Raw genomic sequence first — 61,248 nt, forward strand, 5'->3', positions numbered from 1 at the left:
CAAGCTTGCCATCCGCATTCTTGTGTCAACACATGTGACTTGGTACACAACTCACTATGCGCCAAGTGGGACCTCCTTTCCATGACCTTGCACGCACAATCCATGGACATCTTGGCACTTCACATTTAACCGTGTAACGCACATTGACGTCCGAGTTGGCCACTCTATGTGGACAATAATGCGTAACCGAGTAGTTGTCGAGCCACATCTTCAATTCCAAGAAGGATTCAAACTCACAACCGGGATATATCCCGTTCTTGCCATCTTCCAAATCACGATGAGAACTTGGCCTAGCTCCAAGAGATATACATCTGCCACCATCTACAACAGCTTCATCTGCGAGACTAAGATCCTTGAACAATGGTGTCTTGTGATCCCGCCCGAATATCTTCTGAAATGCTTGGGCCTCCTTGGGCGTGAACCCCTCCTCATCAACCTCTTCATCGGGACCATAGTCATCGGAGTCTGATGCATATGCACAGGAAAAAGGAATGGATTGGTCCATTGTCTCTTGCACATGATATTGCTCGAGATCACCCACATTGTTGTCATGGAGATCAACTTCGTTGTCATGCTCCTCGTACTCATAATTGTCCTCTTCAAAAGCTTCGTTTTGGTTGTTTGAAACCGGGATCAATGTTGGCCAAACTTGTTGTGTCAAATGAGGTTCACTAACTTAGATCTTGGTTCACGGGTTGGGGAGTACTAGCAACCAACGGGGAGGGGTTCCGGTTCAAGTCCAAATGCAAACTAGACTCAACCTTCTTGGAGGCAAATAACTCAAGAGCCTTGTCTACAGATTCCGCAACCGTCTCCTTGTATGCAACCCAACGTTGCTCGGAGTTCACACGCATTGTCTTCCAACGAATGTGCATTCCAAAACCAACATTATGCCTTCCCTCGAACTCAACAACGTCACTTGGGTCCATCCAATTCAAATCCTTCATCACTTGTTCCAAGATATTCGCATAGCAGGACTACTCTCAAACACCATGTCAAGCTCATCCGGGTCCGGCTCAACATTGCCTTTCAAAAAGGCCTCTTTATCCACATGATGAACATAAACACATGTTCTTCCCATCCCTACAATAATCAAAAACACACATATATATGAAACAATAAGCCCTAACATATATATGAAACAATAACCCTAGCATATATATGAAACAATAACCCTAACCCCCACTTAACAATAATCACAACCCTAACCATAGCATACCCTAACAACAACATAAAACACACATAGCCCTAACCCTAGCATAGTATGAAGCCTAACCATACCAAATTAGCAAAGAAACATAACATGATTCAACACAAATTTCCAAATCCAAGCCAAAACTAGGGTTTCCCCAAACTAGCAAGATTTAAGCAAATGTGACAATTCGTATGGATGAAAAAGAGGGGATCAGAGGAGATTACATTAGGGGAAGGGGGGTTGGCTTCGAAATCCACGGTCAAATACTCTGGATGTGCAAGATTTGAGAAGGGGAGAGGGGGAGAGAGGAGGGGCGCAAGGCTCAGGGTTTGGGTGGGGTGGGGTGCGGGGTGGGGGTGGGTGGGGTGAGAGGGTGGGGCCAGCCTAAGTGACAAACAGACTGTGCAGCGCCCTATGCTTCAGGCGCTGCACAGCTGGATGTGGGGGCGCCCCTGACCCCGGACTGCCACGCTGGCCGGGCATGCGGCGCCTAAGTCAAAGGCGCTGCATAGTGCAGTGCAGCGCCCGGCTATCGGGCGCCACACAAAATGGTCAGCATGTGAAATTTTTTAAGAGCAGTTCAGATCGTGAAATTGATTTCGTCTACGGGTCAAATATGTTTTTTTTTCGCTCCCTCGCTCACACACAAACATGGGGCCCCGCCACCTGTAACGCCACTGCCACATCCTTTCGGGCTCCGGGTCATTCCTAACTTCCGTTTAGAGGCTTTGTACAAAATCGACCGATCCAAACTACAATTTCAGTCACCTGATCGATAACAAAAACACAAGGAAGATGGGGAAAATGAGAGACGAGAAAGCGGTCAAGAAGGTACACGGGCGTCAGTGAGTGTGCGAATAGTAAGCGAGGCTCTGGCACAGATCCTGATCGCCTCACATGAGGGGAGAGGCGAGGAAATGCGTTCAGTTCCCACATGCCAAACCCTGCCACTGCCACCACCCTCCTCTCCCATCTCCACCCAGCACCCAGCCGCACGCACAAAACGCCCTCCGTTCGCGTACCACGCCCAACGCCGCGCGAAACCACGGCGGAAACGTTCGCTGGGAAACGGCGGGGAGGCGTGGGGGAGACGAGACGAGAGCGAGACCCCGTACCGTACCGCGCACCAAACGCCGTGCCCATGTAAATACCACACCGCAACGCACCCACCCACCGCACCGCGTCCCGATGCCCCAGCCCGCCAGCCCAGCCTGCTGCTAGTGCGGCCGCTAGCTCTGTAGTTAGCTCGCCATGTCGGCGTCGTCGGACCCCTCGCCGTCCTCCTCCTCGGCCGCGGCGGCGGCGTCGGCGTCCCCGCTCGCCGCCTACCACGCGCACCCGCACCACCCCCACCCCCACCACCTGCACCTCTCCACGCCGCCGCACGCGTACCCGCCCGCGGCGCCGCCCCCTTCCCCGGCGTCCGCGCCCAGGGACTACCGCAAGGGCAACTGGACGCTGCACGAGACGCTCATCCTCATCACCGCCAAGCGCCTCGACGACGACCGCCGGGCGGGCGGGGGCGCGGGCGGCGTGGCCATGGCGGGCCCGTCCTCGCCGCCCACGCCGCGCTCGGCCGAGCAGCGGTGGAAGTGGGTCGAGAACTACTGCTGGATCAACGGCTGCCTCCGCAGCCAGAACCAGTGCAACGACAAGTGGGACAACCTCCTCCGCGACTACAAGAAGGTCCGCGACTACGAGACCCGCCGTGCCTCCATCGCCGCCGCCCCTCCCGTCGACGCCGCCCCGTCAGCGCAGCCGCAGCCGCAGACGCCGCTCCCGTCCTACTGGACCATGGAGCGGCACGACCGCAAGGAGCGCAACCTGCCAACCAACCTCGCCCCGGAGGTCTACGACGCGCTGCTCGACGTTCTCTCCCGTCGCGCGGCACGCCGGGGCGGCGCCGCGATCGCGCCCGCGGCTCCAGCCCCGCTCGCCCTGCCGCCTCCACCCCCTCCCCCACCACCGCCACCCTCGCCGCCGAAGCCTCTCCTCAATCAGCAGCAGCAGCAGCAACAGCAGAAGCAGCACCGTCTTCACCCTCAGCCTCCGCCACTTCTCCAGCTCCCGGCGCCCGTGGCACAGCCGTCGGTGCCGTCGGCGACGTCCGTTTCCGGTAATGCTCGGCGCGCGCCCGTTCCTACTTAACCCAAGCATCCGTTACTAGCTTAATCTATCCATGCATTGTTTAGTAATGTTCTTCAACTGACACGCGGGCCCACGCGTTATGATTGGGCTGGCAGATACTTAATCTAGGAGTACTTGCATTGAGGGCTGGCGTAATTATTTACCTCATGCGTTCCGCCGAGGCGTCACGTGATCGCTTTTTAACCTTTTTACTGTGGGTTATTCCCCCTCCCTCCCGGCTGGCCGGTGGCACCGTGGTAGCGGTAATAATGTTGGGTCGCCGTGCCTGCTGGAGTAAAGCTGCATGCAGTCCACGCACGGGAGTAAAGTTGGCCCAGAATCCAGCTATTTTCAGGGGTTTAGCTTCAAGAAATATTATACTTTGACACGTAACAGTACAGGAGTAGTATTGTATTGTAATGCTCGGTGCCTCTGGCATCTACCAGACTACCACTATAGCTATAGTTAGATAGGCCTGAGATGCTGCTGCTAGTGTATCATCTTTGCATGCAAACACTTTAAAAAGCCTGGGAGAAATCCATTCGGCGAAAGCCTGAATCCTTGGAGCAACTGACGAGCTCGCAAGCATGCATGCGAGAAAGAAAGCACCTTTCCCGCCTTCCGTTTCCAATCTTCTTCTCTTCACTTCTCGTGTGCACTTTTGTTCTTGGTTTGCTTTGCTTTGCTTCTGTCCAGTACAAGTGCTAGTGTGCGTGCAGTGTACATTGATTCAAGAAGCTAAACTAATTGTTGTGTGATGATCTTCTTGACAACCTTTGGTGTGTAGCCGAGGAGGAGATGACGGGGTCGTCGGAGTCCGGGTCGGACGGCCTGGACCTGGGCGGGATGTCGGGAGGCGTCGGCGGGAACGGCGACGAGCCGGAGGCGAAGCGGCGGCGGCGGGCGGAGCGGCTGGGGTCGAGCGTGGTGCGGAGCGCGACGGTGCTGGCGCGCACGCTGGTGGCGTGCGAGGACCGGCGGGAGCGGCGGCACCGGGAGGTGCTGGAGCTGGAGGAGCGCCGGCTGCGGCTGGAGGCGGAGCGCAACGAGGTCAGACGGCAGGGCTTCGCGGGCCTCGTGGCCGCCGTCAACGGCCTCTCCGGCGCCATCCACGCCCTCGTCTCCGACCACCACGGCCGCAGCGGCGACTCCTCCAGGTGATCATCAGCCAGCAGTTACTTTTTGCACCATGAAGCCTGCAGAGCAAGCGAGCAAACGCATGGAAAGATATGACACCGTTGGCACCAAGATTTGGAACGGGGTTGATGGATTCTCCGGGTCAAGGGACCGGGATGTAATTAAGGGCAATTGTTGGGAGGCTGTGATTGAGCTGTAGTGATGACTTAGCTAGAATTTCATTTGGTCCGTAACGGTATATTATGATCGAGCCAAGCCGTTGCATGTCCATGTCGCTGTGCACAGTGGCTGTGATGTTGGCGTTGCTGGGGTTTTCTTCGGGTCTGTCGGTCGTGGACCGTGATGATTAGCAGCCTAGCAAGGTCGCTGCATGCTGTCACGTGATCACCGGCAGTAGGGCCCACATGTATCTCTCCCTCCCTCTCTATAGATCAAGTGCGTTAAGCTTTTGGACGGAATGCCGCTTTTGCCCTCGTTGCATGCATGCACGCATGATCCTATCATGCCTGCATGTCACCTACGCAACCTACTTGTGGCGTTGTATCGGATCGGGTCGTACTACGTACATCGGTACATGTATGATTGTTCAACGACGAGTGTACTCAATGCAATCACCTGCCTACCTACGCCCGTCCCGTGGACTTGACTCGTGTGCCTAACGTGCCGTACGTACACGTATCTTGTGCCCACGCTCCGCTGTCGTCGATCTCTCCCCGTAAAGGCAGCTACCATACTGATCATGGATCGTGCAACATATCTTGCGAATTAAGTAATCTGCGACACGCTGATGAACTTTACAGATGATATGAAGAAGACAAGCACAATGTACAATACGTTTACATATGAGCTACTCTAACTGATAACTATCTACAGGCGGCCGGAAGATCAGCTCAACTGGTTATTGTGGGTGGGTGTCTGGGTGAGGCTAAATTTTGTGTTTTGACCCTTTTCTGAAACCTATTCAAGATCTGACCCTAGTCTGAAGAAATTTCGAGATCTGACCCATTTGCTACCGTCAGAGTTCATGGCGGTAGGGTCTAACAGCCTACCGCCAGGGATTTTGGCGGTAGGAAACATCGCTACCGCCAAACGGGCTGGCGATAGCCTGCACAACCCTACCGCCAAGGTGCTTGGCGGTAGGCACGAGCACACACTGTGTTCAATACTTAGGAGGTTTTTGGCGGTAGGGCATGCAACCATACCGCCAAAGTCCTTGGTGGTAGGCTGTTATACCCTACCGTCATGGTCCCTGGCGGTAGCAAAAGGGTCAGATCTCAAAAATATTTCAGACTAGGGTCAGATCTCGAATAGGTTTGGGAAAAGGGTCAAAACACGAGATTTAGTCTCTGGGTGAGGTTAAACTTCAAGCTAGCTGACCTACGTAGCTTTTTTTTAGGTGAGCTGACCTACATAGCTTGGGCCCTGAATTAGCAGAGCCCGACATGACAATGCCAAGCCTGAGCCCTGCCTTCGGCCCAAGATAAAACGTTGAATTGGAATTCAAAAACAAGGTGAACACTTTTTAATTGATAATCAAATATTGACTCTTTCCTTATTTCTGAGGTGGCAGATCTGAGTAATATTGGATGTTGGACCGCTGAGAAGATTCTGACACATGTACCACTGAGAAGATTCCCACTGGTCATAAGCACCATACATAATATGCACAAATCTCAAAACTAAGAGACTTCTTATTTGTTCTAGACTCTTTCATATTTCAATCATCTAATTTTTCTCTACTAAAAGATCCCTCTTTTAAAAATGTATTGCTCCCTCCGATCCATATTACTTGTCGCTCAAACTGATGTATCTAACACTGAAATACATGTAGATACATCTGTTTGAGCGGCAAGCAATATGGGTCGGAGTAGTATGACGATGCACAGTATGCACAGAAATACAAACACTTCTCATTTGTTCTACGAATCTTTCATACCTTAACTTAAAAGTAGGTTTAACAATAAGGACTGTGAGAGCAAGGAAAATGGAAGGAGGAGTAGTAGGGCTGAGAGGGAGGGGGGGCATGGTAGGTGCGATCTTGATGCTAGTAAGGTCGATGGCGATCGATGACCATTGGAGCCAACAAGTAGTTATCACCTTTAGGCTTAAAAGTAGGATTGGTCAGGGTGTAGTTGGATCTTGACTCGGCGTTAACAGCGATGGAACCAAGAAGTGGGTTGTAGAAAAGAAGTGTCAAAACCAATGAAGAGGAGGAATTGGGTGTTTACAGAGAAAGAGGTAGGCGGTAATTCATGGTGCGCAAAGGGTAGCCGGAGCACGCATTACCTTGTTGAACGAAGAACTACTTTCCTTGTGAAAATAAAATCAGAACATATATAATTAAGTCCCATGTCCTTATGAACTTGCATTTGAAAATGCCCAGTTTTGCATACACTATGGAACAAAATACAAGTTTGTTGTGTTTTGTAGAATTGATATTGTTTCTGTTAGTTTTTTTTTGGCCGAGACGCGGAGAAGTTTGTTTTTCAATGAAACTTTGGAAACATGTTAGAGACCTGAATATGTAGTTGCTTACCTGTTTGCGGGCTATTTTCACAATGCCGTCAACCATTTTCACCCCTATTGATATGATGAGCTATATTTTTTTTAACATGATAAATCACAGATCGCATATACGCTGACCCCCATAGTCGCACGCACTGACACCCACTCCCTGTGAGCTATCTGACATTGCAAGAAAGGTGAAGGACCTGAGGGCCAAGCTCCGGCGCTGATAAAGTCAGCGACGGAGGGACTCCGAAAGCGGCTTCGAGGCGTGTACGTGCATGCATGGATGGATCAAAAACAGCGAGGCGACGTGCGAAAGAAGGTACGTGCGTACTACTAAAAAGTGCTGGTACGATTAATAATGTTGCGGATTGCTAGTCTTGTCGTGTCGGTACGCTCTCTATATATGTGTGTGTGATGCGTTGGTCAAGGACGACATACGTACGCCAGCCGGGTCTGCATGTTTGGACCCCTCGGCGTGCATCGGCGGCATGCAGCGACCGACCGCCGACCCGACCCGACCCCATGCATGCGTCGCGGCGCCGGGAGTTTTAAGTGGTCTGGTTGGATGCATGAATGCATGCAGCCGGGGAGATCCAATTAAACGTGCTGCCGTAGTTGCCTGGGCCGGCCCGGCGGGAGCCCCACACGCGGGCACGCCGACGCCGGCAGGCCGGCGGTAGACACATGCGCGTGCATGGCGCATGCATTTCTAGCTAGTCTAGTTGCTGGATTGATTTGACAATAAAATGAGTAGGACGCTATTATATCTCTAATGTAGTAGAAGGACGAAGCAATCGAAGACATGTTTTAATCATTTTTCCAAATAACGGGCCTCCTCCTCTACATGTCTACGGGACACAAACGAGCGTACCTTGTACTCTGTACATCGTTTTTCCAGCGTCTCGTCGACGTACTTGACGGCCTTTCCGTGCCGTTCTCCCTCCCGGCGAAAAAGCGACGGGACGTCTCTAGCTAGTACGTCCGGCCAGCACAGGACGGTGGCGCGCACGCACGTACGGTGCTACGGCCGGGCGCCTGTGACGGCTGACGAGATTGCCCCTCGCTCGGCCGGTTGTGGGTGCGGCGCGGGAGATCCTGTGTGATGCTTCAATGGGGGCATGTACTGGATGTAGCGTGGCTCGGTGGCTGCCTGGATCGGACCCCTGTTTTGTCCGCTTCCGCGCGCACCCAGGAGCGAAACCCAGGACGGGCCGTGACTCCTTCTCCGGACCGTATAGGGGCAATTTCGTCTGAATTCTTTGGCGCTGCTCTGGTTGGCCGAGGGGTGAGTGCGACTGTTCAGCCAGGTTCAGGCTGCATGCGATGTCAAATGTTTAGCTTACTGTAGAAGATTACATGGAAACGTAACTAGCAGTAATCTCGGCTTTGTGGCTTGTTTTTACTGTTCAAGACAAAGCATGCAGCGCTGAAGGGGCCGGCATGTGGACCGCGGTTCGTTAAGATAGATGGTGCGGGAAGCATGCTTTGCTAGATTCAGCAAACCGCTTTGATTACCTGGTACGCATCAACCCAGACCACACTCAATCATTACCACTGTTCACGTACCCTTCTTGGTAGTACGTACTCCTTTGGAGGGAGGAGAGGATCCATCCCACGCTAGCAACCTTGGCCCATTATCAGATCGACAAAGCTAAAATCCTGCCGACTGTTGGTTTGCAACAGATCCGCACTATTCGGATGACGATCATTCTGAATCGTACGGTCGCGAGAGTACCTGGCGTCGTGCCCGCGCGCCGTGAAGATTCGCTTGCCTTTTATTCCATTTCTCACCGCCCGCAATTATTGGATCACATTAATCATCTTCGCGCTAATTAGTGGATCGGCTTAATTATCCTGATCTCCTTTAAATACGTCTCCTAATTTTATGCATGCAGATTTTAACAAGGATTATCCCAGTCTTCTCTTTAACTGCGCCTCCTAATTTTTTGCAGGCGTATTTAAATCATAATTTCGGTCAGGATTTTTAGGAAAGTAACTGTCATATTAATTTGGGCCTCCTAGTTATATGCATGCACATTTAAATTGTGATTTAACGCAAAAATACATGTGTACCGAGGGATTCGAACTCTGGTTGTTTGGTTTAAGCTGTAGCTAGCCAACCAATAAATCCACGATCTTTCTAGTGTTTGTGTTCAAGACAACTTGTATTTGATCTGTTGGTTTGAACTACTATTGAATTGCCAAACTGACAAACAACAAAATCGACCAGAATTTTTAGAGAAAAAAATTGACCGCTCAACGCTACAACACATATGAGATCTAAGCGAAGTTGAGTGAATCAGGATTTCGAATCTTTTACCCTCTTTCGCGCCAGAATCGTGAAAGAGAGGATGAGATGTGTTGTCTCACTCGAAGGCCTTATCATGCTAACTTCTATGTGATCATCGCATTGCAGACCATATAACTTACTTACAAACATCATGATAACTTTTGACCAATGGGAAAAAGTTATTGAAAACAAACTCTGGTAACTTCTTTGTCAATAGCATGATAATTTATGCACCGCAAATATGATAACTTATGTACAAACACCGCGATAATTTTTTTGAACATGAGAAAAAAGTTGTTCGCAAACACACTCCTGGATTCTATGTAAATAGCATGGTAATTTACGCATCATACACGTGATAACTTTCGTACAAATATTGCGGTAACTATTTCCCGAGGAAAAAGGTTGTTTGTAAAACATACCTCTAATAACTTACGTGTAAAAATCATGATAACATACACAACCAGAGCTGATAACTAACATTTAGACAATGTGGTAACTTTTCGACTTCGAATAAAACTTCTTAAAAAGCATACCCCGTAACTTCTGCACAAGTAGAATGATAATATGTACATCTCAGAGATGATGACTTACGTACAACACCCCAGTAACTTTGACCAGGGGATTTTTTTAATATGGCGTGGGACAAAAAAAAAGACTCCCGGTAACTTCTCATGGTAATATACGCATCACAGAGTAGATAACTAACGTAGAAACACCGCGGTAATTTTTTTGACCCTGAAAAAAAAGTTGTTGAAAAACATACCCCGATAACTTCTGTAAATAACATGGTAATATACGCACAATAGAGGTGATAACTCGCTTACAAGCACCACAATAACTTTTGACTAAAGTTTTTTTAATGTAAAGCAAATAATTTTGTGTAAATAACATGATAATATTCGACCGCATATCTGATAACTTCCGTACAAACATCATAATAACCTTGGACAGGGCAAAAAAGTTGAAAAGCATACACTCGATATTTTTTGCGTAATTAACATGATATTTTACGCACAATAAACCTTATCATAGGTGGCCAACGAGCCGTCTCTGGCACTGCAAGGCCCGACACACGCCTAAACGGGCATGGCCCGGCACCACCCATAAAAATTTGTTTTATAAGAGATGGCACCGATGCTAGACTATAGTGTTACAAACACGATAATTTAATTACAAATACCATGACAAATTTTGACCCGGACAAAAAAAAGTTGAAATATACCCTGATAACTTCAATGCAAACATCATGATAATTTACATATTGTAGACGTGATAGTTACGTTGCCCAAACGTGATAACTTTTGACCTGAAAAAAAATGTCGTCGAAACATACCAACATGGGATCTAGTTTCGAAGATCTCGTCGAGACAATTTTTTTATGTGAAGATGGAATTTGAATTGGAGCGATGCTTTGAGCTACAAAACATTTTAAAGTTTGAAACAGAAAGAATCTTTTGCTGACATCATCTTTTTTGTCTCCTAATTTGTATGCATGCATGAAATCCAAGTGAGCACGCTTGCATGCTATTCCTCCGTCGTAAACACGTTAGCTAGTTTTTTTGAGTAACCATGATTAGCTAGTATAAAAAGTAGAATTAGGTGAGTGATTAGTTGGAAAAGGAAAAAACAATCGTTCGGATCTATTACTATCTTCCGGACGTCTGGAAGTTAGTCATGTCCTTATCAGATTGGGTATTCTGCTCCTGCAAATAAAAAAAATTGCTACTATCTGTTAACTAAACGATTTCGCAACCCCAACGGTTTCAAATAGCCCATGCAACGCTTACAACAGGCCAACGCAATCAATCATTGCTTTGCTACCCCTCCTCCTCCCGCGTGGACTGCTAGCAAATGATGGATGAATTTCGCATCCTAATATTTTTTTTACTGGTAACAGTAGTGCTGCATGACGTTTGTACGGGGCACATCACGGCGTCGGGCATCTTTGCGGATGGAGGGACGCTGGCCGGCGGTAGTGGCCAACGTGCGTCCTTTTACGGTGTCAGAGCAGAACAGAAAAGGTCGCTGACAGGCTCAGCTGGGCTGGGCTGGCTGTCACGGCGCCCAGGGCCGTATAGTCAAAGCCCCCTTGACCGGAGATCCGCAGACGGTTGCCAGAGATGCCATTCGATTCGATTCCGTCGCCCTCCTCCCCAAAATGCCCCTCCAACTCCGGTGATCACTCCTTCTCAAGTTCTCATTACAGAAAAAAAATCTCTTGATGTAGTACATGGGGTATGAATGACTGGACTGCCACTCTACCAGCAGGCCGCCCGTATGATACTGTAGGTGCACGGTACACGTACGCTGCTCGTGTCATCGACTCACTTGGCCATGAATGCATGTCACCTCCTGCCCGGCCGGTTGCCCCATGGTATGCATGCATGGCAGGGTTTGTAAACCGTATGGGAGAGAGCTTTGCGTTCACAAATTCATCTTTGGTAAAATGTGAGCGTCCAAGAGTGCATGCCATGCTGTAGAAGTTGATGGCATTGCCATCGTATCGTATGCCACACAACGTAGGCAAAGTACATCTGGCGCGGTGCCTAGAGGCTAGAGGGATGCTATGTGTGTGTGGTAGGCCCTACACGTGCGAGTACAAGTGAGCTTGGCATTGGATGCTAGCGAGGGTGGGAGGGAGAGCTCCACTCACAGGAGAAAAGGCACGCAGTGGATCCGGCCGGCGCATGCAAGGCTGTAAAAACGGGCGGGCACGACTCTCCACGCACGCACGCACTATACAACCTTTGCAGGTGCAGACAGTGGCAGGGAGGGAGGAGTCCGTTTCCGTTTATTCATGCTCAGGCTCAGCGGACGGCACTGGGTAGATCGGACAAGGGCCGAAACAGCGCGTCATGCTTCCAAAGCGCAGGCGTAACAGTGGCGGCAGTACGTTGAATGAGGTCCGTAACAGTAGTGGCTCGAGGACCCAGACAAGTGCGTGATCGATGGATGGATGGATTGACGCAAGCCCATGGCCCGGGCCCCTACATGCATGGCTAGCCCCGCCGGCTGCATGCACGCTGGATGCATCAGCGTCGCCCTGTTTACTTCATGAGGACTGCTACACACACGATGGATTGTGGCCGATCTGTGGACGACAAGCTATAGCAGCCATCGATCAGTTGAGTTCACGTGGGCCGCAGCCATCGATCATCAGGTCGTCTGAGAATTGTCCAGCGCATTGTCGTCTGCATAGTGATTTCGTTACTTCATCTCAGATGAGAGTGCCTCGTTTTTCTCCAAAAAAAAAAAGAGAAAATCTCAGGATGAGAATGAGGAAGAGATCGTTAGGCAAGTTACGGACGGATGAGCATGGCGTCGCAGGCAGCTAGCGAACTAGCTAGTGGCGCGTCGGTCGGATCGGAGATGGACCGGTCGATCGATGCCGCCCCCGAGCATGTATAAATGCGGCCGGCCCAAACCAACCCGATCTCTCTCTCTCTCTCGGCTGAGCTCGAGAGAGAGGGACAGAGGCCACAGCTGCAATAATTCGCGTGGCAGAGCGGGAGAGGGTGGGGGTTGCAAGCGAGTGAGTGGCGGGGCGACACCGGCCAATGCAACAGCAGGCCCGTCAGGCAGAGCCAGCGCATCAGGAGCGCAGCGCAGGGCATGCAAATCATAAGCCCCACCCCCGCTCTGCTGCCGGTCAAAGCGCTGCCGCTACCCGGTCAAAACACCGCCGTTCTCCAATCAGCTCAGCCAGGCCACCACATGCGAGTGAGCGACACGGTCCGCGCACAGGCACGCGTCCGGTCCGACAGCGGTACCGCCTCCGCCATTAACCGCCGTGGTGGGATCGATAATTGACGGAGGCAAAGCACGTCTGATCGATCCCATCACCAGTTCACCACCGTCATCTGCACGAAGTTCCTTTTTCCAGTCACGTCCGGGTTAGTTTTAGCTCTGAGAAAAGCAGCAGATTGTTTGACAGTATAACAAGGAGAGAGGATCAGCCAGTAAAAACCACTAGCACTCGGTACTAGCACGAGTCGCTATGAATAATATGTGCATCAAGTCGAACAAGTTAAAGTCCTACTACAGGGAGGAGGGGGGTCTATAAACAAAACATGACCGACACGACACGACGACGAAGAAACATTTTTCACACTTGAGCTGCAAGCCTACCAAGTCTACGACCACAGGGAGTGAAAAAAAAGAGGCGATAAGTTAAATTAAAATCCTCGCGAAAAGGAACTAAACATACGAAGCCCACCAAGGAATGGCACGATTTGCAAGATGATGGGGCCTTGTTAACATGGGCCTAGTCCCACAAGAGGTTGATCATGGAGTTGGCCAGCCCGGCCTCCTTGAAGGTCTGCTCGCTCCCGTACTGCAGCTTGTTGATGGCCGCGCCCGGGATGGGCTGCCCGAAGTGGAAGGCCCGCTTCTCGCCTTCCTCCACCTGAGAGGAGCAGAACGACCACAGCAGCTGCGCACACAGAGAGAAGAAAGCATCAGGTTACCATCAGAGAGACAAACTTCGATACTGAAGGTGAGGAAACTGATTTCAGCTGTGTGACCTTGATTGGGTCTGTGTGGAGGAAATTCCTCTGGATCCTCCGGCCGTCGGGCAGCCGGACGGCGACCCTGCAGAGAAGGTCCCTGCTCACTTTCGGCTCTTCGGGTAGAGGGGGATACTCGATCTTCACGCTCAAACTCGGCTCCGTCTCTTCCACGGGGTTAGGCTTCTCATCAGCGGCATCCGATCCCCCGGCTCCTTTGTTCTCCTCCAAGGAAGCCGCCACCGCCCGTGCTAGTTCTTCATCTTCACTCTCTACAGCTGTTTTACCTGAAGGAGGAAGGTCGTGAGGTAACCGCAAAATGGCAAGGTGACATGCGTATTGCAGGCATCCAGATGCTTACAGAAAGGATAAAAAGGGAAAGAGGCACACTAGCTGTGCCTGACATAAATAACAACTCGTTTGTTTCAAAAAAGAATGAAGAACGACTCAATATGATTACAGGAATTTGTTTCCTGTGATATAAGTATGTACATCAACAATCATAACAACTGCAGAGATTCATCCATTTGTTTCTGTTATGGCCCTATGTGTTGGTGCTACCTAATATTTGTTACACATGTCGCTCTTACAAACTAATCTGGGTCAGTGCTGACCAGAAGCAAAAATCGATATAGCCTAAAATCGACAATGACATCCATCCAGGCATGTCTTTACTTCCAATTACAAACAACAGGGGTATCATTGTTGACATATAAAAAAAACTTTTCTTAGAATAATACCTGAGAATCCAAGACTCAAAAACATATTACTGCACCATCAAACTAGCAGTGGCTTTTAATTCAGGAAATTAAATTAAAAGAATTCCAATGGGAGGCTCTCAGAGGCTGGATGATACAAAGGTGAGGAACCAAAGACCAGCTCATTTGGTGAAAGCATCAACGGTACAATGAAAACACACCACACCAAGAGCTAGAGGGCACCTCACATGTCCCGTGTGCTAATTTTTAAGAATTGGACATCTATCCAAAAGATTTGAAATTATGGTATTTTGGAAGCCATGTATCTAACAGATGAGATATGTCATGCAAATACTACCCACCTTTTTTTTCCCTTCTATTTCATCCGAAAGTTAACACTTAAAATATACTCCTTCCGTCCCATAATATAAGATGTTTTTTGACACTACACTAGTATCAAAAAACATCTTACATTATGGGACGGAGGGAGTAGAAACCAATAACATGGATCCAGAAAATGTAAAGAGTGAACAGAGCGGAAGCAGGATGTTACAAAAAATGTGACTTTTCTGGATAATATAGTCAACACTGCCAGTATGGAACTAGCTAAATCCACATAAATAATACCTTGCCTAACCATAGAGGTTTCCTGGTCAACTTTTCTTGGGCGTTTTTGAGGTTGAGCAGCATGGTGCTCCTTTGGACCTTTCTCCAGGTAAGGCATCAGATCCTGTGTACAGTGAACATGCAGAAAATAGTAAGGGGTGCTCGTGTCATAACAGTATATCCACCTAGTATTTGAGCATCCGCATATTGTAGAGGCTACTGCCAGTCTACCACTGCAGAGCAACGCGAGATGGAAGATAGGGCTGCGAAAATACCTCCAGCAAACTGTCCGGGTAAACCATTCCACTCCAACCACGCATTTTTTGTCCAGTGATGGGGTCAATTAGGAGAATGGCAGGAACAGAGACCAAATGGTAGTAGGTGCATACCTTCCTCCCCTCACCGGTATCTTGATAAACCTATGTTTAACACGATACAACATATCAACAAAAAACTGAGAAGTGCACAGCCACAGATATAGTTCCATCTAGGGGGAAAATTGAACCATATAATTAAAACTTTTTTTGTTGTCAGTATATTTTCTCCATAGTCCATATGTGTACATAGAGGTCAATTTAGAATACATGCAGTCAAACATTCTAGTGCTTTGATCACCGACACACAGAGAACACAACGAGTACTTCACATTTTCTACAAGAGTTGCATGAATCTTGAAGCACTTGACTGGTTAAGTTGGTGGACTTCAACTTTGCTTTGTTAGCAGTTGTGCAACCATAGAAGAGCGAAGCGCAGAACGGCAGAAGCACCCCAGTACAAATAATATTTATATGTACCAAACGGGAATGGTGTTAGATTTATCATCAAAGCACTGTCATCATGCCATGTCTTAACAATTTTCTTGCATATATAGTTACAAGAAACAACAGATGAAAATGTCTAATGTACTGTGTTGACGTCCCCAATAACATTTATCAAGGTACCGATGCAAGTGTGATTATAACACATGGTAGATGAAATACAAATTTAGAGGTTCAGATCCAAGCAGACATGGAAGGAGAATGCAAGGAGGACCCAACCTGCCAGAAAATCAAGTTTGACCTGATTGTTTGAGCCACCGCTTCATTTGCCCAAGTGTCTCGATTAAGCTTCAACAGAGAAAAGATCGACAGTCAAAACATTAACAAGGCATAAAATGAAGGATCAGCAGCATAAATTGGCATGAAATACAAAAATAAGACAGATTACCATGTGAGAGCTGAACTCTTCTGTTGACTGCAAATTGATCAAGAGCCACTTGTCTAGAGAAGAGGCCTCTAACTTTGCCTACATCGACGGGATTCATTTAGGGTAAAATAAAGAAATGAGCAATAGATAACTTTGAAGAACTAGCAAATTAATACAATTAAATCTACAAGTGCCAACTGAAAATTAGTTCAGGTGTCCATAAACAATGAATATGAGACAAAACTATCTCAAACATTTCAGCGGGTTTTATTTTTTCTTTGGTAATTAACCAAATTACTAGGTCAAACTAATTGTATAACAGTAAGGGTTCAATCAGGCAACGGAGGTAGCATTTGTATATTACATGTACTCTTCCATGATAACAGTTCATATGTCATTAATAGATCAAAACACATGATATGAAGCCCAAACAGTGTGTGGATGCGATGCAGTATTGCCGGCATAGTCAAAACATAACTGTGGCTGACACAGATAACATTGTCAAAGAGAGAATATAACAACACAATTATAGGACATGCAGCAGACCTTGTCAAATGGTCCATTGAACATCAAATCGAAAGGTGGGCGATATAAAGAAGCCAGATTATCACGAGAACTGGATGTGGCATTCTGTTCAGAATCCCAAGCAGATTGTCTTGCCTCCTCTTCAAAGTTACGAAATGCAACTGTCGCATTCGGCCGGGTCCTGAAAAGAAGTGACCAGAAGGTTACAAAATAATATTGCAGCGCAGTATTGAAGGCATCAGAAGTCAAAGACCCTAATATCTCACAAGTGTCTGGAAAAGCCACATACATTCGATACTTAAACCAACAGGTACTTTCTTAAAGCATGCCAGTCAGTACGACAAAACTCGCATCACATCATGAAGCACTCGCAAGCAGTGTTTTTCAATTAATTGCAGGACTAATTAAAGCAAACTATACGGAGAAATAAAACCCCATACCAATACTGTCATAAGCAGGTAACAAGCATAACTTCAGCTACAACATAAATTGAAATTTTGACATCAGTAAAGGTCCCCGCATTTAGAAAAAATACTTGTCACCAAGCTTCAAGAATCTTTGCATGTGTCTCTATTTGATTAGCAATAGAATTAAAACGAGGGCACAGTTGGTCAGTATCTGAGGCTCCATTCGGGTAATGCAGAATGCGGCAGATAACATAAGTATGAAAAGATTAGAGGGCGGTTGGTCAGTATTGGTTGCCAGCTGCTACGACACTCCTTTTGCTGCCGATTGTTTGAACTTTCCATTTGTTTTCCATTATGAACTGATGTTCTTGTTATGCAAATTAATGGAACCCAGCTCCCATTTGGGAGGCATATGGGAAAAAAAACTGACAATTAAATGGTCGGTCACAAACTACTGGAAAGAGATTTTTGTGTACAATACGGGAAAGTGGGAGATCTAGCTGCAAACTGTTGCTTCCAAATATTAGGATAGCTCCAAGAGCAATATTTGTATAACCAGAAAAAAAAGAGCAATATTTGTATGGATTCTACTAGTGCAACAAACATAAGGATAGCTCCAAGAGCAAAATTAGTATAGGCGTGTGGCATTCATTGACACCAATTGAAGACGTTCTTAGGACATTTGCAGGCAATTCTAATTTCAACCTTACCTTAAAAATCAACTTTTGGGGAAAAGAAAGATTAAAGTAAAGACAAATGGAAGCTTCAACTCCCTCAACCATGTTAAAAATCGTATCTTGGAATTGGAATCCAAGCACAAGCCCCACTATGAAGCATGTCCTGTCTGATCTAAGCACTTCAGCAAGTAATCCACCTTTAACTTCTAGTAAGGATTAAGGAGAGTGCTCTACCGAGTCATGGTCGGGACAATTTTGTACCACGAATACGGTCATGGTCGAGACAATTTTGTATCACGAATAAGGTCATGGTCGAGACAATTTTGTACCACGAATACAGCACATTTTCATGAACAATAGAGGAGCACATAGCAATTCCGATAATAAATCTGAAACTTGGCGGTGGCTACACATAAATAACAGGACAAGATGCTACCACACGAAGTCGCAAGCTAACGAAACGCCATTACTTACACAATCATCGGGGTGTCGCCGTAGAGAGTCTCGCGCCTCACAGGCAACGGCGCACGGACGTCGCCGTCGTCCCCCAGCCCCTGCAGCATCCCATCTTCAAGCGCGGCTGCCGGCGGCGGATGGAACCTACAACATCGCAGCACACGTAAGCACACTCGTACCAACTAAAAAGGAGCCTGGTCACGGCACGGCCAGAGCCAGAGCCGCGAAACCCTAGGAATGCCGCACCGGCTGACCAACCTGAACCCCTCCTCCACCTCGGCGGCGGCGGCGGCCGCCGCCAGCGCGGCCTCGGCGGCCGACTGGGCCGGCGGATGCGCCCCGGCGAGCGCGGCCTCCCCGTCGATGTAGAAGAGCTGCAGCGCCTCCTCGAGATGCCAGCTCGTCATCTGCGAAAGACATTTGCAGCGCCGCCGCCGGCGGATCGCGTGAGTCGGACGGGCTGGGCCGGGGGATCGAACCGATCGGGAGGAGGGGAGGGGAGGGGAGGGGGGGGACGGACCTGGAGGAACTGGGTGGCGGTGTGGGGCGTCTGGCCGGCGGCGATCTCGAGGAAGGAGGAGACGAGGGCGTCCTTCTCGGCGGGCGTCGGGGGAGCGCCGGCCATGGCGGGCGGCGAGGTGGCGGGCCCGCGCTGTCGCCCTGTGCTGTTTGTGTTTGGTCGGTAGGGTTGGCAGAGGGGGGTGGGGTGGGGTGGGGTGGGGTAGGAGTGGGAACGAAGCCAGGGGGAGTGGAAACGTGCGGCGTAATGAGGGAGAGGAAGACGGATGAGGAGGAGCAGGTGGGGTTTGTGTGGGCCGCTGGCCGTCGGACTGGGCCGGCTCGGAGATGTGGGAGGGGAGAAATAGCCCAGGTCATCATGCCAGAATGCTAGACAACCAATGCAGACAGGAGATTGGATCTCCAAGGATGTCGGAGGCTTCGGGATCACAGAGGAGACAGGAGAAGGAATCAGCGGAGGATCTGCTGGCAAGGCTTACGTTGCAGGAGGAGGAAGAAGATGATTTCATCTGGGAGGAAGAGCTGCCGGACATGCTGGAACCGGCGAAGTGGCTTGCCATCGTTCGAGTCCACACACCGAAATCTTTCAGCCCTAATGCTACATGAGGGCGGCCTGGAATCCAGCAAAAACAGTGGACTGGAGGAAAATCAAGGGAAACCTGTTTACGGCACAGTTTGTTGTTTGGGCGATTGGAATAAGGCTATGGCCGAGGGACCGTGGTTGTTCAGAGATCAGGCGGTGATTATGCAGGAGTATGATGGGTTTAAGAACCCCGATGGCATCAAACTTCTTGCTGTTTTTTTTGGGAGTTTGTGAGGGTCAAGGTGAAGATTGACATCAACTCCAAAATCAAATGCTTCGTTACAGCCAAGAAGGGAGAAGAGAGAGTCAAATATCAGATCAAGTATGAAAAACTTCCAACCTTTTGCTACAATTGTGGTGAGTTTGGTCACTGGCATGAGGAGTGCGGAGATGGAGAGCACGATGAAACAAAGTTTGAATGGGGGGATTTTGTGCTAGCTGACAACTTTCGTTTCAAGCCGGACGGTCGGGGGAGCTTTGGAGGACAGAGGGGCCGTGGAGGACAATGGGCAGGTGGCCGAGGAAGGGGGAGAGAGCCCTACAACCCTAATCAAAGCTGGTGTTTTGATGCTAGACAACCAATGCAGACAGAAGAGAATAATAACCCAGGAGGGGCTGAACAAGATGTAGAAGGAGCTGCACCTCCTTCAGAAGATGTGATAGTTAGCCATGGCACCCAACTTTCAAATAAACGCCTGTCGGTTGAGAATGCAATGAGCCCAACAGCAGAGGTGGTGGCTGCAAGTGATTCCCTTGCGCTGGTGACAGTGGAACAGTACGGGGTGCCTCCACTTCCACCGGTGTATGTTTCCCCTAGAAAAGAGTGCAAGCGACCGAAGAAGGGAGGGAAGGAACAAGCTGCAGATATTGATGGGTCACAGAAGATCAGGGAGGAAAGCATGAAGGAGAAGATCACGAGTGCATCATCGGCGGGCTCCCCCGAGGAGTGCCGCCGGGCACAATGAGTATCCTGAGCTGGAACTGTCGCGGCACGGGCAAAGCGGCGACAGTTAGAGAACTTCGCGAAATCGCGAATAATTTTGCCCCTACCCTCTTTTGTATTGTTGAAACTCAGATTGATAGATCGAGGGTAGAAAATCTGGCTGGAAGTATCGGTTATGACAATGGATATGCTGTTAGTAGTCAAGGTAGAAGCGGAGGACTAGGGCTGTTTTGGAAAAATACAATAAAAATTGAGATTCTTGGCTTTTCTGTGTATCATATAGATTGCTCGGTAGAGGAACCTGGCAGCGATCCGTGGAGGATGACACTTTTTTATGGAGAAGCACAGACTCATTTGAGATATAAAACCTGGGATGTTTTGAAAGGAATCAGTAATCTAAGCGATATCCCGTGGGTGTGCATCGGGGATTTCAACGAAGTGCTACATCAGACGAGCAACAGGGTATAGGAGAGAGAAGCAATGCCCAAATCCAGGGGTTTCGAGATGTCGTTGACGTGTGCATGTTGATGGATATAGGCTACCAAGGCCACTTCTGGACATTTGAAAAGAAGGTTACAGGGGGAAGCTATACCCGCGTCCGACTAGATCGATCTCTGGCAACTGCAGAATGGAGTGAGAGGTTTCCAAATGCACATGTAAAACACTTAGCAGCACCTACTTCGGACCACTGTCCTATTTTGTTGGAATTTCAAGGGAGGGCACCAAAATACAAAAAGGGTTTTAAGTACGAGCTAATGTGGGAAACACACGATGAATGGAGTGATACAATCAGGTCTAGCTGGACAGGCGATCCGGTGGAGTTTATGGCAGATTTGAAAGCAAAACTGAAACGAGTGTCGGTGCAGTTAGGCTCCTGGAACAAAAACACCTTCGGTTCAGTTCGGAAGGAGATCAAAAGTTTAAAGATGGAGCTAGACCGACTCCGTAATGATCCAAGCAGAACAGCGCCAACACGCATTGAGCTGAAGATCAATGAAAAATTGGTTGAGTTATATCATAGGGAAGAAATAATGTGGAGTGGCTCTCGGCAGGAGACAGAAATACTCGGTTCTTTCACCTAAGGGCTAGTGAGAGAAGGAAGTGGAACATGATTAAGGCCTTAGCAACATCATTGGGTGTGATGACAGAGAACCAGGGCGAGCTAAAGGCTATGGTGACAGACTTTTATAAGAGCCTATACACAACAAAAGGTGTAACTGGGGTAGAGGCTGTTTTAGCAAGTGTCCCGGTAAAGGTTACAGATCATATGAATGCCCATCTTCTTGCGCCATACACAAATGAAGAAGTTAAAACAGCCCTCTTTCAAATGTTTCCGACGAAGGCACCAGGGCCGGACGGGTTCCCAGCCCACTTCTATCAACGACATTGGGACATCTGCAGGGATGAAGTTACTAGGGCCGTCCTGAGAATCATCAGAGGAGAGGAAAGTGTTGCATGCGTCAATGACACGGTACTGGTTCTTGCCCCAAAGTTACTAAATCCGACACTACTCTTCGAGTTTCGGCCTATAAGCCTGTGTAATGTAATATATAAAATTGCTTCCAAAGTAGTTGCAAACAGGCTCAAAGTCATCCTCCCAGACATCATATCTCAGGAACAATCAGCGTTTGTCCCAGGCAGATTGATCACAGATAATATCATATGTGCGTACGAGTGCCTGCACTTTATGAAAAGAAGCAAAGCTAAATCCAATAGTTTTTGTGCTTTGAAGTTAGATATGATGAAAGCCTATGATAGACTGGAGTGGCCATACCTTAGAGCTATGATGGAGAAATTGGGGTTTGCACACCCCTGGATTGATACAGTGATGGACATGGTACAATCTGTATCCTTTTTTGTTCTTTTTAATGGTGATAAGCTAGAACAGTTTAATCCCACCAGAGGCATTCGACAGGGGGACCCAATCTCCCTGTACCTTTTCTTGATTGCAGCAGAGGGCCTTTCGTGCCTTTTAAGATCCAGTTCTCAGTCGTCTAGTTTGGAAGGGATCAAGGTGGCTCCGACAACTCCGGCTGTTAACCACCTCCTTTTTGCCGACGATAGCCTATTGCTTTTCAAATCAAGTGCGGAGGGGGCTGCTAGGGTTTCGGAATTATTGGAGACATATTGTAATGCTTTAGGTCAGAGGATAAACAATGAAAAATCTTCAATATTTTTCAGTAAAAGGTGCCCACAAACAGTGAGGGATGAGGTCAAGCAGATTATGAATGTGACAAATGAGTCATCGGGTGAAAGGTACTTGGGGATGCCTACGGAGGTTGGTCAATCTAAGATGGGTACCTTCAAATACTTGAGGGACAGAATTTGGGACAAGGTGAGAGGATGGATGGAAAAACTCCTTTCAGTGGGAGGAAAAGAAGTGCTCATCAAATCAGTGGTGCAAGCCATTCCAGTTTACTCAATGGCATGCTTTCGATTACCAAGAGGACTATGTGAAAACATTGCTTCCATTATCCGTCAGTTCTGGTGGGGTAGCAAGCAAGGGAAGAGGAAGCCAGCTTGGGTATCATGGGATGTTATGACAAAACCTAAATATCTTGGTGGTATGGGCTTTAGGGATATGGAGATTTTTAATCTTGCTTTGTTGGCTCGCCAAGCTTGGAGGTTGTTGAATGAACCGAACTCTCTCAGTGCAAGAATTTTAAAAGCGGCATACTTTCCTAACACAGACTTCCTCGAAGCAGAAGTAGGCAATCACCCATCACAAATATGGAGGGCTGTTCTGGATGGACGAGATGTATTAAGGCAAGGCATTGTGAGGCGGATAGGCAATGGGCATACAACAGATATTTGGAGAGACAATTGGCTACAGCGGTCGGGACCCTTGAGACCGATAACTTCTCTCACTCCCAACCCACCACACTTAGTGTCTGATCTTATAGACACGACCACAACATCATGGAAGGAGGAGCTCATTCGTACTACCTTTGTACCTTTTGATGTTGATTCCATTCTATCCATCCCTATATGCACTAGGGCTGTGGAAGATTTTTGGGCCTGGTCAGCCGAGAGGAACGGTAGATTTTCAGTGAGCTCTGCATACAGGATGATCATGTCCAAAAAGGAGGACCGAGGAAACTGGCTAGAACACAATCCTGGGGGATCGACACTAAATACAGATCGCAGGGATTGGGCGATATTGTGGAATATCAGGGTACCTTCAGAACTCAGGGTTTTTCTTTGGCGGCTGGCGAGGCACTCCATGCCAACGGCGGATCTCTTACACCATCGGCACATGTCAGATTCTCAGCTGTGTTCATTGAGCGGAAGGGAGGACTCATGGAGGCATGCTCTACTAGAGTGTACTATGTCGAGATGCATTTGGGCGCTCTTAGAAGAGGAGGTGGTACAGCAGTTAAGTATGAATGTGAACCCAAATACAAAAAACTGGCTTATGGAGATGCATGAAAGGCTATCACATGAGCATTTTCTCAGGCTGGTGGTGACACTTTGGGCGACATGGAAAGCTCGTCGGAAGGCTATCTATGAGGGAGTGTTTCAAAGCCCTCAAGGAACGGATCAATTCATACAAGCCTATATAGCAGACTTGCAGGTCATCGCAGGTGTGGGGAGTAGCCGGGTAACACAGCCACCAGCAAGATCGCGTAATTGGATAGCACCGCCGGACCATTATGCTAAAATCAACGTTGATGCGGCGGTCAGAGCCAACCAAGGATGGGGAGTGGCCGCTGCAATATGTCGTGACCAAGCAGGCTCTTTTCAGGGTGCTTCGGCTCTTGTTACCAGAGGAATCAAGGACCCATCAACGCTTGAAGCAATGGCGGTCAGGGAGGCCTTGGCGCTTGCTGAAGATCTCAACATTCGCAGGGTTCATGTTGCATCTGAATGCAAAGTCGTGGTGGATGACATCAAGAGCAAAACGGCTGCTACATATGAAGCTATTTTGCATGAAATCATAGAACACAGTTCATCGTTTATTTCTTGTAATTGTATGCATGAGTTTAGGAGCTCAAATGTCGAGGCTCACAATCTAGCGAAGCATAGTTTAAAGTTGGGGGTTGGCCGCCATGTGTGGTTGGGCAACCCGGGTAATCTTTCTTTTGTACCTTTGAACATTGGCACAAGTTAATAAAAGCTTCGCGTGATTGTCTCAAAAAAAAAAACTTACCAGAAAGGCTACTCCCGATCCTAAAAAAAGGCTACTTGTAAAAAAAAAGAAACTCTACTGCGCGTGAACAAGTTTTTTTTGAAAAAAAAACAAGAACGCTACTGCACGTGAACAAGTTTTTTTTGGAAATGAAACACTTGAATTCCATAAATCACACCGACGCAGCAATAGTGTTGGCCACCCAAACATTTAAATCATCAGGAAGGTCCTCGGCCCAAATTTGCCGATTAATCCGCCGACTAGCACCAAAGGCCGCTAGAGTGTGCGCTAATTTATCACACGCCCGAAGGGCAAAAGAAAGCGAAACATGACAAAAGTTTAAACGTGCAAAATTTGTGTTTTCTCTAAATAATATTCCTTCTGGCATATGGTCAGACCCAATACCCTGGATTGCTTTAATTATTAAGACATTGCAACCTGATTCAACCTCCACATTTGTCATGCCCCAGTCAGATGACACCTGGAGAGCTGCTGCACATGCTTCCACATTTGTCCAGCTTGCATTAGGACGGTGTTGGTACGCTTCCACTTGCAATATCTCCCCGTTGTTTGAAACATAGCCCATCTTGTAGTGCTTCCCAATGAACCCCCCACACCGCTACCTATGCAGCATCTACACACACCTCGAAGCATGACCCAACTACATAAAGGGCCACCTCCAGTAGCAGTAGTGGTTGCCTCGCACTGCTTGCCTCCATCCTGTTACTACTGCAACGGGATAGTTGCAGTAATGATTCTGATGTGATGAGAAAGAGTTGCAGCAACGACATTGTTGTGATGAGGACGGGTTGCAGCTGCAGTCGACGATGCATCCTAGGTAGGCACAAGCTACCGGAGCAGAGGAAGAAGCTGCATGGACAAGATCCCGGAGGAGGGGGGAAGGAAGAGGTGGCAAGGAGTGCATGGGCCCATGGGGACACATGCCGAATGTGGGAGGCAGCCGAGCGCACAACATTATCAGTGGGATATCCACCCCTCGAAAAAAAAATATCAGTGGGATATCCTAAATAATGTGTAACGCATCAGGGGAAACCAATCATTCACCCCCGAGCGTTTGCCTAAGTAGTATGGCTTGGCCCATTTGTGGGATCAATTGTACTGTATTTTGGACCAACTTTGTCAACAGTTTTTTTTATTAAAAACACTATAATTTATTTATGAAACATAAAATTAAAAAATCCACATTTTCTTGAAAAGGATTCCTAAATTTTGTAAATGTTTGAAAATGTTCATGAATTCAAAAAACCATGGATTCAAAAATGTTCATGAATTCAAAAAATGTTTGCACATTTGAAAAATGTTGGGAAATTCAATATGTTCATTAAATTTGACAAAAAATCATGAATGCAAAAGTGTTTGCGAATTCAAAAATTATTTGCGAAGTCCATGAATGTTCATAATTTTTAAATATGTGTAAGAATCAAAAAAATGTTCATGAATTTCTGAAATGTGCTCGAATTAAAAAATTCTCGTGATTTAAAATAAAAGAAACTGAAAAGGGGGAAAAATCCCGGCAAAACCAACATAAACAAAAAACAGAAAAAAAATTGAAGGAAGGTTCTAAAAACTTTCCTAATCCGGTGGGAACAACAGTACGAAAAGCCCAAGTGGCCATCCATTGCCGGCAAATCCTAAACGGCGCCCGTTTCTTCTATTTCGACAAACGGGCGCACACCCTCTCTCCGCGATGGGCCGGCCCCTTTTCATTTTTTTTTTCGTTTTCTGAACTTGCAAAAAGGGCGTGACGGGGGAATCGAACCCGCGCCGCGGGGTTCTCTATAGAACGCGCTAACCAACACAGCCAAGCCACCTTCTGTGACTATCTAATTCCTCTTTTCTCTTTATTTCTCACGTGTTTTTTTTATGTTGTTCTTTCTTTTTGCCTTTTCTTTTTCCTTTTCCTTTTTCTGTCTTTTTCAAAATCGACGAAATTTTTTTCAATTGTATGAACTTTCTTTCCGATGAAGTTTTCTTCAAAATACGCCAGCTCGTTTTCTCCAAATTTTGTTCATGTTTTCGAATTTTGTTCACGTTTCAAAAATAGTTTTGAATTCGAAATTTTTGTTCACCGTATTGAAGAAAAATGTTCACCATACATTGAAAAAATGTTCAGTGTTTATAAAAAAATGTTCATCATGTATAGAAAATTTGTTCAGCATGCATTCAAAAGGAGTTCATCGTATTTAAAAAAAGTTCTATGTGTATTCGAATATTGTTCACCATACATTGAAAAAATGTTCAGTGTGCATAAAAAAATGTTCATCGTGTAGAGAAAGTTTGTTCAGCATATTTTAAAAAATGTTCAGTATTTCTTTGAATAATGTTCACCCTATACTAAGAAAATGTTCAATGTGTATTCTAAATTCGCTTTCTAAAAATTGTTCACAGTACAAAAAAAGTATTTAGATTTCAAAATTTGTTCAGTTTTTGAAAAACATAGTTCACGTTTAAAAGAAAAGGAATATTCGAATTTTGCGTATGATTTTCGAAACATTTGTTCGCATATTTAAGATTTTCATTTTTCCCAAGAATTAATGGAAAATGTTGAAATACCCCGGATCTACCATTTGGGCTGGTACTTAAAAACAAACACCATTTTTAGGACGTAGACAATTAGTATCCCAGCTGGCCAGCTTCGTTAGCATGCAGCGCTAGGTCTAGGCTTCGTTTGGGTTTTCTGCGTACATCGCGTTTCGTGGGCCGGCCCAACTAGCCAGGCGCGTGGGTGCCGGTTCTCCTAGCCGGCGCTTAAGGCGCCGACTAGGAGCTCCCTCCATTGCCGTGAATATTTGCAAAGCAAAAAACGTTTTTCTTAGGAAGGAAAGAAATGGGCCGGCCGGCCCAGAAAGAGAGGACGGGGCACGGGGTACGCGTCTACGCACGCAATAACATTCCTTCATCTAAGAAAACACACCCCTATAAAAAATCTAAAAAAACGCAAGAAGATTCCTGGTTGGCAGTGGTTTGAGATTAAATGTTTTCAACAATTAATACATGCTCGTACACAGGTAGGAAAAGGCTGGTGGAAAAATGGTGTTGTACATCGCTCATCTTCGGAACTGCGTTGAAGATGAGCGATGATATTACTGATCGCAATAAGTGAAAAAATAGAGTTATAGAGCCCGCCATGTCAGGGGTCCTTCCCTCCATTCTTGTCACGATATCTATTGCTCCCTATTCCTTCAGTTCAGAGCTAATGGTTGGGATGATCTGCAAGAGGACCACAGCACTAGCCTTACAATAATTCAATGCTAAGTGACCCATTCAGATCAGTTTATATTTGAATCTGGCTTTGGCTGGTGAATAAACAAATTGTTCAAGAAAGAAAGGAACTTGTTTTCTGAACAGAGAAAGAAAGGATTTTGACATCGTTAGCAGATGATAATAACATAAGGTACAAATAGAATGAGATGGATTACAGCGCGACCTGCCTATCGCACGGCTATTCAGAATCAAACGGTGGTATCCTGGAGTACAAAGGGATAAAAGAACAGCAATTAGCATCAAATTATGGGTCCTTGATTTCCCTTGATTTGATTTGATGCGTACGTATGACCTCACGCGGTGTCGCGTATTACTGCCATCAATTAACACAGATATATTTAAAACATGGAAATAACTTGACTACTGTATAGTTCACAATATATATTGGTTTACATAGTCGGACAGACCATTAATCAACTTACATCAACAAACCACCATTGGAAGAAGATAGCCCCTCGTTGGAAAAAGAGGGCTTCATAGGTGGACACGGTGCGAAAGGATCCACACATCCATTCATCAAGATATGCTCTTCATCTTCAACAAGGAGGGACCAAGCAATCGTAAACTCCACCTTGAAGCCGCCAAGCTCACATACATGTTGACTCGTGTTGTATGCTTTGGGTACGACAAATACAAGTCCTTGTGCAGCAATGTCTCCAGTCGGTGTGTATGCTTGAATAAGAACTTTTAGCTTTCCACGGAGTTCTACGGAGAGAACTTGCCTTGACAGATTTAGATAACCACCACTAACTGCGCGCTTTCTTCCAGCTTTTGAATCAAGCAATACTATTTTCCTTGACTTGGGCACATTGACTTCTTCAATCTCACGCTCGGAAAATGTGTAGCAAACAACGCGGACTCCATATTGAAAAGGCGTTAACTTCTCATCAGCAACATGAACACCAAAGATGGTGGCTTGAACCGAACGTTCAAGTTGCTGAGAACATAACTCTAGTGTGCAAAAGGTTTTTTCAATGATGCTGGTTCGGAAACCGTCACGAGAATGACCGACATCACCATCGTAAAAAAAGGCATCCCTCACCAATGCTCTATCTTGAGACGCCGTTTTGCCCTTTATTATTAACTGGATTTCAACGTCAACGGGTTCCCCAGACACAATTGCACGAACTGGGCCGGTCAATGCAAAAAAGGATCCTGCAAGCATATGATCGTCATAATTTGCCATTAACTAATCAACAAGGGTCATCCGGCAAGAAATGGAAATACAAGAAGAATAGTATACATACCGACTCATTCAGGATTTGGCAATCATCCCTTGGACGAAGGAAGATGGGGTTGCGACGCCCATCCACAGCATCTCGGGCAGCAACCACACCATACAATTGCAGTGGCCATTTAAAGTGTTTCACATGAGTAAGTTTGATGGAACAGATCTGAACTGTCCTTGCAAGGACGCCGTCTACTGGCTTGAATCCCGGTGTGCAGTGTGTAAACAGCATGGGACTGAATAACGCTGCAACCCAATTAAGTATGGAAGTTAGAAAATATAGCACGATGACTCTTTGCTTTGTAGTTGTACTCTTGCAAAAAAAAGTGTCAATGTTTCAGGGATGTACGTAGTCATGTAGGTACTCATCGTCATTGTGGTTAATGCACATGTTTAATTAATCCTCTAGTTTGATTGCAATACATTTTGTGCAAGGATCGGCAAAAACATGCGATACATCTGTAATATATAACTGTGATTGATGAGCTAGAAACTTACTATGGCCACACAAACTCAAACATTAGTAACTAATGAACAGAGTTTTCATATCTAACTATTTCCCTATAAACCACGATCAATTGACATACCAATTCTAAGTTCTAACATTGAGCAGCTGGACAGATTATGGAGGAAGAAGAAAAGCATGCGTGTTTACTCACTGAGGTCTTCGAAGCTGTTGGCACCTTGGCGACACTCCCAGCTCCTACGGAAGCGAGCAAATGCCTCCTCCTCGTACTCCGCGGCTGCGGCTGCGTCCTCGCTGATCACCGCTTCACCCTCGACATCTTTGCCCTCCAAGCCCCTGTCCATTGCCATAGTGACTAATCTGCCTCCGGCGACAGCTGCTTCTCCGTCGATCTCCCTCTTCTCTTGCTCCTGTTTCTTCTCCGAGCTCCTCACCTCCTGGCCCTGTTGGCGAAACCTCTCCTGTTCCTCTTTCTCTTTGCGTGTTCTCTCTATCATTTGTTCCCTCGACACCCTCACCGCAATTTCTGAGACGAAATTGTTGATGCTGTCTGTGATCCACTGCAATCTATTTAGCCTTGTGACCGAGGACAGCAATTGATTTTCCGGCTCTTCATCTGGAACCATCTTCAGAAGTTCTAGTACCAGGTCGCCGATCTGGTCGCACAAGAAGGATACCTGAATAGTCATGCGTAATTCCTCGTCGTCATCGTCCTCCTCCAACTCCTCTTCCTCCTCCTCCTCTTCTTCTTCTTCCTCTACCTCCTCATCTTCCTCCTCATCCTCCTCCTCCAGCTCCAGCTCATCCTCCTCTTCCTCCTCCTCCTCCTCTTCCTCTTCCTCTTCCTCTTCCATCGGCGATTGGTGTAACATATGAAAATATTCTTGGAAGATGTTTCGCGCCGAATCGGCGATCATCTCCTCCATCGACCTCATCTTGTCTTGGGAGAGTACAGTGGCAAGGAACCTCTCCTTGCCATCCGGCCCAAGCTCCTTCTCGGCCAACTCGTCCATCTTCCTCTGTATCTCCTGCCTCGCAATCAGATAGGCCGTTAAGCCGCTGCTTGCTCTTTTCCGCATCACTGCGCAAGCCGGCGAACTTGGTGGTCGGGGCCCCATCTCTGTATCACCGTCCCCGCCTCTTCTCCTAGTCCAATTCCCGCCGCCGCTGCCGCCGCTCTGTTTATACGACGGGTCCCTCGGGCGATCTTCGGTTGCGCGGGAGAGAAGCGCGGCCCCTTAAACCCTAACAAGTCGATCACCGATGCCACGGGAATCGCTTTATCTCTGTAGTCTCTGCTGTAAGTACTCCGTACCGGGTAGGAGTCCAGAGCGTATATATAGTACTGCTAATCGATCGGTGTGCACCTACTCAAACCAACTACAACTCGGACGTACTCCCTTTTCCTTTGCCAATCTCGCTACCCCTTCCGTTCGACCGCTCGTGATTGGGGATGTTATATTTATATTTTTATAGAACGAAGATGACATGTGCGCCCGGCTTTTAACTTAATAAAGCCCACAACAGGCAGCGTAACATAACATAGAATCTTAGTACAACACCAAAAGCCAGACCGGCCCTCGCGAGGATGAAATCACTGAAGTTCAGGCGAAAGTTAAGCAAGCCACTAACGGATTATACAAGGCGAAAGCCCGTATAGAGCGTGCAGGCTCGTCAAGCCGCAAAAGGAACAACGTCATAGACCGTGGTCGAAGGCTCCCTAGCCAGCACATACACTTGCATCAGACGGTCTTGGGCAGTGTTGAGCATCTCAGCATCCTTGCGCCTCCCCAATGGACTCCACTGCTGCAAGAAGAGATTGCATTTGTAGATAATATTAGCCGGATGCGAAGGAAAACATCCCTTGATAGTAAGCTTGTTTCTAGTTAGCCACAAAGCCCAGAGTAGTGCCCCTACACTACTCCACATAACCCGCTTTGCAGGTCCCTGAATCGCGTATAATAGCTGTATTAGCTCTGCAGCCGATCGAGGGTCCCATTGGACACCCGCCGCGGTCCGGACTGCGCTCCACAAAAACCTTGCAAGCGGGCAACGGAAGAATACGTGATTGGCATCCTTGGGTGCCCCGCACAACGCACACGGGCCGGTGGCTGGTCCGTTATGTTTGGCCACGTTCAGGGAGGTGGGGAGTTTATCACAGAACATTTGCCATAGAAATAGTTTGATTTTCAGAGGCATCCGCGCTTTCCACAGCCCCTTAATCACTAGTTGTGCCGGCCCTCGGCACAACTTGTGATATAACGACTTAACCGTGAACTTTCCCGAGCTGGTGAGCGTCCAGCTCACCGTGTCAGGTTGGCCTGATAGGCCGATTGGGCCGATCAACTGCAGCAAGGCTGCTAGGCTAGTCCCGTTTAAAGTGTATCTCCGGTGGTGTTGAGGAGAGCGCCTCTGCCACCGACATTGCCGGGTCAACAACAATAGCATACATATCCCGATATGTTGCCCACAAGGGTTGGGCACCGATCCAGTGATCTGTCCAAAAGCGAGTCGCGCGGCCATTCCCAATCGAGAACTTTGCCCCCATGGCAAAGGCCGGTTTGATCGCCTGCAGGTCATTCCGGAAGGGGGAGCCCCTCGTCCTCCCTTTAAATAAATTCCCATTAGGGAAATATTTGGCCCTAAGGAGATCGACCCATAGCCCGGTTGCCCCCGGGCAATTTTCCAGATCCATTTGCACATCAACGCAATATTTATGATCCTCGTGTTAGTGATCCCAAGACTCCCCAAGACCTTGGTGAAAGCACAAGTGCTCCCTGGGTGATTTTGGTAATGAATGTCAACATATCTCTTGTTGAACTAATACTTTTACCTAGTATGTTTCAGATAAAGTTCAACAATGGAGTGACATGGACTAGAGGATGTGGAACCCCTTCAAAATGCTAAGGACAAAAGGATTGGCTCAAGCTCAAAGCAAAAGACTCTACATTTTTCATTTTAGTGATCCAAGATCACATTGAGTCCATAGGAAAAGCCAATACTATCAAGAGGGGATGAGGTGCTCCTTAATGAGCTTCTTGCTTGAAGTGCTTAGTGATATGCTCCAAAAACCCTCAACTACTTTCTCACATCCACATATGTCCCAAACCGAAAGTCAAACTCGGCCCTACCGAATCTTTCTATCCGGCGCCACCGAGTTCTCTTGACATAGCCACTGCCAGAAGCCCTAATCAAATCGGTCTCACCGATAGCGATCTCGGTCTCACCGAGATGGGATTGCAAACTCCCTGTTGCCTATTGCAATAATTTCGGTCCCACCAAAGTATGCAGTCGGTCCCACCGAGATTGCAATGCAAACTCTCTGTTTCCCTTTCGTAATGTTTCGGTCCAACCGAGATGAGCGAATCAGTCCTACCGAGTTTGCCTGACCAACTCTCTGGTTAGCTTATTACCAAAATTGGTCCCACCGACTTTGTGTAATCGGTCTCACCGAGATTACGTTATGCCCTAACCCTAATGAAATCGGTCCCACCGAATTGACATATCGGTCCCACCGAAATACCTAACGGTCACATTATGAACTAAATCGGTCTGACCGAGTTTCACGATTCGGTCTCACCGAGTTTGGTAAGTTGTGTGTAACAGTTAGATTTTGTGTGGAGGCTATATATACCCCTCCACCCACTCTTCATTCATAGAGAAAGCCATCAGAACATGCCTACACTTGCAACATACATTTTCTGAGAGAGAACCACCTACACTTGTGTTGAGATCAAGATATACCATTCCTACCACATAAATCTTGATCTCTAGCCTTCCCCAAGTTGCTTTCCACTCAAATCTTCTTTCCACCAAATTCAAATTCTGTGAGAGGGAGTTGAGTGTTGGGGAGACTATTATTTGAAGCACAGAGTTCATCATCAACACACCATTTGTTACTTCTTGGAGAGTGGTGTCTCCTAGATTGGCTAGGTGTCACTTGGGAGCCTCCGTCAAGATTGTGGAGTTGAACCAAGGAGTTTGTAAGGGCAAGGAGATCGCCTACCTCGTGAAGATCTACCCTAGTGAGGCAAGTCCTTCATGGGCGACGACCATGGTGGGATAGACACGGTTGCTTCTTCGTGGACCCTTCGTGGGTGGAGCCCTCCGTGGACTCACGCAGCCGTTACCCTTCGTGGGTTGAAGTCTCCATCAACGTGGATGTATGATAGCACCACCTATCGGAACCACGACAAAAACATCCGTGTCTCCAATTGCGTTTGCACACTCCAATCCCATCTCTTTACTTTCTTGCAAGTTGCATGCTTTACTTTCCGCTGCTCATATACTCTTTGCATGCTTGCTTTATATGTATTGTGAATGTTAAAACTTGTGCCAAAACTCCACTTAAACTTAAAGAGATTAAAAACTGCAACTTTTCTTACTTAGAGTCTATTCACCCCCCCCTCTAGACACCTCTTCTCGATCCTTTCAATTGGTATCAGAGCATTGGTCTCCATTGCTTTGGTTTAATCACCATTGGAGGAAGATGGATGAGTCTACTTTGGGGAGTCTTAGACATAGAGTGCATATACTTGATGGGGAGTACTTTCACGAGTGGAAAAATGAGATGCTTGTGATTTTCAATGAATATCATTTGAACAAGTACATTACTAGCCCTTGTGCACCTCATGTTGATCCTATGCATCCTACCCTTGATGAGTCAATTGACATGATTCACAATCTTAGAACTGTTGATCTTATCACTAGAGGTTTGCCTAGAAACTTGATAGGTTGCTTGCCTACTCTTAAGTATGCCTACACCATATGAAAATTTCTTGAGGAACGATTTCCAAATTATTCCTTGCAAAATTTAGATGAAATTATCCATAAGTCTATTGCCTTGAGTAAGATGAATTCCAATGATCCTAAGTTTGGTGATTGTCTATTTGAGCTTACAAATCTTATGAGTGCCAAAGGAGATGTTGGAATCATTAGCGATATTATTTCCGAAGCTATTAGAATTCACAAAGAAGACTATTGTCAAAATCATTTATCTAATGAATTACCCTCTCTAGGAATTGATCCATCACATGACGATGTTGAATATGGATACTATAATGAGGATGATGATAGTGACTTTGATCTTGATGATGCAATGAGACACTTCGGTCTTATGGCAAATCTTCGAGGATACATGGCAGGAGGAAAGGAATGGGTTCTTGATAGTGGATGTACCGATCACATGACCGGAGATAAAGATATGTTTTGTGAGCTTGCTGAAAACAAGGGCCCTCGAAAGTATGTCACTTTTGGTGATAACTCAAAGGGTAAGATGGCTGGCCTCGATAAGGTGGCCATCTCACATGATAGCTCCATACAAAATGTCATGCTCGTTGAATCTCTTGGGTAGAATTTACTTTCAGTATCTAGACTTGCTGATTTCGGTTTCAATGTTCTATTTACTGAAGTAGATTGCCAAGTGTTTCAAAGAGATAATCATAAAATGGTCTTTACCGGTATACGTAGAGGTGATCTTTACATTGTTGATTTCACTAAAAAGGCTCAACCTAGAACTTGCTTAATTGCTAAGTCCTCTAAAGGTTGGTTGTGACATATACGATTAGGTCATGTGGGCATGCGAAACCTTGACAAGCTTATTAAAGGTAATCATATCCTCGGTGTTAACAATGTCATTTTTGATAAGGATAGACTTTGCAGCGCTTGTCAAGCAGGTAAACAGGTTGGAGGAAGGCATCCCGTGAAGAACATCATGACCACAAGGAGGCCTCTCGAGCTAGTTCACATGGATCTTTTTGGTCCCAACGCTTACAGAAGTCTCGGTGGAAATTCTTTTGGTCTAGTTATAGTTGATGATTTTTCAAGATTTACGTGGGTGTTCTTTCTCGATGATAAATCGCAGGTCCAAAAGATCTTCAAAAACTTTGGTAGGAAGGCCCAAAATCAATTTGAAGTGAAGATCAAGAAGGTTCGCAATGACAACGGAACGGAGTTCAAGAACGCAAATGTGGACACCTTTCTTGATGAAGAAGGGATTTCACATGAGTTCTCGGATACGTACACACCTCAACAAAATGGAGTTGTTGAGACGAAGAACCGAACGCTCATCAAAATGGCAAGAACGATGCTTGATGAGTACAAGACACTGAAGCACTTTTGGGCGGAAGCGGTTGAGACAGCTTGTCATGTAACAAATCGCTTGTATCTTCACAAGCTACTCGGCAAGACGGCATACGAGCTCCTCACCGGTAACAAACCCCAAGTTGGATACTTTCGAGTATTCGGCTCAAAGTGCTACATTCTTGATAAGCATCGTCGTTCTAAATTTGCTCTTAAATCTCATGAGGGTTTCCTACTTAGTTATGGCTCAAACTCTCACACTTACCATGTCTACAATAATTTCACCCGAAAGGTTGAAGAGACGGTAGATGTGAAGTTTGATGAATCTAACGGCTCGCAAGTAGAGCAATTGCCAATTGATGTAGGAGACAAAGACCCATCGAAAGCAATCCAAGACTTGTCTATTGGCAAGATTCGTCCAACGGAGGTGAAGGAGAGTACCTCGTCAGTCCAAGTGGAAGCTTCCACCTCATGACAAGGTGAACCAAGAGTTGATACGGAAGCATCGACAAGTGGGACACACCAAGACAAAGAAAACGAGGAAGTACACCAAGATGAACATCAACAACCTCCTTCTCCACCACGACAAGAGAACGACAACGTCAACAATGAAGAAGGCCAAGGAGAGGAACAAGATGAAGAAGATGTTCCACCAAAATCCAAGCAAAAGCTTTCACGAGTTCGAGCAAGAGTCGCCAGAGACCATCCCGTCGAGCAAATCTACAATGATATCCAAACCGAGAGAATCACTCGCTCTAAAACTCATTTGGCTAACTTTTGTGAACATTATTCATTCATCTCTAGCATTGAACCCATGAAGGTTGAAGAAGCTTTGGAAGATCCGGATTGGATAAACGCCATGCATGAAGAGCTAGACAACTTTGAGAGAGATCAAGTTTGGACATTGGTTGAGAAGCCCGACAACAACCACAACATCATTGGTACCAAATGGGTGTTTCGCAACAAGCAAGATGAAGATGGACAAGTAGTTCGCAAAAAAGCATGTCTCGTCGCCCAAGGCTACACTCAAGTCGAATGTATGGACTATGGTGAGACATATGCCCCTGTTGCTAGACTTGAGTCCATTCGCATCTTACTTGCCTATGCTAATCACCATGATATCACCTTGTACAAAATGAACATTAAAAGTGCTTTTCTAAATGGTGAAATAGAGGAGGAAGTTTATGTTAAGCAACCTCCCGGCTTTGTCAATCCTAAGAAACCTAATCATGTTTACAAACTTCACAAAGCTCTTTATGGTCTTAAACAAGCTCCTAGAGTGTGCTATAAATGCTTGACCAAGTTCCTTATTGAAAAAGGCTTTGAAATTGGAAAAAATGATTCTACTCTTTTTACTAAGAGGGTTAATGGAGAACTATTTGTGTGCCAAATCTATGTTGATGATATTATATTTGGTTCGACTAACCCTCACTTTAGTGAGAAGTTTGGAAAGCTAATGTCAGAGAAGGTTGAGATGTGTATGATGAGTGAACTCAAATTCTTTCTCAGTTTGCAAATCAAGCAAACTAAGGAAGGTACCTTTGTTTCTCAAACAAAGTACACCAAGGACTTATTCAAGAAGTTCAATATGCAAGAATGCAAAGGTATGACTACACCCATGACTACTAGTGACATCTTGATTTGACCAAAGATGGTGAACCGGTTGATCAAAAGGTTTACCGCTCCATGATTGGTTCATTGTTATATCTATGTGCCTCTCGTCCCGATATTATGCTAAGTGTGTGCATATGTGCACAATATCAAGCGGTCCCTAAAGAATGTCATCTTAAGGCTGTGAAAAGGATAGTGAGATACTTAATACACACACCAAATTTTGGCATTTGGTATCCTAAGAGGTCCTTTTTCGATCTTGTTGGTTACTCCGATTCGGACTATGCCGGAGACAAGGTTGATAGAAAGTCCACTTCGGGTACTTGTCAATTTCTTGGTAGATCTCTTGTGTCTTGGTCCTCCAAGAAACAAAACTCGGTATCCTTATCCACCGCCGAAGCGGAATACATTGCCGCTGGTTCATGTTGTGCTCAATTACTTTGGATGATGCAAACTCTTAAGGATTATGGGATATATGTGAAACATGTTCCATTGCTTTGTGACAATGAAAGTGCTACCAAGATTGCTCGCAATCCCGTGCAACATTCTCGAACTAAGCATATTGAAGTTCGTCATCATTTCATTCGAGATCACGTTGCCAAAGGGGACATTAATCTTAAGCATGTTCGCACCGATAAGTAATTAGCGGATATATTCACCAAACCGCTTGATGAGAAAGTCTTTTGCCGTTTGAGAGGTGAATTGAACATCATTGATGCTTCAAACTTGGAGTAGGAACTCCTTTTGGATACATGCAAGGCATGAGCCTTTGACTAATCCTTGATATTTCTTTCATGTTGCTACTTATATGTCTTGGATATATTTGCACCCTTGCATGATATCTAACCCTTGTAGGTACTTGGATGAATCTAAATCTATGAGATTGCAACCCACTCACATCTTGAGCAAATCTCTACATCACCAAGTCTCTACACAATGGTGGTTGAAGACAAGGAAGCACGAAACCCTACAAACTTATCCTTTGACAAATTCTATATTGAGTTTTATGACTGTCATTTTGGATACACAAGTGCTCTTCCTTGCAAGACTAACACATATAGGTAGATGAACTCAAATTCCAAGTGGAGCTCCCAAGTCTTGATGAGCTACATCAACCTTTGAGCAATCCACACAAGTTCAACTACATGATCACGATCAACACCACCACCCAAGGTATGTTATTCCATCTTAGAGAAGCCTTACTCCAAGTCATGAGTCAAAGCAACTCAACAAGATGTGAATACATCAAAATGCTTAAACGAAAAATGGTAACCCCATTTTGAGCTTAAACGATGAGTATGACCTATGATCAAGTGATCTCACTTGACTCCTAAGTCAATATACTCTAACATAGGTGACTTTGTCGCCGACCAATTCTAGATGAAGTTCTCTTGTGTTATCTTTTTGTGCTCTTGCATTTGTCTCATGCATATGTGTTTCCCCTTTCAAAAAAAACTTCATCTAGATTTCGTTTCTGGTTTCTTTTTGTTCTGCATTCCCTGCATCCAATTCTTTGCAAATCCTTCAGCGAATTCCTTGCAAATCCTTGTGAGATCTTACTTGTCTAGTGAGCTGAGGTGACAAGTGTTTTCTCTGTGATGAACTCGGTCACACCGGCCTGTCATTTTCGGTCCAACCGAATCCTTTCGGTGCAACCGAAGCACACAACTCGGTGCCACCGATTTCACTGTAGGAAAGACAGCTTGCCACTTGTTCCTACATTCTTTTTAATCCAGCTCCACTCAATGATTCTTGTCCTCTACCGGCATCACATTTGCCTTGCTGCTTTGTTTTGTGCCTCAAGGACCAAACCCATTTGTAACAAAATCCAGAAGAACCCTTCTTGGAAACTGATATCAAAGGGGGGAGAGAGATCACATCAAAGCTTAATCATATCTATAGGGGGAGAGAATACTCAAGGGGAGAGAGAGTAATCATCAAGGACCCCAGATTCTTGGTGTTCAAGAGGAGAGAAGTCACATGTCTTTAAGAGGGGAAAGACATGTTCATATTTGATTGTTTGCATTTGCTCTGTTTCTTTTCTTTGAGCTCTGATTTTCTGCTCCCTATCTTTTCCCAGTATCCCATGTTAGATTCAGGGGGGAGAAAGACATCTAAGGGAAGGAAATCCTTGAATTCTTTGCACATCTTTACCTTTGGGGACATGTCTATATACAATGGGGTACTCAGTACTCACTCTCTACATGTCATCCCAGTCTTGGTACTCTTGTGGTTTCTTTTGTTTTCTCTGGCTAGTAGGTGTATCTGTGTTATCTAACCTTGTTTACGCAGGTTCATTCCTTCCTAAGCCAACTCAAGACCACAATGTAAGTATATGCATCACAGTCATGCGTATGAGGATTTCTGGATGATGTACATACTGTTTGCAAGAAGGACTCATGAGCATGAAGGTACTTTTTCCATATTCACATCATTTGCTCTGATGCATATAGCCAAGATACATGTAACACATTGCTTACTCTGTCATGCTTATGCATTCACATGCTCCTATATTCCATATTTACATGATTGCATACATGTAGGGGGAGCCTATGCATGTTACATGTCTTTCCAAAGCTTTACTGGTTATTCTCTATATCTTTATCTAAAGCTTTGATGTATGTAGTCATCAATTACCAAAAAAGGGGGAGATTGAAAGCACAAGTGCTCCCTGGGTGATTTTGATAATTAATGTCAACATATCTCTTGAAGGACTAATACTTTTACCTAGTATGTTTCAGATAAAGTTCAACAATGGAGTGGCATGGACTTGAGGATGTGGGATCCCTTCAAAATGCTAAGGACAAAAGGATTAGCTCAAGCTCAAAGCAAAAGACTCTACATTTTTCATTTTAGTGATCCAAGATCACATTGAGTCCATAGGAAAAGCCAATACTATCAAGAGGGGATGAGGTGTTCCTTAATGAGTTTCTTGCTTGAAGTGCACAGTGATATGCTCCAAAAACCCTCAACTACTTTCTCACATCCACATATGTCCCAAACCAAAAGTCAAACTCGACCCTACCAAATCTTTCTATCCGGCGCCACCGAGTTCTCTTGACATAGCCACTGCCAGAAACCCTAATCAAATCAGTCTCACCGATAGGGATCTCGGTCTCACCGAGATGGGATTGCAAACTCTCTGTTGCCTATTGCAATAATTTCGGTCCCACCGAAGTATGCAATTGGTCCCACCAAGATTGCAATGCAAACTCTCTGTGTCCCTTTCATAACGTTTCGGTCCAACCGAGATGAGTGAATCGGTCCCACCGAGTTTGCCTGACCAACTCTCTGGTTAGCTTATTACCAAAATCGGTCCCACCGAGTTTGTGTAATCGGTCTCACCGAGATTACGTTATGCCCTAACCCTAATGAAATCGGTCCCACCGAATTGACATGTCGGTCCCACCGAAATACCTAACGGTCACATTATGAACTAAATAGGTCTGACCGAGTTTCATGATTCGGTCCCACCGAGTTTGGTAAGTTGTGTGTAACAGTTATATTTTGTGTGGAGGCTACATATACCACTCCACCCACTCTTCATTCATAGAGAGAGCCATCAGAACATGCCTACACTTCCAACATACATTTTCTGAGAGAGAACCACCTACACTTGTGGTGAGATCAAGATATACCATTCCTACCACATAAATCTTGATATCTAGCCTTCCCCAAGTTGCTTTCCACTCAAATCTTTTTTCCACTAAATCCAAATCCTGTGAGATTGAGTTGATTGTTGGGGAGACTATCATTTGAAGCACAAGAGCAAGGAGTTCATCATCAACACACCATTTGTTACTTTTTGGAGAGTGGTGTCTCCTAGATTGACTAGGTGTCACTTGGGAGCCTCCGTCAAGATTGTGGAGTTGTACCAAGGAGTTTGTAAGGGCAAGGAGATCGCCTACTTCATGAAGATCTACCCTAGTGAGGCAAGTCCTTCGTGGGCGACGGTCATGGTGGGATAGACAAGGTTGCTTCTTCGTGAACCCTTCGTGGGTGGAGCCCCCGGTGGACTCGCTCAGCCGTTACCCTTCGTGGGTTGAAGTCTCCATCAACGTGGATGTACGATAGCACCACCTATCGAAACCACGGCAAAAACATCCGTGTCTCCAATTGCGCTTGCACACTCCAATCCCATCTCTTTACTTTTTTGCAAGTTGCATGCTTTACTTTTCGCTGCTCATATACTCTTTGCATGCTTGCTTGATATGTATTGTGAATGTTAAAACCTGTGCGAAAACTCCACTTAAACTTAAAGAGATTAAAAACTGCAACTTTTCTTACTTAGAGTCTATTCACCCCCCTAGACACCTCTTCTCGATCCTTTCACTTGGGTCGACACACCCAGGCCCACCTAACCATATGATATTTACGGTTCGGGCTCGTTCCTTCCCAAAAGAACTTGGCGCGGGGCGTATCCAACTTCGCATGAACCCCTTCCGCAAGCAAAAACAGACCCATAGCAAACATGGGCAAGGAGGAGAGGCTCGAGTTCGTGAGGACGAGCCTTTCCGCTTTCGAAAGAAATTTGCCCCTCCACGGGCAAACCCTCCCCCTCACCTTGGCACACAAAGGCTCCCAATCCTCTATCGTGGGGCGTTTGGTGTCCACCGGTCAGGCCGAGGTATGTGAACGGGAATTTTCCCACTTTGCAGTTGAGCAAATTAGCTATGTGTCTACCCTCCTCCAGCTCTACCCCCTAGATAGCACCTCACACTTATGGAAGTTGATTTTGAGGCCCGACATGAGCTCAAAGCTGAGCAGAATCGCCTTGATCGTAGCAATGTTGTGTTGGTCCGGGCGAAACAGCAGTAACGTGTCATCCGCGTACTGCAAATGGGTTACTCCCCCTGGAATTAGATGGCCTACCAATCCCTTGATATGACTAGCCGCGGCCGCCTTCCGAAGCATGGCGGACAGCGCATTGACAAGAAAATTGAACAGAAGCGGGGACATCGGGTCACCCTAGCTGAGTCCACGTTTGTTCCAGAAGAAGTGCCCTACTTCTCCGTTCACCGAGACCGTAGTTTGGCCTCTCGAGACCAACTGCATAACACGGTGCACCCAAACAGCTGAGAAACCCCGGCTAATTAGCACCTGACACAGGAAATCCCAATTAACCCGGTCGTAAGCCTTCTCGAAGTCAAGCTTTAGCAAAATGGCCGGTTCCCTCGTGCGTTTCAGTTCATGCACAATCTCCTGTAGGGCAAGCGGGCCCTCCAGAATGTTGCGGCCGCGAATGAACGTGGACTGGTTGCGATGAATCGAGCGATGGGCAATCAACCCTAGGCGAGTGGCACACGCTTTAGCACAAATCTTAACGAAACGTTGATGAGCGCAATAGGGCGGAATTGTCTAATGTTTTCGGCCCCTTGGACCTTCGGAATAAGCGACAAAACACCAAAATTAAGTCGAGCTATATCTACCGTCCCTCGCATAAAACCGTTGCAAATCTCGAAGATTGGGCCTCTAAGTAGTGGCCAGAAGCGCTTGAACATAGCCACCGGCCACCCGTCCGGGCCCGCAGCCGTGTCCGATTTCATACCCATTAGGGCGGCGTCAATCTCTTCAGGGAGGAAAGCGAGTCCATCTCGGCATTCTCACACTCAGGACACGTTGAGAGGGTTCCCACACATCCGCGCGAAGACCAGCCCCCTGGGCCTCGCAAGATCCCATCAAGTTGATGTAAAAATCATAGATGTGACGAGAAATGTCCTCTTGTTGCAACAACAGCCCTTGTTCTGATTGCAACCTGAGGATAGCACATTTTCTGCACCAACCGTTTGCGTATGCGTGGAAGTACTTGGTGTTGGCATCGCCTTTAAGTGTCCACTTCAGACCACCACGACGATGCCAATATTCTTCCTCCACTCGCAGCAGTGCCTCGACCTGCCCCTCGAGGGCATATCAGTGGGCCCATTCCTGCTCTGAAAAGACCCGCGCATCAGCCTCCGCGTCAATCCTCACAATCTCATCGAGGATCAAAGCCCTGAGAACTTTGTCATTCCTCCCTAGGTTGGCGCCCCACCCCTTGAGGTTCGCCCCGAGTCGACCCCCGACCGCGTTCCAGAACTCCATCGGGCCCCACTGGGGCCCCACCTGGTTAACGCAAGCCCACAATTTCTCCTTAAAGATCTCCTCGAAACCTGACGTTTCAAACCAGGCCGTCTCGAAGAAAAACTGTGGGCTACGGCGCAGTCTATCCTCCCCTGAGGAGTAGAGAAGAGGAACATGATCCGAACCGATTCGAGTTTCCGCGATGAGAGAGCAGAGAGGGTAACCCATTTCCCACTCCGGAGACATGAACACCCGATCCAACACCGAGCGAACCGGGTCGAGTTGCTTGTTAGTCCAAGTAAACCTCGCACCCGACCTGGCCGCTTCCCTAAGGGCCATGGATGCAATAGCAGTATTAAACATGGTCACCCGAGGCCAGTTTATATTGTTGTTATTTTTGTCCGCTCCCGACTGGATCAGGTTGAAATCCCCTCCCACGAGGACCGGGAGCGCAGCGGCAGTCACCGTGGTGACTTTGGCTTGGAGTTCTCCCAAGAACTCTGCCGATCGAGAGTGATCGGCCGGACCGTAAACCTGTATGACAACTAGTTCACGGAGCGATGCATGAATGCAAAAATGCGCGGCAATGAAAAACATCCCAATGTCGAGTATTTAACCAAAAACTACCACATTTCATGGAAACGTATCGAAAAATTACCACTTTACGATTTTGTGTGAAAAACTATCACTTTTTTCTAATCCGTGGCAAAAAACCACCAAGTATCAAAATCGCTCGCTTCACCCGCGCTAAGCACGAATCTGACCGGTTGGGCCCACGAACTAGGTGCCACCGTGGCCAACGGTCGCCCACCGTGGGTTAACGGACGTTAACGGGGCGTTTGCGGTCGGAACCTTCCCCGCTCTCTGACCGCCGCCAGCACGCCATGCTCCCGCTCGCCGCCGCAAGGGCCTGCCTTTCCTCCCCGACGCCGCCATCGAGACCCCAAATCCTAGCAGCGCCTCCCTCCCCCCTTCCCCGTCACCGCTCCACCGCCACGCTGCCCAGGCCCGCCAGGATCCCCCTCATCCACCCGCTCGGGGCTGGTGCGCCGGGTGCGTCCTCGCAGCCCGCGAGGGACCAGGTGATCGACTTCGGCAAGCACAAGGGCCAGATGTTGGGCACGCTGTCGCCGTCCTACCTGCGCTGGGTGGTCGCGGAGCTCGACTACGGGGACATCCTGGTCTGGGTGCGCCTGGCGCGCGAGGTGCTCGATGACCCCGTCTACGTCGACCACGTCGAGTGGGAGCACGCGCACCGCTTCCTTCGCGGCGACTCCAAGTTCGACTAAGTCTACGACGACGTCGACGGCGACGGGCCCCTCCAGGAGATGGCCGAGCGCTTCGGCTGGGATGTCTCCGACGAGGACGGCTAGGGCCGCCTCGACTTCGGCCTCTCGACACCTCCTATGGCGGCCGCATCCTGAGGGAGGCCGACCGGCGCCAGAGCACCGGCAGCGGCAGCAAGAGATCCCCCCGCAGCGGCGGCGCCCTGTTCGACACCGGGGCGGCCGACCCGGACGGGCCGAGGGGGAAGAGGGACGAGAGGAGGGTGCTGATGCGGACGAGGAGGCAGGAGCAGGTGAGGACGGCGAAACTGGATGTGCTCGGCGTGAACTCCAGCGCGAAATGACTCCGGCGCGGACGAGGCTAGCGCGCCGTTAACGGCAGTTAACGCGCGGCGGTGACGGTTGGCCATGGTGGCATCTGGTTCGTGGGCCCAACCTGTCAGATTCGTGTTTAGTGCGGGCGAAGCGAGCGATTTCGCAACTTGATAGTTTTTTGCCACGGATTAGAAAAAAAGTGGTAGTTTTTCGCGCAAATCGTAAAGTGATAGTTTTTTGACACGTTTTCATGAAATGTGGTAGTTTTTGGTTAAATACTCCCCAACGTCCCAAGCGATAATTTCATACAAGGTGCGGCTTAAACCCATAAGCATGCCCCTCGAATGCCCAACTGCAGGGGCGTGCTGCCATTCAAAACGCTCAAGCGGGTCAATGGACAGCAGCTCGTGGAAACGGAAGTCCGCCTTGATCGAGGGATGTTATATTCATGATTCTGTTTGTGTGTGAGAATGGTAGTGGGATTTATTATAGAAGTTCATGAGAAGTTTTTTCTGAAACTGAAAAGTTCAAATTTTGATTTTTTCTGAAACATAACATCCTTCCATGGAGGCCGAGAGCCAAAACGCCTCACTCCCAAAACATACACTATCTTATTATACTATATCACTAAATGACTTGAACTATTGATGTAAAAGCATATGGAAATGAGCAGTTGATAGAGTCTGAATATGGCGCATGCACTATCACTAAAGTGATACACACTGGGTACAGTAGAACCTTGTTATCTCATCAAGCGAGTAAATGTAAGTATCCTCTGCAGTAAGCACGTCTGCTATCACCGCACCTAGCTTAAGCATTTCATCAAACAGCTGTAAGTCGCATAACTGCAACAATAACATGCAGTGGGCTCTATCGTGAACTCTAGATCATCGATTCGATCAGACAACCGGCTCTGATTATCCTTCCATGCTACAAACAATGGTAGTCGCATTTGATTATTCAACTGCAAGTCGGCTTACAGAGGGCGCAATCCCCATTACACTGATGAATGCCGTCACGACGTGCTAGAAAATCCGTCTGTTTGACAAAAAAAAGTATACATATGTGCATATATAGATAAAAAACTAAAACGTATAGACGCAAGTGGTAGTTTTTCGCGCAAATCGTAAAGTGATAGTTTTTTGACACGTTTTCATGAAATGTGGTAGTTTTTGGTTAAATACTCCCCAACGTCCCAAGCGATAATTTCATACAAGGTGCGGCTTAAACCCATAAGCATGCCCCTCGAATGCCCAACTGCAGGGGCGTGCTGCCATTCAAAACGCTCAAGCGGGTCAATGGACAGCAGCTCGTGGAAACGGAAGTCCGCCTTGATCGAGGGATGTTATATTCATGATTCTGTTTGTGTGTGAGAATGGTAGTGGGATTTATTATAAAAGTTCATGAGAAGTTTTTTCTGAAACTGAAAAGTTCAAATTTTGATTTTTTCTGAAACATAACATCCTTCCATGGAGGCCGAGAGCCAAAACGCCTCACTCCCAAAACATACACTATCTTATTATACTATATCACTAAATGACTTGAACTATTGATGTAAAAGCATATGGAAATGAGCAGTTGATAGAGTCTGAATATGGCGCATGCACTATCACTAAAGTGATACACACTGGGTACAGTAGAACCTTGTTATCTCATCAAGCGAGTAAATGTAAGTATCCTCTGCAGTAAGCACGTCTGCTATCACCGCACCTAGCTTAAGCATTTCATCAAACAGCTGTAAGTCGCATAACTGCAACAATAACATGCAGTGGGCTCTATCGTGAACTCTAGATCATCGATTCGATCAGACAACCGGCTCTGATTATCCTTCCATGCTACAAACAATGGTAGTCGCATTTGATTATTCAACTGCAAGTCGGCTTACAGAGGGCGCAATCCCCATTACACTGATGAATGCCGTCACGACGTGCTAGAAAATCCGTCTGTTTGACAAAAAAAAGTATACATATGTGCATATATAGATAAAAAACTAAAACGTATAGACGCAAGAAGTTAAAAATATATGAAAAAAATCGCTAGAAGGAGGGCTTGAACCTCCGACCTTATGGTTAACAGCCACACGCTCTAGCCAACTGAGCTATTCCAGCTAATTGGTTTTTAAAAGTTAAATAGCCTATAAGATTAGAAGATTCTCTCACACGTGAAGAGTTGTTTGTTATTGTTTGCACCTCACACATACCCACGTGACTCTTGGTAAGTTTAGCTTTGTTAATCAGTGGAAGTTTATAGCCAGATCAGGGCGCATGTTCAGTGCACGCATGCACGCAAGAGCTGAGGCGATCGAGAAGTGTCGTCACAGCGAATCAACGATGGTGTCCGGGTGATCTATAATTTCATTTGCCCCTTTGCGAGTCCTCGGTGTATCATAATGGTTTGTGACTGAAGATGCATATGAGAGGTGACTGTCAAGGTGCAACCGAAAAACCGATCAATCCTTCGCCGAGTGAGGTTTTTCTATTTTCCATGTAGGATTTTAGTTCTAATCCATCCAATGGCAAACTGGTACTGTCTATGCCGTTCTAGGGCAGATGCGATGATGTACAGAAGGATCTGAAATTACAACCAGCACATTTTGACTGGGCCGAAATAGACCGCTCTTTCCTTCATGTAGTACAGTAAATAATTTTTGCCTAAATTAATCCTTTACAGTTCAGGCTATAGACTTTATATGATGCACTTCTGCTATAGAGGATATCCAACTAATCTTTGTCAATTTCTAATAAGTGGTCTTTAGTTTTGTTATACAAATAAAAATGTATCATAATGTAACCATTGAACAAAGTCTTTGTAAGACACATGGTTGTTTTCTCATTTTTAATGGAATTTCGTACAACTAACATATATTAAACAAAATAAACAAGATATGTTGTATTATGATGTAGCCTTCAAATGAGATTAAGGTAGAATAACCTAACTGATTTTGCAATATAATTCTACTAATGAGTAAACAATTGATATTAACCAAAAAAATACATCTGTACGATCGAATAAACAAATGTAAAAACCTAACAGGCTAAATTTCCAGTCTATAATAGTATGCATTTAAAATTAATTATATAGAAGAATAATATACTTCCGCTGTTTCAAAATAATTGTCGCTCTAGCTTTGTGTTAAGTCAATATTCTCTAAGAAACCAAGTTTTATAAAAAATTTGTAAATATCTACGAGATTAGATTAATACATTATGAAGATATGTATTATGATGGAGGGTGAGTATCTTCGTTTTGCAGATGTTGGTAATAGAAAAATGACTTGGACCGGGTTTATCATAGTACAAAGTTAGAATGACAACTAATTCAAAAACAGAGGGAGTGCATTGTAATTGCAATTCAAAATTATTTGCATTTAAAAAATAGGCTTTGCTCTTCTTTTTTGACAAACATGGTGCATATATATAGATGCCCATATGCACGCACAATCATCCCTACAAACACACACACACGCACACACACACACACACACACACACACACACACACACTAAGCATCTGCAAGAGAATGAGCCAGTAGGTGTTGAGATTGACGAAGTCACCACATGCACCTTGTAATCGACATGCACGTCATACAATTGAAAAAAGATGCCCCGCCCTTGGATTTCTATCAATAGAAACCATTATGTTACAAACTCTAACTAAAAGTAAAGATAAGCAAAGGAAAAGATCCATCTATCAGCTTCAGAGAGACCACAGAAATAAACATAGCTAAAGTAGCACAAGAAGATCAACAAAACAACCAATGCAATAGACATAACAATATTTGCTTGCATTAATTATTTCTCCTTCTTGCTCATTTCTTAATTGTGTTCCTTCTTTACATTGTTCTTCAATATGTTAACATTAATTTACTTCCTCATGTGGATGAAGCGATAAGTCCTAACTTTGAAGCGCTAGCTTTTATAGTGTTACCTAACCAGATATAATCCTAGGCACATATTAAAAACATATTAAAAACTTCCCACACACTAAAAATGGTTACTAGTCTATATAAGGTCGAGCGTCCAATAGATAATGGCACTCACTTGTGTAGCACATCATCGCATCGTTTGATGGCGATTGTCTCGCCATCTACTGATCTTCTAGCACTCCTCACCTTTCTCATCTGCCTCCTCCATTGTTGCGACGCGGGATATGATGTCGGGGTCTACAACCCAATAATCTTGATCCCAGGTATCAGTTGCCCCAACCTGGAGGCGCGCCTGACCGATGCCTACGTGCCGTCACTGCCCCACTGCGGTGCGCTCAAGGGGAAGGGGTGGTTCCCGTTGTGGAACAACACATCTGACCTGGTCCGCCACAACTACATGTCGTGCTTCGAGGAGCAGATGCAACTCGCCTATGACTCCACCCTCAAAGACTACCGGAACCTACCCGGTGTCGAGACGCATGTGCCAGACTTCGGCTCCGCCCATGGATTCACCTCAAAGAACCTCGATTCGTAAGTACACACTATGTAACAAGTAATCCATCTGTGGGCTTCCTACTACCCGTTGATGTGTCTACTGATCTACATTGCAAATTTTGCAGGCGGTGTATACATTATGACCTTTAGGAAAAATCTCTAGTACGTCGAATGCTTTTGTCCCCAACGTATGGAGTTGTGGATTTGGGAACTGATGTTTTACATTGCATTTATGGTGTTCAGGAGCCGTAAGGGATTTTGCATGACAAGGGTCCTCGAAGAGCTTGAGTTGCTTGGCTATCGTGATGGAGATACCCTTTTCGGAGCTCCCTATGACCCACGGCATGCTCCGCCACTGCCAGGCCAGCCATCTCAAGTGTTTTCGGACTACTTTGCCCGTTTCAAGGTTTTGGTGGAGCACGCAAGCGAGAAGAATCAGGACAAACCGGTCATCCTCGTCGCACACAGCTTTGGTGGCATGGCCACCCTCAAGTTCATTAACTGGACTCCCATAACATGGAGGAAGAAATTCATCAAGCACCTGGTCCTGATATCGCCTGCACTTTCGGGAGGCTTTATGGAGGCGCTCACGAACCTCGCCTCAGGACCGAAACCCCTTATTGTCCCGACAATTCCGCGCTTGGGTTTGCGGCCGATGTGGAGAACCTTCGCGAGTGCCCTTTTATTCCTCCCATCTTCCCCGGTTTTTGGTCACATGCCGCTCGTGATCACCAAAAACAAGAACTACTCGGCGTATGACTACAAGGACTTGCTTGCGGCAATCGGTTTGAACACTGAGGTCGTGGAACGAGTGCTTTCGGCGAAGCTGAGAGTTGATGCACCGATGGTGCCAACAACATACCTCAACGGCGTCGGCGTGCAAACGCCGGAGCAGGCAATATATTGGGATGGTAACTTTGATGTGGCTCCCAAAAACGTATATGGCGATGGAGATGGGGTTATGAATTTGGTTGGCGTTCTTGCTCTCGTGAATGATTTGCGTAGACAACAACAGGCTAACATACCCTTTAAGTTCGTCAAGATTGTTAATGCTACACACTCTGACATTGTTGTTCAGGAGCATTCGCTCAAGAAGATCATGTATGAAATTCTAGAAGCAAATCGCTGAGGAGTCATCATATGTTATTTCTGTTTCTCTTCATATTAAAGATTTCCAATCTCACTATGAATTGTGAATTATTTTTTGATTCGAAATGCGGACCATACCGGTCTCTGCACCGATTGGTGTAATTTGATACTATTGTAGAATATTATTCTTTGGGAAAGATGTCAATGTGGAATATTATCAACATATTGTGAAGATTTCCTAAAGGTAAGTGAAATTGGGCACAGCTGCCCGTTGTAAATTGTCGGGCAGCAATCTTAGCTGGACTCGCGTCGTTGTATCAATGGATTGAAGTAGCTGTTCACAGCCATGCAGATGCACATCGGCTACATGCCTTCCTTTTTTCCGGTAATATTCAGCGAAAGCTCTCTGGGGTGCAATGAATGTTTTTGGCGGCGATTTATGCGCTGGGAGAATGGCAATTCTTTCATGCGAACACGACAAATTTCACGGAAAAATTCTCTGGTAAGAAGCTTCCATGTGTATGTGAAGAATTTGTCATAGAAAACGTTCACAATTGTCATGCACCATCTCGAACGTTCGGCGGCTATTGACATCTTTTTGTTGGCAGAAACCCAGCCAGAATCAGTGTCACCAAGCGTTTACTGTTCCGTGGCAAATGTCTTCGTCAGAAAATAACACTCACACGCTCCTCAACGTATCCATGCACGCTACTTGCAATTAGCGTTGTATTTAAAAAATATGCTCAAATATATACGCATGCACACTTACCTCATATAAACATATGATCCTATAAGCACCACTCCTGCGTGTACTTTGTGTATCATATTGAATGAATAATCAGGCATGGAGCAGGAGATCATAACCCACTTCAAGGGAGTCCATATTCCCAAGGGATTAAATTGTCTCTCCAAATATTAATCGTCTAAACTTAGTGAATCGTCCACATAACTTTTCTTTTTTGCAGGAAGACTTCCCGACTGTTATCGACATGGTCAGGCCGGCTACGGTATGGGAGCGGTGACAGTGGCTCGTCACCTGCTTGTTTTGGCAGCGGCAATGGTCGTTCCGTGGTCCATAGACCTCGATGTAGTTTTTATGATGATTGAGGTGCTTTGTATTTTCGGTGAATCTTTATAATAGATGCGCTCTTTTCGTAAAAAAATAGATTTTGTGCAATTACAATAATTAGTAAAAAATTGATATTAATTGAAATAAAAAGGTACATTGTATGGTCGAACTCACAAAGGTAAGATCTTAATTGATTAATTTTCCCAAATGATAAGTGCCACACGCGTGGCATGAAACAATCTGGACCTGATGTTTTTTACAACTAAAATTATCATCTAAAAAAGAAAAAAAAGAAAAAAAGAAACTTGCTTCTAAACAGAAAGTTGACATGCTTGACAATTAAAATTGCCATCCTCACATCACTAAACGTGGCATAAAAAACGTTCGAAGTTGCCATGTGTTCGTGCCACACGTGTAACACTTATGTGGCGCGCCAGCGTTCCAACACTCGTTTTCCAACAGGCTTCAATTTGGAAAGTAACTTAACTATGTGGATTAATTAGGGGCAATTAATTAGAGGCGCCCCCTGAAAATCAAAGGGGCGGTGATTACTGTTGATTTGGGTGGGTCCGCCTCCCTCTTGCCTTACCTAGCCTTTGCATGTGTGTGCGCTGGAAGTCTCACGTGATGGGCCTTGATGGAAAGACTTGTTGGCTGATTAGTTGCGTTGGATTAGATCGCTCGCTGCAACGGCCGCTAGGAAGTCGTTTCACCTTAATTTTTGATCTATAATATTATACAACTAACATAAAATGAAAATACATCATACTTATGAGAATCAATATCTAGAAGACTAGATAAATATAATGTGAACGTATATTTCATGATGGATCTTATGTGAGTAATTTGGTTTCATAGACGTTGGTGTATATTGTTTTTATAAACCTGGACAAACTTATACAAAATTGACTTGGAACAAGTTTTACTTAGTACGTAAAAAATTGAAATGACAATTGATTCGAAATAGAGGGAGTGTGTTGTAACTGCAATTTACATTATTTTTTTGAACACAGTACAGATGCAAGCGCTCATATACACATGCATACACTCAACCATATGAACGCACACACGCACACCCTACCCCTATGAACACCTCCGAAAGACTGAGCCGGCATATTACCTTGAAATTTACGAAGTCACCGTAGGCACCTCGCCATCGACGGGAACGTCTCCTTCCACCGAATACGCTTCGCCGGAAATCCTGGATTAGTCCTGGTGGGCTGGGGATACCACAGTCCCTCTAACCATACATTTTTTCCCCTTCTTTATTGTTCTCCATTAGTACTCCTTAATTTACTTCCTCGTTTGGATGAGGAGGCAAGTCTTAACGTTGAAGTACTGCCTTCTATAGTCTTACCTACCCAGACGTAATTTTAGGCAAATATTAAAAACTTTCCAAACATTAAAGATGATTAATTACCACTAGTAATCTATATAAAGCCGAGCATCCAATAGATCGATGTTGGCACTCGCTTGTGTAGCGCACCACCGTATTGTCTGATGGCGATTGTCTCGCCGTCTGCTGATCTTGTAGCGCTACTCACCTTCCTCATCTGCCTCATCCATCGTTGTGGCGCAGGAGGCTATGACGCCGAGCTCTACCACCCGGTAATCTTGATCCCTGGTTTCACTTGCCCCAACCTGGAGGCGTGGCTGGCCAACACCTACGCGCCGTCGTTGCCCCGCTGCGGCGAGCTCAAGGGGAAGGGGTGGTTCCCGCTGTGGAAAAACACGACGGACCTGGTCCGGCAGGACTACGTGCCGTGCTTCGAGGAGCAGATGCGCCTCGTCTATGACCCCGTCCTCAACGACTACCGGAACTTGCCCGGCGTCGAGACCCGCGTGCCGGACTTCGGCTCCGCCCACGGGTTCACCTCCAAGAACGATTCGTAAGTACGCATTATGTCCAAGCACTCCGTCCATTGGATTTGTTATTACAGGTAGTGCATACATATGCACAGCTGAAAACTCTGTAGTGCATACATATACACTACAGGTAGTGCATACATATGCACGGATGACGTTTTCTTCCTCTACTGTTAGAGGTCTGGATCTGGAAACTGATGATCTTTGCGTTGCATTCGTGGTAATCAGGAGCCGTATCCCAACTTGTCTGGCAAGGGTCCGCGAAGAGCTTGAGTTGCTTGGGTATCGTGATGGTGATACCCTTTTCGGAGCTCCCTACGACCCACGGCACGCTCCGCCGCTGCCGGGGCAACCATCTCAGGTGTACTCCGACTATTTTGCTCATGTCAAGGACCTGGTGGAGCGCGCGAGCGAGAAGAATCAAAACAAGCCGGTCATCCTCGTTGCGCACAGCTTTGGTGGCAAGGTCATCCTCGGGTTCGTCAACTCGACTCCCATGGCATGGAGGAAGAAATTCATCAAGCACCTGGTCCTCGTATCGCCCACACCTCCGGAAGGTTTCCTGGGGGTGCTCACAAGCCTCGCCTCGGGACCGTCCTTCATCGTCCCATCGGTTCCGCCGCTGCTTCTGCGGCAAATGTGGAGAACCTTTGCGAGCACCCTTTTATCCCTCCCATCTCCCATGGCATTTGGTCACAGGCCAATTGTGATCACCAACCACAAGAACTACTCGGCATATGACTACAAGGACCTCCTGCCGGCACTTGGTTTGAACAGCGAGGTCGTGAAACGAGTGCTTTCGATGAAGCTGAGAATTGACCCGCCGATGGTGCCGACTACATACCTCAATGGTGTCGGCGTCAAAACGCCGGAGCAGGTGGTGTACCGGGATGGTAACTTCAACGTGGCTCCCGAGAAGGTATACGGCGATGGAGACGGGACCATGAATTTGTTTAGCGTGCTTGCGTTTGTGAAGGAGCTGAGTAGGCAACAACAAGCTAACATACCCTTCAAGTTCGTGGAGATTGCTAATGCCACACACTCCGATATTGTTGTTCAGGAGCATTCGCTCAAGAAGGTCATGGATGTAATTCTAGAAGCAAATCGCTGAAAAGTTGTCATATGTTACCGATCATATAATTGGGCATTGTTTTTAAAAGGAAGATCATTCCAGCCTCTGCATCAATTGATGTAATTGGACATTGTTGTGGAATATGATTTCCCTTTTTGGGAAGACACTGATGTGGAAAATTAATACTCCTGAAGCTGCTGTTCACAGCGCCATACACATCAGGTCACAACAGCTGAATAGTCAAGCGTGTACTATTGGACATACTCCCTCCGTACGGAAGTACGGAATTACTCGTCCAAGAAATGAATGTATCTGAATGTATTTTAGTTGTAGATACATCCATTTTTATCCATTTTTGTGACAAGTAATTCCGAACGGAGGGAGCACATGCGTACATGTTAGCTATATTGCTCGGCATAACCGATGAAACATTAGAAGAAATATTGATACGCCATAAAATAAAATAAATAAATTGGTGCCACCTCGTACTCAAGTAAAGTCAATTCTGCATTCCGTCTAGATAATACTGGAAGAGCACAGCATGCATGACCATTTCTCTAGAGGAGAGGGTCGTAGTCACCTTTACAACAGCTGCTGGTCATGTGATACCAGATGCTTGTACTTCTGATCCACGTTCGCCACTCTCGCCGCCTCTGTCAAACCCTTGGTGACCACCATCTTCAGGATGTCTGCACCCTCTTTTATGGCTGAATCAATCTAAGTTCAGAGCAAAAGATGCACATACAAAAAAACATAAGTGCCCAGCTGTTGTCCGCAAGTTAAAACAGATTTTTATTTATTGTCCTTCTACTATGTGGACTTGTGGAGGGAATGCTTAAGTGGTCCTTCGGATATCTTCAGGTTGTGGTACACCTCCAGTCAGTAAGTTTGTTTTCAGTTTGACACACGATATCTTGATGCATATCTAGTTTATCCATAACAAAATCATATAATGAAGTTGTTTTGTCGCAGAAAATACTCCCTCGTCATACTATCTATAGTAGCAATGCAGTCATAATGGAGCCTAGATTAATTTAGGTTTGCAGGGAGCATGCAGAAATATGCTAAAAATTAACTGAAATATATTGAAGTCATTAGAACACAGAGCTTGCTTATATAAGGGTGTTGGAGTCCTTAAAAATTAACTGGAGTAGATTAAAGTCATTAAAACATAGTTTCATTATATAGCCAAGGGTGTTGTTGTCCTTACTGTTTGGTCACACTTGTCCTAGTGAATGAACACAATCATCCAACAATAGAACCAAGAAGGTGTTTCTAAATTAATTCATTAAGAACTACACGAGAATTAAAATTGGATAATAAGAATAAGCATAACCTTAAACTAGAACGCAAAGGGTAGTAGCAATGGAGATTTTATACCCGTTCACGACCAGTCTTGTTGAACTTCTGAAGCACAAAAGCTTTGGGATCCATCTGACCAGGCGGACGTCCAATCCCTACATAAGACAAACGTTAAATTTTGGTACAGAAAAGGAAAAGGAAACCTGAATCCTGCAGTTGTCAAACCTACCAATCCTTAATCGGCCAAATTCTCGGTTCTTGCGAAAATGGTATATCACACTCTTCAACCTGATAAACTAACAAGGTAATTGTTTCCTGTCAAGATCAAATGAACACCTTGTCTACAGAAATCAGATAGATTTGAGAGACTAATGGTCTGCTCACACACATAAAATAATTTAAAGATAGAACATTCTACTCTATCATACTGATTAAAGAGTGTGCTCATGTTCAGAAGATTTTGTTTTTCAGTAACTGACTAGACATCACAGGCTATGTGAACTGGCAAGTAAAACAAGTAAGGATCATGTTGAGATGTAAAAAAAAAGGGTGCATGCAGGAATACAACAACAAACAAGAAATGTAGTTGCTGGAGTAATGAGCTACAGAACGGAAGAAAAGCTGCCATATGCTTTATCGAAGGTAAGGGCATCTCCAATGGGCGGCGCTAGCTGGAGGCGCTAGGATTGAATTCCTGGCCAGAGTGGCAGTTGCGCCTGGTAATCCTAGAGTCCAGCGCTTATATTTTGGCACCGGTGCAAGAGTAGGAGTCGAGCGCTTAGGTAGTTTGCTTGCCGTACGAGATAAAATCTGGACGCACCAGCCACGTTTGTTGGCGTTTGTTAGCGCCTATACTAGCGGCTAGCATTGGAAACAGAGAATGTTTACATGAGCTCTATATTTTAGGATATTTATTTTATTTGCCTAAGCGCCTCTACAGGCGCCCTGCATTGAAAATGCCCTAAGCACCATATTGTTTACCAGCTCAACGAGACAGGTACCCCCAAAGCGCACACAGGCAGGATAGGTTCAAGTACGAGTATCACAATCTTGAAAACTTAACCTGATAAATTCCAGAGCTGCTGCTTTTCTATTTATGTATCTAAACACAACACAGAAATACAAGGTTTTCCCTTTGTAAACTTTTGACACACAAATAGAACTCTTTCACAAAGCACATAAATGTAAGGTTTACTGACCCATTGTGACGCCCATATCCTCCTTTAGGTTGTAAACGAAGAACTCCACATGGCAGGTCTGTGTCATCATATGCCTGAAACTCAAACAGAAAAGAACTCAGTTAGCCAATCTAAGGTGTCACCAAGGAAGATTGGATCATAAACACCTACCACTACGACACGGTGGAGTGGAAGCTTATAATAGGCAGCAAGTGCACCAGCCTGTAATAAGAAAGAAAAGTAGGGGTGTCAGGATCACAAGCATTTAACAAGTCATCACAGTTTACTGTCAGGCCAGTTACAATGAATTGCGTGCATGGGAAGGAAAATGTATAGCAAGGTAAAAATCATAAAGAAAAATCTTTCAAAAGTTTTCCTTACAGATTCACCGCTGAGATTTATATATGTTTGAGGCTTGGCAAGCAAAACAGGGACGCCATCAACCATCCCTGCATCAATAGAAATGAAAGCACCTTCAATTAAATTCAACCCTTTGTGCTTGAAAACAGAGCATCAATTACCCGAAAATTAAAGAGGAATGTTATTTCTGGGAGCATATGGATGGAGTGAAACCTTCACCAAATAGTGCTTTGAAGTGATTTTTGGTCAGGGATATGTTCTGAGACTCTGCAAATGCATCTATCATATCAAACCCAACCTGCAAGGTGAAATAGCACAAATGAATTATGACAATAAAGCTGAGCCACCTGAATTTCAAACAGAAGATGAGAAGCAGAACTTACATTGTGTCTGGTGGATTGGTACTTCTCACCAGGGTTACCTAGGCCAACAAAGAGCCACGGTTGGATTGCCGAGCATGATGGTGATGATGAGGAAGAGACATAACGCTTCGAAAGGAAGGGGGCAAATCTGACCCAAAGCTTTCCCCGCATTATTTACAGGATCATAGGTGTCTAAACAGCCACAAGTGCAAAACCTGATCGCAGAATCTGCAAAGGGGACCAATTTGTTCTCTGAGTGACTATAGGCAATGCTGCAAGAAACAAGAGGCCAAACCATACATACATACAACACAAGCTCTGCACATTATACGTTACTAAATGACTTCCACTATTGATGTAACAGCATATCGAAATAAGCAGCTAACAGAAACTGAATATGACGCATACTTTGGCACTGAAGCGATGCACACTGGCCACAGTAGAACCGAGGCACTGAAGTGTTTCAATAAGCGAGTAAATGCAAGTATCTGACGCAGAAACAGCTCGAACATTCATCGAAGAAAGCACATTTGTAACCATCGCGTCTAGCTTAAGCATTTCATCAAACAGCTGTAGGTCACATGACTGCAACACTAACACGCACTGGCCTCATCCTAATGCCTGCGTTGCAAAACGATCCTGAACTCTAGATCATGGATCTGATCTCCCAAATGCAAAGCACCCGTTGCAGTTGACGATTCAAGTGCAAGCGAGGAGGTGAAACCAGAGAACGCTTACAAGTCGGCTGCAGAGGCGCGATCCCGAAGCCCCGCGGCGCCGTCAGCGCGGCCAAGCAGCGAACTTCTCTCCCACCGCGCAGCCAGGCCCAGCGGCGGCGGACGCGCGCGGGGTTCGGAACCGGAGCTTCCTGGCGAGCCGGCAACGGCGCCGGAAATAAGCTCTGCGCTGAAGCCCACCGCGCAGGGAAGGGTGGGCGCTCCGCCCCCTCGGCACGCTGTGGGTTGGAACTTGGAAGCGGCCGCCGGCTCCAGCGCCGTCGCGTCGCCTTTCTTCTCCGGGAGGGTTTGCCGTCGCTAGACACAGTGTGAGAGTAACTCATGGGCTCATGGCCCATTCTGTGTGGGCTTTTGGTTCATGGTTCATCATAGGAAACAGGATTCATCCGTTTGCTTAAAAAAATTCCGTTTGCTTCAAAAGAATGAAGCAAAATAAAAGTGAAAAATAAATAAATTTGAACTCACTTTCAAAGGGAAAACACAGGATTTTGACATTCCACTTGAACCTCTTTTCAGATTTCCTATGCACAAACTATCTATACCGCTTCATGTGGTTGGAAACTTGGAATTCAACTTACTATGTGTGGCGGGCTTCAGCGTAGAGCTTATTTTCGGCGCCGATGCCGTCCTCGCCAAGCAGCTCCGGTTTTTGTACCCTCTGTTGTTTTGAAAATTGATGTGTTTTTATACCCTCTGTTTTTCACCTACAGGCCTATCATATTGCCGCATTTTTCCTACTCTAAGGTGTCAAAATGCTGCAAACCAAATAGACCCTAACACTCAGTAGATGTCACTCGGTATTTGAACTATATATTTGTTTTCCATAAAAAGTCGTGACTGCTATTAAAAAATGTTTGCTAAAAAAGGTATGTACATTTTTCCGGACATATATACACTAAGGAAATATACATTGCATTTGTAGAGTCAATTCTTGTAAGGTTCAAGAAATTAGGGTATGCATCCTCTTATTCAAGTTGTTCAACACAAAGACAGATATATCAGGATAATGTGAAAAATATACCCCATTTGGAATGTGAAAACTCAAAAAGGTGCAAATATAAAAGCAACATCGATTGAATTTCACGTATCTTAAAAATCAATCAATATATTAATGAAGAAAAACCATATGAACCTTCGAAAATGGTGTTTGGATGTCACATAGGAAAGATAAACGAAATTGTATACACATGTATTAGAGAATTTAATTTCCTCCAGCCGTATGAAATTCACTGGATTCTAGGATAGCTATTCCTTTTTTGCTAATCAGCACAAGAAAGCATTTTTATTGGAAATCCTATCCTTCAAAGATAATCATTTGTTACAAAATGGGGTCCTGAAATAGTACATGCAACCCAATCAATATTCATCCGTGCGAAGATGTCTGTGTGTTTTGATGAAAACCGATGAATAAAATATATAGTATGTGTCGTGTGGTTGTTGAAAACTAACGAATAAAAATAGATATACATTAAAAATAAAATCATAAAGTCAAGAAAAAGAATACAAAAATAAGGTGACAGATATATCAGGATAATGTGACAAGTAGACCCCTGGAATGTGAAAACTCAAAAGAGTGCAAACAGAAAAAGAAAGACAACTGAATTTCACGTATCTTAAAAATCAATCAATATCTTTAGGAAGAAAAACCATATGGAACCTTTTCTTTGTTCAAAAAATGTGTTTGGGTTGTCACATAGGGAAAATACACGAAACTGTACACACACATATGAGGGAATTTAATTTCCTCCATTGATAAGAAATTTAGTGGATTCTAGGATAGCTTTTTCTTTTTGCTATCAGCACAAGAAAGCAATATTATTGGAAATCCTATCCTTAAAAGTTCAAAGCTAATGATTTATACCAAAATGGGGTCCTAAAATAGTACATGAAACCCAATCAAATATTCATCCGTTCGAAGATGTCTTGTGGTTTGATGAAAAGCGATGAATAAAATAGATAGTGTATGTCGTGTGGTTGTTGAAAACTAACGAATAAAATTAAAAATAAAATCAGAAAGTCAAAAAAAAGAATACAAAAATAAGGTGACAGATATATCAGGATTATGTGACAAGTAGACCCCAATTGGAATGTGAAAACTCAAAAGAGTGCAAATAGAAAAAGAAAGACAACTGAATTTCACGTATCTTAAAAATCAATCAATATCTTTAGGAATAAAACCATATGAAACCTTTTCTTTCTTCAAAAAATGTGTTTGGGGTGTCACATAGGGAAAATACACGAAACTGTACACACATATATGAGGGAATTTAATTTCCTCCATCCATATGAAATTTAGTGGATTCTAGGATAGCTATTTCTTATTGCTATCAGCACAAGAAAGCAATATTATTGGAAATCCTATCCTTCGAAGTTCAAAGCTAATGATTTATACCAAAATTGTAACATCCCGAAATTTCAATTTGGAATGTTATACATTAGATCATCATTGCATATCATATTTTATTGCTTTTGGCCTGAACCAGAAATTCTACGCAACTCAAGGACCCACGGAGAGAGTTGGGATTTTCGTTATTTTCATATTTGAGTTTTCTCAAATTTTGAAAATAGGATCATTTGATTTTATTTATTTTATCTTCAATTATTTCTATTATAAAAATATGAGAGCAGTAATAAAATGGCTTTCCCAAAAATAAAGAAATATTGAGGATTTGATAAAAAAATCAAATAAGATTTTTATTACGGAGTTTTTGGCTTTTTATTTGAATTTAGGAAAATTGCACGTTTTTCAAAACTGCATTTATGGCCAAGAAAATGTTAATCTTGTTCTAAATATTTTATTTAGAGAACGAAAATTTATTTTGGCATTTCTAGAATTTTATTTTATATTCTATAATTTTTCTTAGTTTCGGCGGAATTGTTTTAAAAAAAATCACGCGCGCCCGACTGGGCCGAGGCCCAGCCGAGCCGGCCCACTCCCCGCGCCGCCGCCGCGCTGACTCGGATCG

General features: G+C 45.6%; 6 protein-coding genes, 1 non-coding gene and 1 pseudogene across 7 annotated transcripts; 4 read left to right on the plus strand and 4 right to left on the minus strand.

Annotated features, from left to right (window-relative positions):
- Positions 1 to 2,123: 2,123 nt before the first annotated feature.
- Positions 2,124 to 4,729, plus strand: LOC123047329 (trihelix transcription factor ASR3). The gene is made up of 2 exons (XM_044470848.1): positions 2,124 to 3,311; positions 4,110 to 4,729. The coding sequence occupies exons 1-2, from the start codon at positions 2,447 to 2,449 to the stop codon at positions 4,481 to 4,483; spliced, it is 1,239 nt and encodes a 412-aa protein (XP_044326783.1). The 5' UTR covers positions 2,124 to 2,446; the 3' UTR covers positions 4,484 to 4,729.
- Positions 4,730 to 13,223: 8,494 nt separating this feature from the next.
- On the minus strand, positions 13,224 to 19,062 carry LOC123047330 (plant UBX domain-containing protein 7). The gene is made up of 10 exons (XM_044470849.1): positions 18,843 to 19,062; positions 18,581 to 18,729; positions 18,341 to 18,466; positions 16,804 to 16,963; positions 16,279 to 16,356; positions 16,110 to 16,178; positions 15,348 to 15,491; positions 15,094 to 15,196; positions 13,787 to 14,055; positions 13,224 to 13,695 (listed from the first exon to the last, which is right to left on the minus strand). The coding sequence occupies exons 1-10, from the start codon at positions 18,945 to 18,947 to the stop codon at positions 13,528 to 13,530; spliced, it is 1,371 nt and encodes a 456-aa protein (XP_044326784.1). The 5' UTR covers positions 18,948 to 19,062; the 3' UTR covers positions 13,224 to 13,527.
- A 9,048-nt stretch (positions 19,063 to 28,110) lies between these two features.
- LOC123042668 (cilia- and flagella-associated protein 251-like) lies at positions 28,111 to 30,910 on the minus strand. Its single transcript, XM_044465075.1, has 3 exons — positions 29,669 to 30,910; positions 29,029 to 29,255; positions 28,111 to 28,936 (listed from the first exon to the last, which is right to left on the minus strand). Exons 1-3 carry the CDS (start codon positions 30,591 to 30,593, stop codon positions 28,919 to 28,921), a joined length of 1,170 nt encoding a protein of 389 aa, XP_044321010.1. The 5' UTR covers positions 30,594 to 30,910; the 3' UTR covers positions 28,111 to 28,918.
- A 13,201-nt stretch (positions 30,911 to 44,111) lies between these two features.
- LOC123039625 (uncharacterized) lies at positions 44,112 to 44,857 on the plus strand (annotated as a pseudogene).
- A 2,005-nt stretch (positions 44,858 to 46,862) lies between these two features.
- Positions 46,863 to 46,936, minus strand: TRNAN-GUU (transfer RNA asparagine (anticodon GUU)). The gene has a single exon. It is a non-coding gene; the product is annotated as a tRNA-Asn (tRNA).
- Positions 46,937 to 48,894: 1,958 nt separating this feature from the next.
- On the plus strand, positions 48,895 to 50,376 carry LOC123042669 (lecithin-cholesterol acyltransferase-like 1). Its single transcript, XM_044465076.1, has 2 exons — positions 48,895 to 49,283; positions 49,491 to 50,376. Exons 1-2 carry the CDS (start codon positions 48,895 to 48,897, stop codon positions 50,374 to 50,376), a joined length of 1,275 nt encoding a protein of 424 aa, XP_044321011.1.
- A 2,529-nt stretch (positions 50,377 to 52,905) lies between these two features.
- Positions 52,906 to 54,382, plus strand: LOC123047331 (lecithin-cholesterol acyltransferase-like 1). The gene is made up of 2 exons (XM_044470850.1): positions 52,906 to 53,294; positions 53,500 to 54,382. The coding sequence occupies exons 1-2, from the start codon at positions 52,906 to 52,908 to the stop codon at positions 54,380 to 54,382; spliced, it is 1,272 nt and encodes a 423-aa protein (XP_044326785.1).
- Positions 54,383 to 54,774: 392 nt separating this feature from the next.
- LOC123047332 (CRS2-like protein, chloroplastic) lies at positions 54,775 to 58,627 on the minus strand. The gene is made up of 9 exons (XM_044470851.1): positions 58,284 to 58,627; positions 57,567 to 57,773; positions 57,397 to 57,481; positions 57,205 to 57,272; positions 56,995 to 57,045; positions 56,845 to 56,918; positions 55,875 to 55,933; positions 55,724 to 55,800; positions 54,775 to 55,060 (listed from the first exon to the last, which is right to left on the minus strand). Exons 2-9 carry the CDS (start codon positions 57,714 to 57,716, stop codon positions 54,926 to 54,928), a joined length of 699 nt encoding a protein of 232 aa, XP_044326786.1. The 5' UTR covers positions 57,717 to 57,773; positions 58,284 to 58,627; the 3' UTR covers positions 54,775 to 54,925.
- Positions 58,628 to 61,248: the final 2,621 nt, after the last annotated feature.

Source organism: Triticum aestivum, chromosome 2B, assembly GCF_018294505.1.
Source record: "Triticum aestivum cultivar Chinese Spring chromosome 2B, IWGSC CS RefSeq v2.1, whole genome shotgun sequence".
NCBI classification, from domain to species: domain Eukaryota; kingdom Viridiplantae; phylum Streptophyta; class Magnoliopsida; order Poales; family Poaceae; genus Triticum; species Triticum aestivum.

Bases quoted from the DNA above. Each gene is read 5' to 3' on its own strand.
- LOC123047330 (XM_044470849.1), bottom strand. From the start codon at position 18,947: ATGGCCGGCGCTCCCCCGACGCCCGCCGAGAAGGACGCCCTCGTCTCC. The intron at 16,357-16,803 runs GTCTGCTGCATG...CCGTCGATGTAG, and splicing joins TCAATGGACCATTTGACAAG to GCAAAGTTAGAGGCCTCTTC. The intron at 15,492-16,109 runs GTTGGGTCCTCC...TGTTAAACATAG, and splicing joins CAAACTTGATTTTCTGGCAG to GTTTATCAAGATACCGGTGA.
- LOC123042668 (XM_044465075.1), bottom strand. From the start codon at position 30,593: ATGGGGCCCCGACCACCAAGTTCGCCGGCTTGCGCAGTGATGCGGAAA. The intron at 29,256-29,668 runs GTGAGTAAACAC...ATTGGGTTGCAG, and splicing joins CAACAGCTTCGAAGACCTCA to CGTTATTCAGTCCCATGCTG.
- LOC123047331 (XM_044470850.1), top strand. From the start codon at position 52,906: ATGGCGATTGTCTCGCCGTCTGCTGATCTTGTAGCGCTACTCACCTTC. The intron at 53,295-53,499 runs GTAAGTACGCAT...CGTGGTAATCAG, and splicing joins TTCACCTCCAAGAACGATTC to GAGCCGTATCCCAACTTGTC.
- LOC123047332 (XM_044470851.1), bottom strand. From the start codon at position 57,716: ATGCGGGGAAAGCTTTGGGTCAGATTTGCCCCCTTCCTTTCGAAGCGT. The intron at 55,801-55,874 runs GTAGGTTTGACA...TGTCTTATGTAG, and splicing joins ATTTGGCCGATTAAGGATTG to GGATTGGACGTCCGCCTGGT. The intron at 55,061-55,723 runs GTATAAAATCTC...CTCTGAACTTAG, and splicing joins ACAAGACTGGTCGTGAACGG to ATTGATTCAGCCATAAAAGA.
- LOC123047329 (XM_044470848.1), top strand. From the start codon at position 2,447: ATGTCGGCGTCGTCGGACCCCTCGCCGTCCTCCTCCTCGGCCGCGGCG. The intron at 3,312-4,109 runs GTAATGCTCGGC...TTTGGTGTGTAG, and splicing joins GTCGGCGACGTCCGTTTCCG to CCGAGGAGGAGATGACGGGG.
- LOC123042669 (XM_044465076.1), top strand. From the start codon at position 48,895: ATGGCGATTGTCTCGCCATCTACTGATCTTCTAGCACTCCTCACCTTT. The intron at 49,284-49,490 runs GTAAGTACACAC...TATGGTGTTCAG, and splicing joins ACCTCAAAGAACCTCGATTC to GAGCCGTAAGGGATTTTGCA.